This window comes from Peromyscus maniculatus, chromosome 6 (assembly GCF_049852395.1).
Source record: "Peromyscus maniculatus bairdii isolate BWxNUB_F1_BW_parent chromosome 6, HU_Pman_BW_mat_3.1, whole genome shotgun sequence".
Lineage (NCBI taxonomy): Eukaryota > Metazoa > Chordata > Mammalia > Rodentia > Cricetidae > Peromyscus > Peromyscus maniculatus.
This window is the reverse complement of record NC_134857.1, coordinates 114187451-114259539: the sequence shown is the minus strand read 5'-3', so window position 1 is coordinate 114259539 and position 72089 is coordinate 114187451. Positions and strand designations below refer to the sequence as shown.

General features: G+C 37.5%; 1 long non-coding RNA gene across 1 annotated transcript; it reads right to left on the bottom strand.

Annotated features, from left to right (window-relative positions):
• Window positions 1–13991: 13991 nt before the first annotated feature.
• Window positions 13992–42347, bottom strand: LOC143273779 (uncharacterized). Its single transcript, XR_013051954.1, has 4 exons — window positions 41312–42347; window positions 22751–22933; window positions 21636–21716; window positions 13992–14253 (listed from the first exon to the last, which is right to left on the bottom strand). It is a non-coding gene; the product is annotated as an uncharacterized LOC143273779 (long non-coding RNA).
• Between the last annotated feature and the right edge of the window lie 29742 nt (window positions 42348–72089).

The following is a 72089-nucleotide window of genomic DNA, read 5'->3' as shown; positions in this document are numbered from 1 at the left end:
AATTTGCCTTCAAAAATTTAAGGTAAGGGGAAAAAGTTATATGATGGAAAAGTCCAAATGTATAGGAATTTTTGACCTGTAGTTTGTATATTAGTATATAATTTTGTTGTGATTTCCTTTATGCTTAAACCATAGGTATTAAAATGCTGTTCTTTGCAATATTGCTGCTTTTTATTTTTTCATATAGTATTTGCTATCATCTTACTTAATCAATTTATTATTATTATTATTTATTTATTTTTGAGACAGGATCTCCTTATGTATTTGAGAGATTGCCCAGATGTTTTCTAGTAAATGGCAAAAGTAATAAAAATTCCAAAGGTATTATTTTTTTGTCCCTTTGAAAGTGACTTTTAAATTTTGTATTGTTTTAGATTTTTAATATAATACCATTACATTTATCTCTTCCCTTTCATCCCTCTAAACCCTCCCATATATTCCTTGTTCTCTTTCAAATTCATAGCCTATTTTTTCACTAATTATGTATGTTATATACATACGTGTATAGGTATATATTTACATATTTCTGAACATAAAACTGCTCAGTCTGTATAATGTTACTTGTATATATATATATTTTCAGGGCTGTCCATTTGGTATTGATTAATCACAGAAAACTACAACTAATCAAATTGTAGAGTTGTGAAAATTGGCTTTTTAAAAAAATACAGGTATTATGCCACATACACCTTTAATCTCAGCACTTATGAGATAAAAACAACAGCATGGTATATCAGTTTCAGACCATCTTAGACTAAATAGTAAGACTTAGTAAAAAAAAAAAAAGTGACTTGTGTTCCTTCCTTTTAAGCAACTGAAATATTGTGTTATTTACCTTCTGACTAGAATAGGATAATAGAATGAGGCTAGTTTTTAATATACAAATGTTTTATTCAATTCATTTGTCTCTGAGCACAGAGTATCTTTACCTTTCAATCTGAAAATGCATGCTTTTTCTACTATTTTTTATTCTTTACAATTCTCAGGTGTCTATCATTTGTGTGTATTTTTTTTCCTGAATAGGTCTAGCTGCTTGTTGTTTTACTTATATTTTTAGATATTCATCATTATGCCCGTCTTAAAATTTATGAATGAATGTAGAAAGAGAGAATTATTTAGGGTGTGGAGAGATGGTTCAGTGGTTAAAGTGTTTGCTGCTCTAGTAGAGGAAATGAGTTGGGTTTCCACCAGCTTGTAGACTCACAACCTTCTGTTAACTTCGCCTCTAGGGTGTCTGACACCCTCTTCTGGCCGCCACAGGAACTGCATGCAAGCAGTGCCCCAGCAATATACCTGTAGGCAAATACTCCTGCACATTAAACAAATAATAAATCTTTTAAAAGTAAAAAAAAAAAAAAAAACTGGCATGAGATACTGCTAGTATTAATCCATGTTGTTTACTGATCTCCCCTTTTCAACCTTCATAACAGAGAAGCAAAACAGCAGGACTTTAAAATTCTAAATATTATGATAACCCTCAAGATAATGTGAAGGCGTTAACTTTATCAGTTGGCAATATGAGCTTTAGTAACAGAAAGACTTGAAATTATAGGCACTCTAACAGTTTTATTTCACGGAAGAACTTCCAAGGTGCAGTTTTTTTCTTTCCTATAACAGGAACCTTTCCACTCTGTGCTGTGCCATTCTGTGGTCTATGCTCTGATGATGACGTGGCTATAGAGATATTTCATCCTCATTTAATAATAAAAAAGGTCCCCATACATAGGTTGCTTCCAACATGTACATTTTCATCATAAAACTAATGGCCTTCCTACTGGAATTCTTCCTTTTACGAAACTATACTGTACAGACAACCTAAATTTGACAAAATACCAACAAAAAGATTTTAGTTTTTCTAGTCCTGGAGAAGAGAAAAAAATGGAAGAAAGCATCCCATAATTTTTTAGCAGTTACCTTATATTGCAGCCAAATAAATCTGGGAGGAAATAAGTATAAAAAGATGTTCATTGACTTATGATTCATTGTCACAAATGACATGTATTTTTATTATTTTAAATGAACTCATAAATTCTTAGTAAGTCAAATATGCTCTCTCACAGGAACTTTGTGACATTTAAAAAAGAATTATAGATAAATAAAAACTTTAAGTAGAAGCAATAGAGAGCATCATGAATCACGTATTAGTACATGGTTTCAGCAATTTGTTTTTTCAGTTGTGATTCATTACTGAAGCTTGGAAATATTTCTATCTATCAAGAGTAAACTGAATGATTTTAGAGACAAAATTCAGAGCATATATATAGAAGGATATATGAGAATATTCTAATATAGAACAGTAACGGTGGAATTTGAAACAAATATTCAGAGGGGGCAGCTCTTTGACAGGCAGTAGATTAGACACAGAGGAGATTTTTTTTTTTAGCTCCACAGCTATGGTCCCTGCTTATGTACAGCTTATTGTTCACTAAAGTAGCATTGCCTGCAACTCTATGTGCAAAATTACAAGGGCATTATTAACTTTCTTTTTTAAAAGAAAATGACAAGGCTCATGTAGCAGAAAAAAAATCACCCATATAAATGACATAGAATTCAGACAAGATCAAGTGCTAGTTAAATAAACTTAGACCCGAATATGCTACCCACACCACTACCACTAACAGTGATAAGTTTATATTACATAAGATTTAGTTATATGTATCTTACTCATAAAAATAATGTTGCCCCATCACAATGTGGCATATTGTGATCAAAAGTAAAACTTACCATTTACACTCTCCACCAACTGACTTTGTCATTTATAAAATGACCTGGGCTGGAGAAATGACTCAGTGGTTAAGACCACTTACTGCTTGCTCTGGCAGAGGACCAGAGTACAGTTCCCAGCACCCACTTGGCACATGGTGGCTGACAATACTATATAACTTGAGTTCCAGGGGAGCTGCTGCCCACTTATGGCCTCTTTGGGCACTACATGTATGTGGTGTACTTACATACATGCTAGCAAAACACTCTTGCACATAAAGTATTTTTTTTAAAAAAAAGATATGATAATAAGTTTCCATGAAATCACTGAAAGGTTTCATTGAGAAAAATGCATGTAACACACTTCATTGCAGTCTCTGAAAGAATGGGTTTGTTAGCTAGCTTTGTGCCACAGTAAGATTATAAATTCTATAAAGGTAGAGGCTTGTCATTTTTTGTCAACATCAGTTGACAGATTCTTTGATACACATATAATTTTATCAGTTTTTAAAGACAAAACAAATATGTACACTGAGATGATATGCTCAACTCTTTCTGTATAAAGAATTGGGTTTGGCTGGATATTTGATATTGTAGGACATAGAGCATCTTCAACTATTTTAAAAGTTGACCTTATTTAATTATTTTTATGTGTTGTGTGTGCATGTATACTTGTTTATGTGTGTGCATGTATGTGGAACCCAGAGGTCAATGTTGGGTGTCATTCTCTGCTTTATGTTTTTCCTTCTGGTTTTGATATTATAATTACATCATTTTTCCATTCCATTTTGTCACTTCAAACCTTCCCATATACCCTTCCTTTCTCTCTTTCAGATTCATGACTTATTTCTACATTGTTGTTATATGCACATATATGTATATATAATACACATTATTAGATATAACTTTCTCAGTATGTATAATATTACTTATATTTATGTTTCCAAGGCTGATGATTTGGTATTGTATAACCAATTGGTGTTCTCTTCCTTGGAGGAGACTGTTTCTCCCACTTTCAGCATATTTTAGTTACTTTTCATTCTTGGTGTAGGGTTGAAGCCTCCTGGGCTTTTCCCTCTTCATGTTAGCATGTCTATTTATGTTGCCCTTGCCCAGCTGATGTTTAGGAAATTTGAGTCATACTCTCTCATTGAACCTGGAGCTCACTAACTGAGGAGGGATTGCTAGCCAGTGATTCCAGGGATCCCCCTGCCTCCACTTCTCCAGTTCTCAGATTACAGGTACACACCATCATACCAGACTTTTTATGTGGATGAAGAATAAAACTCAGGTCTTCATTATTGCAAACTTTTCTAATAGAATCATTTCTCTCCTTGTGACATTTTAACTTTATAATCATTAGTGCTGAGAATATACCTTCACATAAACTGTAGAAGAAAAGATTAGAAGTATGTTTAGGGCTATATTAGAAATTGTTGGAAATTCTGTCTTAATCCAAGACAAAATTCATTTAACAATTTTTATAAGACTCAAGTCAACAACTGAAATAGCATTTTTAAAAACAAAATATTCTATCATAATATAATCCAAAGATGTATTAACTTGATACATGCTGAAGAATGGAGTAAGAAAAGAGTTCTAGTTTTCAATATTAAACCAATTTTTTCATTTAAGAGCAGAAAATTGTATGTGCATGGTAAAAATACTGTGATTCCTTACATACAACAATCTCAGATCTGAGCTCATCTGTTCAAGTCATCTTTCATGGGCTTTGAGTATGCACTAATATTCAGGGCTACAGAGAAGTCATACTATGCAACTCAGGTGAATTCTGACAGAAACACTTCATATTCTTTACAGAACTGATTTTGAATTAATTTTTCAGTAATTTCAAGTTCACAAAACTTTTGTGATTACCAAAATTTTCGTAATTCTTCACATAAGCTCTCTCATCCTTAAGTTCCCTATAGTCATGCTACATTATCACAGCAGCTGAAAAATAACAAGTAACAAATGCAAACAAATACTGTATAGCTAATATATTGCTATTTTATTGGTTTTTCACTTCATTTTTGCACTACGGTTGTTTTAGATTTGATTCTTAGAATCTTGATTGTCTGACATTATAAGAAGGTACTTGATTGGGAAACTCTGAACCTCATATTATGAAATAGCTTTCTACAAATTTGTAATTTAGATAAATTGTTTCAATCTCTAAGAGAGAAAAACAGTCTTGATATAGATTGCTTTGTAAAGTTTTTAATGCTAAAACCCCCGAAAGAGGAGATGAATGGTCTTATGATATTAAATTTTTAACACATCATACTCTAGGAGATCCAGGCTTAGAATTAAAACAACTTGACATTTTTAAACTTTATTAAATTTACTATCAGTCAGAACATCCTTTAGAACAGAACATTTTCATTGAGTCTATGGTGAACTATTTTGGTTTGGCATTTAGGACTCAATAACTTTGGAAGGACATTGGCCCACAGAAGTGGATTGATTCTTTCATAGTCTGTGTTCCGACATATAGTGGATTAAAAGAAGAAACTAAAAAAAAAAAAAAAAAAAAAAAACTCTTCAGTGTTTTTTAAAATAAATGTTCCTTCATTATTAAAAGTATTTCCGAAACAATAACTTCCTTTGAGATGACTTTTACCCTAGGAAGATAGCAGATAGTGATGTGATTAATTAAAAGTCAGTTAGTGACATCATGAGGACTCTTTTAGTATCCATTAAGCCTTAGATAATGTTCAAGCATACTTCCTAAGATAATTAGTCACTTGGTTCCATATGCTCTATCTGTGATTAGCTTAGTTAAATTATGATTTCCATGGCAAGAATTTAGACTGATAGAGACAAGATTCTGAGGACAAGACACTGAATGTGTTGAGAAAATGTAATTGGGAATAGGTTTTTCATCTCCTTTGAACAAGTCACTGTTTCCTGAGCATGATAACCTTTCCATTTCAATTTTCCTTACAGGAAGTCCAACATTTTTATGTCGACTTTTTTTTTTTTTTGTCAACAATGAGTAACAACATCACATAAATCAAGCTTTGTAGAGAAACAGAGATGATGTCAAAACCGGAAAAAATAAAAATAAACAACTAAAATAGACATTTTTCCCTTTTCCATGCTGTGTCTATTCCTGCTTGCACTGACCTTCCTGGGGTCACCTCTGAGTACCACTTGATATACACCTGTCCAAATGCCCTGAGGCTCTGGCCATCCACAGAGGTCTGCACTGACTCATGGGAGTCCTGAGAATCTACTGTGTCTCTTTTCTCTGCATTTTTTTTTAAATCTCTGTGACTATACTTGGTATTTTTTTTTATCACTCCCCATATTATTGCTTACGAAAGAAAATGGTTTTTATTTTTTAAAAGAAAATTGGTCATAATGTCACATTTATACATTTTATTTCAGAGATTTTCACCAGTTTGTGTTGCAGAATATTTTGTGATCAATTCTTTCAGAGGATTTCTTTTTCTACACTCAAAAAACATTTCAGATCATGAAAGAAACAGATTACATTGGAATATATTGTTTAAGTAGTAAAGAGAAGCTTTATATATGTTAATTTATGGACTCACTTGCAAATTACATGCATAACAGGGCATATTCCTTAGAAATTTAAAATAACTGTGGTCTCTAACAGCAGGCTATAAAGTAGATGTGACATATTCCCTAAGGATGGGTTCTGTTGACTGAGAAACAAAGCTAAAGGTTTAGAGAGAGAGTCTAGATAAACATTCTGAAGATGGGTGAGGTGAGGTCCAGCCCCACAGACAGCAAAGTTCACCAGGTCCTTGACAACATCCACCCCCAGCCTTCTGGGTAGAAAACAAGTATACACATCCCTTTCTTTGAAGAGATTGCCCTGTGTGATCAACATTCTTGGATTAACTTGGTCCCTCTACAGCATGGATTATAGTTACTATCTAAAATGTGAAAATGGAGGATCACATAATCTTACAAAAAGGGCACACTTTTGTTTACCAATTTTATATTTTCATCTTTCTTCCTAACATGGGAAGTCTTTAAAAGAAGCTGTTACATAATAAATATTGTTGCAATACCCTATGTGCTGAGCACTTTCCCAAATCTCAGAATAGATTATCTGATTTAATCTCAGAGACTCCTTATGAAATATATCTCATCTTGTTATTTAGTTCTATTTGCTTTATATGTGGCATGTTTTAAACATGTGTCTTAGTCTTTTCCTGCTACTGTATATACATATATATCCTGACAAAAACAATTCCAGGGAGAAAGAGTTTATTTTGGCTAACAGTTCCAGGTTACAGTCCATCATGGTGGGGAAACTCAAAACAACAAGATCTTGAAGCAACTGGTAAGATTGCATGCATTCACAAAGCACTGAGTAGTGAATGCACACTACTGATCACTTCCCCTTTTTCATTAACACAGTCTGGAGTCCTGATGATGGAATGATGCCTCCCACATGGGAAGATTCTCCCATGTCTATTAGTCTAGTCAAGACAATGTCCCACAGTCACGCCTGGATGGTTGCTTAATGGATGGTTCTAAATCTTGACAAGTTGACAAATGAAATCATCAAAAATAAATATGAATCTTTTCTTTACAGAAATGCAAGTTCAAATTTTTTGATTTAAACTCAAGTATGTTCACTTTAGTTCCTAGTATGTTCTTACGTGTATAAAAATTTTCCCATTATTTCTTGCGTCTAAGAGGGCATTGGTTAATCTTCCCATCAGTTAGGTTCTGACAGTTGCTTCACAGCTAATGGAGACTGAATTTTTCTAAAAGAATCATTTCAAAGTTTTCAGAAAAATAAAAATATCTTTTGAAAAGAGGAAGTAATACAAATTTCTAAATGGCAGAAGGTAGTTGAGTTGTATACAGTTCTTCCAGACTTCTTTGGGAGAAAGGATCACATGGTGAAGGATGCAAACTTTCTTTTGGGAAAGTGATCCATGTCTGTAATTATGACCTATGTCTATGACTTCAATATAAGTTCTCAAATATTCTTAGAGCAATTCAGTTTCTGCTTTCTAAAATATCATTTGTAAAAGGCTCTAAATGATTGGCAGATGTTAACTAGGGTTTCACAGTTTTTATATCATTTAGGCCAAATGCAAAGTTACTTTCAACTTGTTCTTAACTAGTCATAGTATCAAATCATGACTTTTCTTTTTTAATTATTTATTTTATTTTTTGAGATTTTCATATAATTGTATCATTTCTCCCTTCCCTTTCCTCTCCCAAAATCCTCCTATATGACTCTCCTTGGACTTTTCCAAATTCATAGCACTCTTTTCATTAACTGTGTTACATACATATATTCCTAAATACATAAGTACAATCTGCTTAGTCTGCATGATGTGAATTGTATGTCTGTTTTCAGGTCTGACTGTTTGGTATTGGATAATCAATCTTCTTTCTCTCTTCTGGGGAAGTCTACTGTTCCCACTCTCAGCATTCTTTAGCTGCATGTCATTCTTTGTGTGAGGTTGAGGCTTCCTGGGCTTTCTCCTGTGCACACTAGCATGTCTACTGTTGTCCTTGTTCAGTAGACAGTCATATTGATAAGACTTTATGGGTGTAGCTTCTGGTACTTCCAGGAGACACAGTCTCACAGTGAACTCCCCATTCCTCTGTCTCTTACAGTATTTCAGTCCCCTCTTCAACGATGTTCGCTGAGCCTCAGGTGCAGGAGTTGCCTTGTAGGAACATCCCCTGAGACTGGCTTCATAAATTCGCATTTTGATAGGTTGTAGTTTTCTGCAATGTTCTTTTTCTGTTGCAAAGAGAAGTTTCCTTGATATGGGGTAAGGATTACACTTGTCAGTGAATATAAGGACATGTATTTAGATTGTAGTTAGGAGTTATGCTAGTTTAGTAAAATGGCAGGTTTCCTCCAAGATCCATGATTTTACTATCCCTGGGTAGTTGACCAGGTTTCTTGCATGACTTCCACCCTGTTAAGCTGGTCTTACTTCCAACTAGAGAGCCACTGTTTACCACCAAGGTATATATGCACACTCAGGATCATGGTGCCCAGTGGCCGTTGTGGCTCATAGGCATCATAGCTCAGTAGGAGTATTGGTTGCTCTCCTCCCATGGAAGCTGCCAAATCATGACTTTTCAAAGCCCTCTCTTCTCTCTAAAAATTTAATTTCTCATTCAGTTCTCCCATTCCTAATTTATGACTTGATCCATTGTTTTGACAAGAATACAGATTTTGTTTTCTTTAATTATTTGTGTGCAGGGAGAGACAGATAAATCCTCTCAGAGAGGTGGGGCCATAACAATGGTGATTAAGTGCGTGGGGAATGATTAGTCTTGTTTGTCAACTTGACTTCATCTAGAATTAACTAAAACCTAGGTAGCTGGCCACATCTGTGAGAGACTTTTCTTAACTAAATCATTTGAGGAGGAAAGACCCCACCTTTAATCTATATCTTTTGAGGTAGGAAGATCTACCTTTAATATAGGCCACACCTCTGGTGGCAGCCTCTGTAAAGGACATGGAAGAAGGAAGCTTGACAACGATTTGGAGAAAGCACGTTCTAAGGGAACATGTGCTATACTTAGAGCAAAGCAAACACCCTAGTGTCACCAAACATTTTCTCCAAAGGGACAAACAGGTCAGCTTGTAGGGTTTCTTCCTTTCTTTTTGGATATGTCATACAATCTTTTTTTCCTTAAGAAAAATTTTCCATTCATTTTACACACCAATCAAAGATATCCCTTCCCTCCTGTAGCTGGAGAATTTCTCTCCAGCTCCTGCCAAGTCCCGCCAGTCCTGGAGCCCACTTATAAAATAAACACACAGACTCTTACATTATTTAAACTGCTTGGCAATTAGCTCAGGCCTATCATTGTCTAGCTCTTACTCTTATATTTATCCCATTTCTATTAATCTATACTTTGCCACATGGCTCTTGGCTTACTGGTCCCTTACATCTTCCTTGTCCTGGCGGTGGCTCCAGGCAGTCTCCCCCTTCCCTTCCTGTTTCCCCCATTCTCCTCTCTGTTAGTCCCGCTTATATTTCCTGTCTGGCTATTGGCCAATCAATGTTTTATTTATATAGAGCAATATCCACAGCACTTCCCCTTTTCTTCTTTTTCAAAAAAGAAGGCTTTAACTTTAACATAGTAGAATTACATCTAACAAAACAATTATCAAGCAAGAATTACAGTTATAATATCTAGTCTATTTATAATAACTAGTCTATTTGGCAAAATTAAAGAAGATATCCCATCTATCTTATATTTGTGGGTCTAAGGTTTCATATCTAACTTATCTTTTATCATAACTAAGGAAAATTATAACTATCTAGCTTCAATTACATCAAAGACCTCAGAAGGATATAATATTACCTGAAAAATGGGAGAATGATGCAAGCAACTTTTGGGAGTCTTGCAGGGTAGACAGAGACAGCTGGAAGCCTGGACAGTCATCCAAAGTTCTCTTGTGAAGTTGAGGCATCTGTCTTTAGCCCACAGGGCTAGAGTCTCTCAGTTATTTTTCTCTGTGTCCTGCAGAATGTCTGGCAGTTTTCTCTGTGAAGTAGGAACCTAAAGGACCATTCTGCCAAGCAAAGTTCAGTGATCACCTTTCCATGGGTCCTGCATTTCCAGTCGATCAAGCAATCTAGGCAAGAACAGTTTCTTGTCCAAATGGCTATTTTTGCCAAGGTAAAGATAAACTCCATGTACAGTGTCTTTGATGTCCATCCTCCTCTCTGAAGTAAATCAGTGCTGCCAGGAGCAGACATGTCTTACTGTCCAGAAAGTCTAAATTTTTAAAATATTTTAAATGCCATATTCTGTAGGTCTTTGAAGTATTTGAAGATTACCTATCTATCTGAAATATATCTATACATACCTAGAAGACTTAACTAACATGGCTATGAGTATGATTATCATAGATGACTAATTATTAATCTATTTTTTAATTATCCATTACAATTTTAAATGAGCTGTACAAACATAACACCTTAAACAAGAGTAGAAATATACACACAGTATAACAAAATCAACTTTAAGTTTGTATCAATAAACTAAAATTTATACCAATGTAAAACATTTTAAACATAAACTAAAATCTATACCAATGTAAAACATTTTAAACAAGTTGTTGTTCTTTAAAAGTAGGTTCATTAATCTACCCTTTTATCCTATCATCTCTATATCCTATATATCTATATCATATCCCCTTTTCATTTTTAGAAAGAGATCACATTAATAATCAACCTGTTTTAAATAAAAATATTGTTTTTTTTTCTGTCCCCCACCAGAGGGCTCTTGTGATTTGGGACACAAGACTCTCTTAACCTTTTTTTTTTTTTTTTTTTTTTTTTTTTTTTTTTTTTTTTTTTTTTTAGCAATATGTGTGGGTTTAGAGAGGGAGTGAGCTGATTCCATCTCCAAAGCCAGCTTGGTATATTTGGGCTGTCCCCCCAGCCTCACCCTCCCACCCCACCCCACACTCCTCCCCATGAGAAGGCAAGGCCTCCCATGAGGAGGCACATCCAGTAGAGGCAAGTCCAAGCCCTTTCCCTTGCCTCAAGGCTTCACGAGGTGTCCTATCCTAGGTAGTGGGCTCCACAAAGCCCCATCATGCACCAGACATGGATTCTGATCCTACCGCCAGGGGGCCACCCAAGCAGATCAGGCTATACAACTGTCTCACCATGCAGAGGGCATAGTCCAGTCCCATGCAGGCTGGCTCCACAGCTGTTGATTTAACGTTCATGAGTTCCCACTAGTTTGGTTTGGTCATCTCTGCAGGTTTCCTCACCATGATCCTGATGTACTTACTTGCTCATAGAATCCCTCTTCTCTCTTTTTGACTGGACTCCTGGAGCTCTGCCTGTGTTTGGCTGTGGATCTCTGCATCTGCTTCCATCAGTCACTGGAGAAAAGCTCTGTGATGACAGTTAGGGTAGTCACCAATCTGGTCACTGGGGTGAGTCAGTTCAGTTCAGGCACCCTCTCCACTATTTCTAGTAGTCCAAGCTGGGATCATCCTTGGGGATTCCTGGGAACTTCCCTAGCACCCAGTTTCTCTCTATCCCTATGATGTCTCCCTCTATCATGGTATCTCTTTCATTGCTTTCCCACTCCATCCTTGTTCCACCTCGACCATCCCATTCCCTTTGTTCTCAAAAGAATAGTGATAATGAATAATCTTGCCTCATTCCTGATTCGAGAAAATGGTCCCCATGTAGTATATGTTGACTCTAGCTATACCTTGTACCCTTTATTATTGTGTTTGACATGGGTTCCTTCTATCCCTAGTTTCTTTAGAACATCTCATGAAGGAAGGTTGAACTTTGTCAAAGGCTTTTTTGTATGTCTGTTGAAGATCATGTGATGTCTTTACTTATTTGTGTGTTGAGCCAATGTTGCATTGTTGGGATGAAACCAACTCTACTAGGGTGTATGATCTTAAATATGATTTGCAAAACTTTGTCTGTGTTCATAAGATATATTAGATCAATAGTTTTGTTCTGCCTTTAAATTGTAGAATGAGTTCCTACCCCTTCCTTATCAAAATTTGTGTATCTAACAATACATTTATAAATAACATATCAAGTGCTTTTTAATTCAGCATGACAAATAATAATAATAAAAGTTTAGAACACTAAAGTGAGCAAATTGAAGTGGCCAAACAATACATGGAACTAATGTTATTTTCTTAACCAATTAATACTTAATAAATTTGCTTACAATTTTAAGGTTGTTTAAATTCTTAAGAGTATAGGGATATTTTTCTTTTAGAGGCCAGTGAGTTTTTAGGGTAGTAGAGTGTCATATTTTAAGCAACATTGATATGCTTGCTCAAAGAAAGGTATAAAAAAGTAATATAAATACAAAGTAACTTGTTACAATGACACATTTACAGAAATATCCACACATTTAAAAGGGTAGGCAAAAATGAAAAAAGTGCTTGCATTCAAATATCTTAATTTGTAGTAAATAAGAAAGAAACATAGATATTACAGGGGGAAATTGAATAAAATTTTAGCTGAGGAGCTGGTAGCTTTAAATTTTAAAATATTTTAAGAAACTTGATCTAGAGAGGCTCTCAAAAAGGGAAGGTAGTGATGTGTTAAGCTCTTTGGACAAGGGATGTACATGTTACAAAGATCAGACATGGTGCAGGGGAGCAGGGTGTGAGTATATGGTCTCTTACATCCCCCATTCCATGCTAGAGTGTTGACTGGCTTGCTCTTGTGCAAGCCTTTAATCATAGCTGTCATGTGCTCTTGAGTGCAGAGGTCTTGTTGTGTCCAGAAGACTCTGTGTGTGTGCCAGTCCTCCTCAATGTCTGGCTCTTTGAAATCTTGCTGCAATGTTCCCTTAGCCTTCAAAGGAGGAGTGTGATGTAGATGTTCCATGTATGGCTGGGCAGTTCAAAGACACTTATTCTGTGTACTTTGACCAGATGCGAGTTTCTGCATTAGAAATCACCAGGTTTTTAATTTTGTAGCTGGTTGTTTTATTTTCTACACTAAAACAAAATGGTAAAGTAGAAGATTAAAGAGAGAGAGATGTAGTTTATAGAGGCTAAAAGCCATACTGGATAGAAAGGATATGACTGTAATTTTTAAATTATGCTATTAAAAGGTAGCTCAGTACCTGGTATTTCAGGTTATTTAGCCTCTCTATGGCTCAAATTTTTGTATGTAAAATTGGACTTCAACAATAGAACTCTCAGAGGGCTGTAATGGAATAGAAATGAGTTCATAAGCATATGGTGCTTGCAACAGTATTAAACACAAAATAAGAGTTCAGTGTGTGATGTTACCTTGAATGACCAGTGCTATGGGAGCACTTAGCCTTTCAACTGTATCTGTTGTGTTTCTGTTCTGTCACAGATTGCACATTAGGCAGGCATTAGGGATGCATGCATGTGTGTGTGCACACACACACAAAATAGATAAGAAAAATTGCTTTAGTTTTGCACAGATAAAGTAGAAAAAAAAACTTCTCATAGACTCAAAAATGCAACACTGTGCTACACCAACCATAGAGAAGCTCAGAAAGCTAAAAAGAAATGGTGGCAGATTCTTAAAAATCTAAGAAACTCACAGAACAGGAACTTCATGCAAGCTAGATTCCAAGAGACCAGTGTGAAAGATAAGCTTAAGAACTGAAAATTCAAAAGCAAGTTGGAAATCAAAGGGATCTCTTTGTCCTCAGTAGAAAGGATGTTATATGCTATAAAATAACACTGAGTGAAAATTCAACAAACACTGCTTTAAGAAACCAAAAGCTGATTTATTAATCAGTGTTTAATAGTATCGGCACTTGAGACAAATCACTATGTTCTGAAAATTAATTGATTTTTACTGTGTAACAAATTATTTCAAAATTCAGTGACTGCAGTCTACAAACATTAATCCATCCACACTTGTTGTGAGTCAGGAGATGGGCACAGATTCTGTGAAAGCCTCGAGGTTTCTCAGGAGCTGGACCTGTGCTTTGCTGCAGGGCTAGGTCCTTATTTCAGAAGTGACGCTGTGTAACAGAAGTGTTGTTCTTCTACCTTTGGAAGTACAGCCTTCTGCCATCCTAGAGACGAGACTGCATAGAGAAATCAATGGCAAGAGACAGGGATCAGATCATTAGGAGCAAGGTCAGAGTCTACATACATATTTTATCTTTGAGGTTGACATGAAGGTTGATGATAACTGCCTTCTGGGTTTTGCCTAGTTGATTTCTCAAGAGAGGGATGATACTGAGAAGAATGATAATGTGTTCACAGAATTGCAACAAGTGTGTAGTTAATTATGCAGAATAGGCTATTGACCAGCCACTTGGATCCTTGTATGTAATCTACATGCTTTTCCAGTTAATAACCTTTACCAGTCACAAAGGTGCCAAATGTATTATTATATAAAAATAATGGGTAGTACCTCATTTATAAGTCTGGATCAAATAAAAGTTAGAAATTGAAAACCAATTTCAAGCCTTATATTTCAATTTAAAAGCACCAAAATATTATGTTTAAATGTGTTTTAAACAATTTTGAGAATAAATTCAGTCACTTGGGTAAAATAGTTTTTTTTGTATATAAAACCAGCTGAAATGCTTGAAAAATTATTTTTAAGAAAAAGAATCTTTTTAAAATATTACAAATTTATCTTTTGTTCATACCCACTTCAATTTAGATAAATTTAGGTCATTATAACAGTTCATTAAAGAGAAGTTGAGAAATGTACATAGTCATTCTCATGGTGTGAGTTGATTCCATGATCTAAAGGTCAGGTCATTTTAAAAAGGGAACTTATTTGAACTTTTGTGGGGAACTTGTAGACAAATTTCTAAACGGTCTTATTAAATAAAAAACATGGATCCAGAAATTGGGGGTAAAGCCTGAGACAGATCAGAGGAATAGGAACAGCCACAGCTAACCTTATCTCACCAACTCTGAAGCTTCCAAATGTGAGATACTTCTTGTCTACCCACGCCTATATGCCTTGCTGTTCTGCCATCTGACTTGCTATATCTGTCCAGCTAGATCTCTTCCTCTTCCTGCCTAGCTCTGTCACTTCCTGCCTGTCTGTACAGACCTCTAGACCTCCATGGTTAACAAGTGTTGGAATTTAAGGCATGTGCCACCACACCTGGCTGTTTCCAGTGTGGCCTTGAACTCACAGAGATCCAGACAGATCCCAGCCAGCCAAGTGATAGGATTACAGGTGTTTGCTACCATTGCCTGACTTCTTTGTTTACTTATAATAGCTTGCTTTTTTCTCTGATCTCCAGGCAAGCTTTATTTATTAAAGCACAAATAAAATATCACCACATTTCAGCACAAATAAAATATCACCACAGGAACTAATACTATTATTTCCTCTTTTATCCTTCGTGGTATTATACAGAAAAAGGTCTGTAGTTTGTCAGTTAAATTTTTATAATTTATAATTAGATATTGGAGGTAAGAATGTTTGTGGGAAGAATAAATATGTTAGGACCTCTAAAAAAATCATGTTTTAGTTAGGAACACTGATAATCACAGAGGCACTAAAAATTGTGTTTAGAAAGTACTTAAATTTGATTATATTAATACATTTTAAAGTTTATATTAATTAAATCCAAGGATCTAAAAAGGTACCAACTAGTATTTAACTAATCATGTTTCTCTAAAATATTATTATTTTTATTTAAAATATTATTTTTATAAGACAGTCTAGTAACTGCATGTATTAAAAAATATTTGAACAGAATCCATCTCTGGTACATGAGCAGGCTTTTTGGTGCCCACTACCTATGATGGGACACCTTGCCCAGGGGGAAGGGCTTGGACCTGCCTCTACCTCATGTGCCTCTCCATGGGAGGCCTTGCCTTTTGGTGGGGGGTGGGCTGGTAGGGGGAGGATGGGGAAGGTGGGAGGAGGGGAGAGGGGAAACTTTGGTTTGTGAAATGAATTAAAATTTTTTCTTAATAAAAAAATAAATGAAATAAAAAATATTTAAAATAAGGTAACTAATAATTCTTGATGAAAGCTATAGAGAAGCATGAAAATATATTCATTGCATTGAGTAAATTGTAGGCAATGGTTTCATCCAGATCAGGTATTTTAGAACTCATTTTATTTGAGGAGTGATCACAACCCCACCTCACAAGGATTTTATCTTATCTAAAGCTCCAGAAAGCCCACCATAATGAAATGGCCAGTCAACCCAATCATACTTTATCATACTTTGACATTACTACCTACTGAACCTAAAGGTATTTACAAGTGATGGTCTTAGATAAAACATTAGGTTTAATCTTAGAGGTTAAAATAGTATGTCAAAGAAAAGTCTGAGTGGCACATCAGTGTGTACATATAAAGCCACTTTCAAAATTACTTCATTGTTACGGCCCACATTCTGAATACACAAAAACTTCAAGAAGCTAATGAAAATACAATCGATAAGTTATTTACTATTTCTAAGGTAAACAATCTAAATAGATAAAGATATGGATGAAATTAGCCAGGCAAATGATAAAACAAATATTCTTTGTTGATTTTGAAATTTTTAAAGATATCTTAATTTTTCTGGGAAATTTTTGTTTTAAATATAGCATATGTTGCCGGGCGGTGGTGGCGCACGCCTTTAATCCCAGCACTCGGGAGGCAGAGACAGGCGGATCTCTGTGAGTTCGAGGCCAGCCTGGGCTACCAAGTGAGCTCCAGGAAAGGCGCAAAGCTACGCAGAGAAACCCTGTCTCGAAAAACCAAAAAAAAAAAAAAATATAGCATATGTAATATATACATATATGTATGTATATACATTATAAAGTATAGCTTCAGGAGACATTTCCTTGATTTAAATTATAGTTACAGGGGCTTGAGAGATAGCTCAGTGGTTATGAGTGTTTATTGATTTTGCAGAGGACTTGGATTTGGTTCCCAGCTCCAACTTGGGCAACTCAAAACTACATGTAAGTTAAGCTCCAAGGGAGCTACTGACATCATCTGACCCTCATGGGCACCCATATGCACACAGGCATACAGATAAATACACATAAATAATAAAATAATTGTAGGTATGCAATTTTTCTTTAAGTTGAATAAACATGCTTCTCAAAAATACCTAGTGCTTCTAAGGAAGATTATAAGTCCTTAAAATCTTTTCGAGTGCAATCACATTTCCCCCCAATGTTGTCTTTTCCTACTCTTACTTGAAATTTACTGGATATTTTCTACATTTCACACATGCTTCTGCTATAGCATATTTCCACTGGAAGAAAAAAAAATTCAGTCATATATCTACATTGTCTCACTTTTTCTTAAGCCTTTGTTAAGACAGCACTCTCTTAAAGAGGTTCATCTTGGTGAGACCACATAGGCCTGTGGCCAGTCTCACCTCTACCCTTCAAAGTACTTTTTTCTCCCTAGATGTATTAATTACTTTTCTCATTACTTTAGTAAAATGCCCCAAAGGAGCTACGTAAAGGAGGCAGGATTTCCCCCAGCTTATGAAAGGGAAAGCATGGTGGTGAGAGCAATTGGAGTGTGGGGAGTCTGGTTATATAACATCAATGACATCAATGGTCAGAAAGCAAAGAAGGACTAGAACAGAAGAAGGGTTTTATATATGTGCATTTATATTCATTAAACCTAAATACTAACAAAGCCACATTACACTGTTTCATGATGTTTATAACATACAGTGGCATAATAATATTCATGACAGGTTTTGCGCAAAGAGATCTGTATGGTTATGAGGACAATACACTTGAGAGAATTGTATAGGATGGTGTCAAGTATGTTAGGAAATTTCAAGTATATAATGTAACCCTTACAGAAGCAATTCAATAGTGTAAAGGTTTATAGCTGAAATCCAAATCGAAACCTACATACATATAGTATAAAAGATGGCAAGAATGTAGGACAAATAGAAAAAACAGAACTCTAAATCTATGTAGTTTAATAATAGATACACATATGGCTGGTGAGGGATGTGACCAGCTCTCCAACACTCACTGGCATTAACATGACTTCAGGCAGCAGCTCCTTGTAGGCATGGTAATACCAGCTACAGATATCAATATGGTACTTGGCTGTATCAGGGCCATTGACCCACTCATGGCTGCTCAGTGGCTGCATGGATCATGAACCTCAACATGGTGACAGGTGGTTATACACTTCACTCACATAAGCATGGCTCCCTGAGGCAGCAAAGCTAGAGGACAGTGGAGCAGACTGCATATGTCCATGGATTTCAAGCTTCACCGTGGCCTGGGGCAGCAGCATGGACCACCAACACCAGCATGGTTTCCTGTGGCATCACAGACAGTGGTCCTTCAAAGAGATCTAGTCCAGGAAGAAAACCTTTCCTCATCTCGGAGCATTTCCCAGACCCAGGGAATCCCGCAGCTGGGTGGCAGGCTTGGGGGCTGAGTCAGTATCTACATAAGCTCCAGGCTGTTGTACACCATCCTGTTGCCTTTACTGGGAGATGACAGCTTATAGACCTCACCATTCTCTCTCACACATCGCTAACATCATGTCTCAAGTTCCACCTCTCTCCATATTGCAGCACTGTTCCTTTTTTTTTTTTTATCTTTCCTACTTCTCCATCACATATTTGTTCTTTATAGTGGTGCCTGCTCAGCCTTGGCCACAGAGGAGGGGTGGCACTTGGGTGTCTTCCTCCTGCCTATTTGCTCTTTTATAGCTGTCATTAATTGTAGCTTTATGTCTAGGGGTGGGACCCTGTGAGGTTTTTCCCCTCTTATTTTTTTTGATCCATTCTTGATTTCTGGCATTGAATTAGTGTTGATTCTATTAAGATTTAATAAGGTCCTTGATTATTAGATGTGTATCTATTATTAGGTTATATAGATTCAGAGTTCTGTTTTTTTTTATTTATCCTACATTCTTGCCATCTTTTATGCTATATGTATGCAGCCTTAGATTTAGATTTCAACTATAAACCTTTACAATACTGAATTGCTTCTGTAGGGGTTACATTATACATATTTGAAATTTCCTAACATACTTGACACCACCCTGTACAACTCTCTCAAGTATATCATCCTAGTAACCATACAGATCTCTTTGTGCAAAACCTGTCATGAATATTATGCCAATGTATGTTATAAACATTATGAAACAGTGTAATGTTTCTTATTTAGTATTTATGTTTAATGGATATAAATGCATTTTTAAGCATATACAAATTTAACATTTCTGATTTCTTATATTCTCTTATTTTAATTGTAAATAAAATCTATTAGATGTTTCAATTGTGCTTGGTCAGGTGATGACATATCACTATTGTTTTACTTCCAAGTGTTTTTATGTCATTGTCAATACTGAATGACATTTTTATACAAAACTCTTAGTCAGAACTTTTTTTCTTTTTTCTTCTTTTTTCCATCATTTAAAATGCTATACTGACCTGGAAGAGCAGGCAATCTTTCAGTGACTGGGTCCTAAGTGGGATGGCCAGGAGATGAGAAGATAAAGAAGAGAGATCTGGGGCCTGGGGGTCTTAAAAAAGTTATGCTTTGTGTTAAGCAAGCATATTAAGAAGTACAGCATCTTATATCCAGGTTGTCGGGGAGAAATGGGTCAGGGCTGTGAAAGCTATCATAAAGAGGACACAGTTAGCAGGAGGCTGACTAAGCAATGTTGCACAAGGAGAATGCAGGCTATCTCAAGGATGTCAGAGACCAAGCACACAGTACCTTGGCATTGCCGCCTCTTCAAGTGGAAGAGCTAAGTCACCAGGAACCAAAACCTTAACTACTGCAAGACCCTAGCCACTAGCCTCAGACTGGACCTAAACAAGTCAACCCTTGCAATGACCTAGAACTAGTTTCCATTGGTCCTTTCATCGGGGCTCTGAGAAAGGTAGGATGTGTCTGACTCCCAAGAGTGACATCATTTCCTGCCTTCCACTGTATTATGTATGTGTGTGTGTGTCAGGGAAGGAGATGGCATGAAGAAGGTGGTGCTTTCTGAGGAAGTAAAGACTGAAGACTGAAAAAAGAGAAGGTTTATTCTTGACAGTTCTGAGGGAAAAGAATTCCACACAGAAATGTATAGAGTGATGTTTTGTTACAGCAAAACTTCTGCTACTGTATTTCCTACCAGCCATGAAACTCAGCGCTGCTTTTCCCTTTAATAAAAACTTTCTGGGGAGATTGATAGCCTGCTTCATGTTTGTCTTTTAGTTACCATTTAAGCCAATGATGTATGATTTCTGTTTTTGTCAAGGTATAAATTTTTTTCTTACCAAAGGCAGTAAAAATATTTCTGTCATCATATGATTTTATGTTTTTGGGTCACACTACCATTGTTCCTTTGGTACTGTCATATGTATTATGGAATTTTCAAAATTTCCTGCCTCTGGTCCCCTAAGTTTTGATGTCTTTATTTGTTTGTATTGTTCCAGGTTGTTTACTTTATCTTTTGGTATTTTGTAAGTCTACAATGTACGATCCTGGCCCCAACATTGTTCCTGAATCCCAGACTATCTTCAGTTCTCCACATATGAATTTCTTATATACAACTTATATAAAAAATATCCCTAAATGAGCCTCATCCTGAGTTTTCTGTATTCCTAAAGTACATACTCACACCTACCAAGTCACTATATATAAGTTTCATTGTACTTTACATTAAATCCATCAAAATTTCTGCTTAGACTTTGTAACTGTTGTTTGTAACCCTGTCTATCTGCATAGTTTCAGAAGACACCATGCCAAGCTTCTTGATTGTTATGAATCATGTGTCTCTTTCTTGAAATTTATGGACTGCCATGTTCAAATTGTTTTAAGTCTTCATGTTTCACACTTTATTACATGATGGCAAGCATCATTTTAAGTGTATATCTGGGAGACAATAAAAGCAACTAGGTAGAAATTCAAAGAAATGGTGCATTATTAATTTCCTGAACCAAATTCATGATTCCCTGTGGTGATATTGTGTTCCCCAATACATCATGCACCCTAACAAACTTATCTGGGGTCAGAAAACAGAACAGCAACTAGATATAGAGGCCAGAAAATGGTTGTACACACACCTTTAATCCTAGCATTCCAGAGGCAGAGATCTGGATGGATCTCCGCGAGTTCAAAGCCACACTAGAAACAGCCAGGCATGGTAACAAGAGCCTTTAATTTCAGGAATTGATGACCAGAAGCAGAAAGGTATATAAGGTGTGAGGACAAGAAACTAGAAGCTTTTGGCTAGTTAAGCTTTTAGGCTTTTGAGCAACAGTTCAGCTGAGATTCATTCTGAATAAGGACTGAGAGGCTTCCAGTCTGAGGAAATAGAATCAGCTGAGGAACTGTTGAGGTGAGGAATTCCTGCAACATTTCCCCTTATAGTTCGACAGATTAGAGTTGGAAATAATCTTTATATGAGTAGAGTAAGATTGTAAATACCATTGTGTCAAAATGGCCACAGTCTTCCCACTGTATTAAGACCAAGATCCCAAACCTTGCTTTGGTGTCTTACCTGACATTTTCCTTAACCATCTTATAAGTGATTTACTGTAGTTGAAGTGCCTTTCTTCTTACCCCCCATTGTTTATGACACCTGTAATATTAAGATGAAACTTAGTCTCTCTTATATGTGTCTTCCAGGAATGTGAACCAAAATAGTAGAGGAGTGGGCATAGTTATTTAACAAAGACGTTAGAAACAGACATAAGGATGACCACTAGATTTGATCCTGACTAGTCACACAATAATGGAAAAAAAGGTGTTGTGGCTGGGCGGTGGTGGCTCATGCCTTAATCCCAGCACTTGGGAGGCAGAGGCAGGCGGATCTCTGTGAGTTCGAAGCCCGCCTGGCCTATAGAGAGAGATCCAGGAAAGGCACAAAGCTACACAGAGAAACCCTGTCTCGAAAAACCAAAAACCCAAAAAAGGGGGGGGGGGTTGTAATTTATTTACAGAGACTGTAATATTGGTTACTTTTAGCAGATGTAAACACAAAGAAGAGAGTAAGTAGGCTTATCGGAGATAAGGGGAAGCTGCTTTCTGCATTGCCAAGGATTTTGAGCAAGGTAATATATTTTATTATGGATTGGATGATATAATGAAAATACTGGACTGAATAGTTTTAGTTTATCCAACTCATATTTGAAAGTAGAGAAAATCTATATAACTAAATTAAGTCAACATTTTATGAACTGCTTTTATTAAGTTTACCATCAGGGATTAATTGAAGTAAAATTAAAAAAAAAATACCTGCTTGAAAATGTCTTTTTTGAGGTTTAAGAATTTTATATACAATCTATAAAAGTGATTTTAATGTGGGTTTGCTTAGACATAAACTTTTGTTTAGCACTTATGGAACTAAGTGCAGAGCACTCAGTCATGAAAGTGCCTCCATTTCTGGTCTAGAACTTACTGTCTTAGGGAGAAGTGAAACTTGTAAACAAATCAAACCCAATGTCCTGTGTGAAATGCTAAAGGAAAGGCATGATGGGAGGAAAGCTGAGGACACAAAAGCAGGTGAGGGCAGCAAATCATGCTGGAGGTAGGCAGAAAGGAAATGGATGTATTCAGTTTCCAATTTAATTTGACTTGTTCCTACCCTGGTTATAAGAATTCCTTGATACTTACGAGTTCTGCTGCAAGATAGGTGTTTTCAAGTCATTCTCCTCCACAGAATTATATTATACTTCTATTTTGTTCCAATTACAATATAGACTCATGGAATAGATAAAAATACCCATCTCTGAAATTTTGAAGACTCAAATTACCAGTTCATTAATGTAACATCTGTGTGTTTATGTCTGCTCATTCCTGAAATGAGGATGAGAGCAATAATTAACACACAAACTTGGGAAGAAAACATGAATTATTGTTATTCTAGGCAAGCCACTAGACATTTATGAAGTGTATGAAGCTCCCAAAAATCTTACCTTATTATAGAAAGAGAATTCAATAACTGAAGAAGCAGTTTCATGTTTTGATAATATTCCTTGTGTGTGGATACATGTCTATTCCACTAGAATAGATATACTGAAATCTACCTGTGTTAGATGATCTCTAATTTTATCTAAAATGAAAAATGCTTGTGTATGTGTGCACAGGCATTGTGTAAAAATGTGTTACCTTTAAATATCCTGGCATTATCCATCTTTAACAATAAAAGTATCTAGCAGTAGTCTTTCAAATGTAAATTTTTAATATATTTCATAGAATGGAGGAAACAATGACTAGAAAGATGACAATAGGTGCCCTTACATTGGACTTATGGCAGAATATTTTGCTGTGTGTTGTCCTTCACACTCGATGTGGCAGTCAGATGACATTATGATCATGCTACACTTGATGTGTGCCAGGGCTGCTCCCCAGCCCTAGGGCTCACCTGTTCATTTCAGGGGTTAGCAGTATCCAGACTAGCCGGATATGACTCACAAAGCTTATATTTAGCCATTTCCTACAGTGACGGCATTTATTCTCTTCATGGAAATCCTGGGGTGATGTAGGAGTCAGGGACCATTTATCAGGACTTTATCTCTCTCAAAGTAGTGAAAGGTCATATGAATTTTGGTTCAACGGGCTAGAGTCTACTTGGTTTTTGGCAGCTGTATCTCAATTCTGTTGTGGATGGAAGTACCTTGAATACTTCATGAAACCCGTTTGATCCCCAGATCCACATGTAGTACTGATGACTTAAGCTGAGCTATTTAGTGGCCACAGTGATATTTTGAGGGATAAAGATGAGAAGGAATCAGGCAAATAAGTGAGACTCAGTTCTACAGCTTTTCCTTGAGTCAAACACTTTCTTCTCTCTGCTTGTATGAGACAAATGATTCTAAGTTCATATATAGTTCATACATAAGATCATAGCAGCATTTGTCTTTGGCAACTGGATTTTTGTAGTTTACCACAGTGTCCTCAGGTTTATATATGGTGTCATGGATGACAAAATTTCCTTTTTGATGAAGATAGCATAGTGAATGTACACTACATTTATTTCATTTATTGATCTGTTAATAGGTATTTGGGTTGTTTCCACATTCTGAGTCACTGTGGATATTGCTGAAATGAATATGGAGTCCAGATCTCCTTTGGATGCACCTATTTCAATTCCTTTTCATAAACTGCTGCATCATGACAAATATCTTCTTAGTCTTTAAGGAATTTCCAGAGGATTTTATAGCACAGCTGCACAGATTTATATTTCCACTAGCAGTTCTGCCTCATGCCCATGTCTGTCAGTATTTGCTACCTATTGGATTTAAAAAAAATAGCTACTCTAATAGACAAGATACATTTTCATTGTGATTTTAACATACACTCTACCAATGATCAGAAGTAATGATTGTCTTTTTATGTGCCAGTCCTCCAGATATCTCTTTTGAAGAAAAATTTGCTCAGATTTTTTGCCTTTTTCACCTGAATTGTTTTCTTATTGTTGAGTTGAATTCCATGTACATTTTGATTATTAGCTCACCACTGTATGTGTAGTTTGCAAATGTTTGTTCCCAAGTTATAGATTATCTTTTTTACAACATATTGATACTTATGAAAGGGGAACAAACAGCCATCTCATGAAAGAAAAAAGCTTTTGCCCTATAATTTACTTGAAAAAGAAGAGCAAAAAAGCAGAGAGAAGGACAGTGAACAGAGCATAAATTAACCAAAGAAAGACAAGAAAAAATTTAAAGCCAATGAATTTGATATTTATTTATAAAGATAAGTATAATAAATAAAACCAGCTAATCAACAAATGAGAAGTAAAGACAACACTCTAAATCAGAAATGAAAGAGTTGTTACAACTAATACAACAGTAAAACAGGAATCCCAAAATTACTATTAATTCTAGTAAATCATTTCCTCAGGTACCCTAGAAAAATGTAGAAATCCCTACAAATGGCAACCTAAGACTGAAACAAGAAGATGTGGGAAAGCTGAGCAGACCAGGAAATCTAAAGAGTCAGTTGGTAATAAGAAAGGCTGCTAACAAGGAGAATTCTGGAAGCTTAAGGATTCACTGATGAATCCCATAAAACATCTAAATAAAATTGCATAGTGTTTTGACTTTTTAATTGACAGAAAGAATAGAGTGGTGCTGCTTGAGACTCCAATTGAACAGTCAAAGCTCTGCTGTTTTGTTTCCATTCTCTCATTGTTGGTCTACTTACAGATGCAAGTATGTTTGTCTCTTAATATATAATGGTCTAAGAGAGTGATATTTGGGGACTTATTAATATTGGTCAGGCCATTAAGAGATGCCCATTTGTATGTAGTACTCAACCACAACTCACTCAATGAAGAAGACCAAAAATAAATAAGGGAAATAGGATATGGATGATGATGACAATGATGATGACAATGACGATGATGATGGAGGAAGAGCAGGAGGAGGTGGAGGAAGAGAAGGAGGAGGAAAGGCAGTCTTATTCCTCACCCTTACACATTATGCATCAGCAGGGGTTTATTGTAATTATGTTTAATCCATGGAGAGGAATAAAATCAGAAACATTCAAGTACTCTCACTGTTTGAATAATACTATGGTGATTTTTGAATCTTGGTAGAAGGAATCAACATCCACAGAAATAATAAGAGCTTAGGTCTCTTATTTTTTAAAAAGTATTTACTATACAAAATAATGGGAAGAACGAATATTTTCTAGAAGTGTTTTATACACATTTAAGAAATTCTAATACTCAGTAATTATTCACAGTTTTTATGAAATAAACTTATTTATAGTCTAATATTTCATTTATTTAATACTATTATTAAACTACTATTAATTCCCTTTAACCTCAAATAGAATGTGAGATTCTTTTAGGGAGACAACATTCTTTCTATCTAAATAGACCCATATTATTTTCTACCACTTCACAGTATGTTCTTTGCAGCAATTTTCATGATTTGCATTCTTTGTCTGTCTCTTTGCTAAACTTTAACTATAGGACCTTGGAGATTATGTCTATTTTTATTCCATGCATATAGTAGTGCCTAGAACATAATATGTAATAAATACATCACTGCCAAGTTAATATATATTTACATAGTCTCTGAAAGGTATTAGAAAAAAATGAAACTACTTGAAATTTGATTTTATTTTCAGTAGAAACCATGGAGGAAATAGAAAGAGAATGACCTTGTTAACATTGACCTGACACACAGAATTCAACCCAATTTATTTCCCTCAGAAAAGAGCCTTGGCAAAGGCCTAGAATAATATAATGTAATTCACTGCATATATCAGAACCACTTCAAAGTTTAGTTTGTGTGGGTTGTTACAATAATATCTTATCACTGGACAAAGGGTATGAAAAATGCTTAGTGAGTAGACAAAATAGCCTGAGAGAAACAAAAACAGCATTTTTGCTTCTATTTCATGTATCATCTCCATTAAGTAGGTGTGATAATTAAATTGTGTCAATTTGTATGAGACAAGCATGTCCCAGATATCGACCATTTATTCTAAGTGTTTGTGTGTGACTGTTTTTCCTATTTTGTTTCATATCTTATTACTATATATTGATTGCACAGAATAATGGGTTCAATTGTGCTATATTCACATTTGAATTCAAAGTGCTTTGACTATATTCCCCCTTTTGTTCTTCTCTGTTCTGTCTTCTAATCTCCTTGAATTTGTTCTTTTTTTTTTCTAATAGTCCTCCTTCTACTTTTCTGTTATCTCTGTCTGCTGCCCTCAAATTTCATACATGAGTAAAGCATGAAATACGCATCTTCCTGAGTCTGGCTTATTTCACAAAACAGAATGAAGTCAAGTTCTGTCTCTTTTGACATGTGATATGGCTGTGTTTTCTTTATGGTTAACTGGAATTCTGGTGTATAATTCAGATATTAAAGAGGAGATGTTACAGCTAATACAACATAAGCACAGACAATAATAAAATTATTGTGAATAGTCCAGTGAGCTCTGAGCACTGAATGGCTCTTCCAACCCCAGATTCAAATCAGGACAGTCCTTCCAAATCACATGGTCATGTCTGTCATTGCAGTACCCCATGATCTAGTAACACAATTTGTTTTCATCAGGGCTCTCTAGAGGAACAGAACTGATACGTATTTACATATAATAGATACATATACTTAGCTATTTTAATTGACAGCACAGTTCACATATTTTATTATATTCTTATTACCATATTTTTGAAACTATACTTTATCTTATACTTTATCAAAAACTTAGTTTATAATGGATTAAAAACTTCAGTATAAGATCTGAAACTAAACTTCCCAGGAGAAAGCATGGGAAAATTCTTCTTGAATTTAGCCTGGATGATGATTATTTTCTAGGTATGATGCCCAAAACATAGACAATAGTGGCAAAAATAAGCACATGGGATGACACTAAACTCTAGAGTTTCTGTGTATCAAAAGAAACATTCAATAGAATGAAGAGGAAATTTACAAAGTTTGAGGAAATAGTTGCAAACCACATCTGAGGAAATGTTACTAAATAATAAACATAAATAATTCAAGTAAGTCAATATTAAAATAATAAATAAATGCCACAATATTAAAGTCCTACCTTAAAAAAAATGTCTGTGAAATAAGATTCCCTGAGTTTGAAGTCTGGTTCAACTACTAATTTTATAAATTATTTTCTTCAGTTTTCAGACTGTTTTATGAGAATTGGAAGTAATCAGACATAACATTCTTGACGCCTCTGAAATAAAGTGGAATATTGCTTACCTGCTCTGATTGGTGTGTTGCTTCTGCTCAGCATTTTACTTAAGGAGACAAACACATTTTTACTGAAAATGTTGTCTATTTTTGAAAACTACATATAAAATTATATACTTTTTATGTTATATTTGCATTTATTTAAATTAATTTATGTATTTTAAAATTAAGCAAATGTTGAGAATTTATTCTTGGCTTTCTTATTTTCTTCCCTCTAACACCAGTCCCTGTGACAAGGTCTTAACTATCTCAGGCTTGGCTTCACTGAGCCTCCGACCTCTGCATCTCAAATGCTGGGATATTATGCATGTCCACATCTGGTTAATGTTGTACTGGGGACAGAACGAAGAGCCCCTTACACACTAGGCATTCTATCAGCTGAACTACCTCCCAAGTTTTACTGTCTTACATCCTAACCACAATGCCCTATTGGCCTTCTAAATACAGTAGGCCAACTCTTATACAAACGAATTAGATATATCTTGGCAAGCAAAGTATTTCCTATTCCCTAGGATCTATACTAGATAACTGTAGGGAAATAGTGTGTTTAGCATCAGTGCAACAAAGACCACAAATATTCTCATTTGAACAATCTTACTCTGATGGGAATATAACCTGAACAATGAGTTCCTCTTTCCTGTATCTTCATATTGTTTGTCAGACTTTAGTCTTAGTAAATGGAATTGCTATAAAGTTGGTTTTTTGCAGGTAAGACTGTTTTCAAAGTAAAAATGGAATTCCTGAATGTTTTAATCTATTAGGATATATTTTCTCTCTTCTTTTTTTTTAACCTATTTGTCAATAAACTTAGTAAGATAAGAATGCTTCTTTTCATGTGTGCACATTCAGACACCAATGTTGTCAAAGAACATGATAAAACACCCATTTTTAAAATGTCACTCTTTGACTGGCAAGCTGGCTCATCAGGTAAAGGTGCTTGCTGCCTAAGCCTGAACACCTGAATTCAATCCCCGGAACCCATATAAATGTGGAAGGGAAGAACTGACTCCACAGTGTTGTCTTCTAATGACCACATATGCCTGCTCCATGACACGTGCTCATTTCATAGACACACAGAGTGATGAATAAAGTGAGCTTAAAAGTCACTCCTCAATTCTGATCTGATTAACGTTTTCAGGAAGAGTTTATGCTAAATGCATAGAGCCTTCAACTACAACATCATCTCATTCTGTTGAGTTAATGAACCTTTGAATGAAGTCATTATAGCTAGAATGATATGCAAATAAAAATGGATTTTAACATGCATTGGATAACATATCAATTGTTGAATCATTTTGTATTATCCCTTGATAAGTATAGCTATCTAATCTTTTTTATTGCCTCAAATGCACACATTGTGGTAATGAAAGTGTAGTTTGTTGTTTTAATGAACACAATCATTGATAGTGTTTGATAATTAGCATTAGCCAAATTTCATCCACTACTGGAAAGCCAGTGCTTCAGATAGTCTGATATGTCAATATTACACGTGAATAGGAATTTCTAATCTGATTACCTTACCATTAAAAATGGCTCAGGAAAATAATTACATAAATTTTATACAAAGCAGGTACTACAGAAAAAATAAACATGAAAGTGAAATTGTGTTTTAAAGGTCACTGCAGTGCTTACAGTTGCTAGCTAGATTTATTTTTCTACTAAAAGAACCAAACTATTTATAACAAGTCTTCTATTTGTAATATATCACTTCCAGGAAGAAATAAAGCAGATGAAACAGTCCTCACTGTGAGCTGGTGCCCTTAGCTAAACGAATGAAAAATGCTATCTTCCAAAGTTAAGATGAAGCAAGTAGGCTACAGAGTTGAGGTACGTACAAAGGTAAAACTCAGGTCATGATTTGCATTTTTACAACTCATGTTGTTCACATCTTGTGTAAGTACAGAGGGGGTTCTGAACAGGCCTGAACCATTAACTTTCTTGTTTGAACAAAAATAATGATGAAAACCAAAAGCAGTCAAGCCATTCTCCAAGAGCTTCTGTTAGCACCATGTCTTTCACCATTCACTGTAGCAGGAATCTTGAAAGTTCTTATTAATAAAATCAAACCTGGAGCCAGGTATTGGGGTGAATGCTGCAAGATCAGAGAAGCAGAACAAGCCACAGCCACCTCACCTTGCCAATTCCTCAGCTGATCCTATTTCCTCAGACTGGAAGCCTTTGAGTCCTCATCCAAATGGCTCTCAGCTGAACTACTGATCAAAAGCCTAAAAGCTTAATCAGCTCTAGTTCCTGGTCATCACGCCTTATATACCTTTCTGCTTCCTGCCATCACTTCCTGGGATTAAAGGCTCACTTCCTGGGATTAAAGGCATGAAGTCACCATGCCTGGCTGTTTCCAGTGTGGCTTTGAACTCACAGAGATCCAGATGGATCTCTGCCTCCAGAAGGGTGGGATTAAAGGTGTGAGTGCCACCATTTTCTGGCCTTTATGTCTGTCTAGTGGCTGTTTTGTTCTCTGATCCCAGATAAATTTATTAGGGTGCATGATATATTGGGGAACACAATATCACCACAATTCACAGCCATCCTGAAGTGTATATCCTGTTTTCTTGGGACTAAGAATAAGAAGCACAAAATAAATGTATCCATTGAGTCTGCATATTGATAATGTTTCATGAATGTGGGCCCTGTATGAGGATGTCACCAGTGCAGTATTTGTTGTTGTTTTCTCTCAATACTTAACTAATTCAGGGTCCAGGTAGAAGAGCTCCCATTATTAATCGCACGGCTCTAGCAGCAGCCATTTCAAATGCCATAGACACATGAATTAACATTTCTCCCCATTTCATAATTACTTAATTTTTACCAATTAAGAGCATGACATGAGCATATGGTTGCTTCCCATCTGCTAATTTCTTCTCCTCAATTAATTATTGCCATTAATATAGTTGATGGTGACAGTGTTTGGCTAAATTAAACTAATTAGTAACAGTCCACTGGGAGGAAGCTTTTCTGCATCACATGCATTCTGCAGCTGCTGACTCCCAAGGTATCAGGTTTGAGGAGAAGAAAATATTTGGGGGAACTATAAACATTTTGATGAACTGTATTTGAAACTTTCTTTTCTTTTTTCCTTTCCTTTTATTAAACACAGATTCTTTCCTCTTACAATGTATTCTGAATACATTTCCTCTCTCTCTACAACTCTCAGTTCCTCCTCACCTCCTCTTCCATCTAGATCTACCCCTTTTCTGTCTCTCATCCGAAAAGAACAGGCTTCTAAGAGATAACAACAAAACATAATAAAATAAAATTTAATAAGATAAAACAAAAACTATCATGAAGCATGGGCCATAGAGGAACACTATTTACTAGCTTGCTTTCCCTGGCTTGCTTTGCTACACTTCCTGTACTACTGAAGACCACTTACTGAGGGGTGGCACTGCCCACAGGGAGTCGAACCCTCCTACAGCAACCATCAATAAAAAAAAATGCCCTCACAGACCTGCCCACAGGCAACCTGGTTGGAGGCAATGGCTAGGTTGAGATTCCTGCTTTCCAGATGACTCTAGCTTTGTCAGGCCTACTGAAGGTAATAATTACAATTTAATCACGGCCATTGATTCTGCTTATACAGTATAGTGATGAGAACTTGCATGCTGTATTTATTTCTGCTAGTACTTTCTTAATTCTGATTCATTAATTAGGAAATTCCATTCTAATTCAGCAAGGTAGCACAAAACATCCCTGATGCTTTCCTCATCCTCACATTTCTTTCAGAGCAAATATTACTCCCACTCTCTGACCGTTAAAAGGACTTTCAAACTCTTTCATTGCAACGGTCAGTGCTCTTCCCTTGGAACTGATTTGCGCAGTTGAGAATTTTAACTATCTCCAAAATAGAAAAACAGCAAAATTAAACCAATCAATTAAAGAAAAACAAAACAAAATGTAAAACACAATCTAACTGTAATAGTTGTGGTTTCTATTGCTGTGAAGAGATACCATGACCATGACAGCTCTTATAAAGGAAAACATTTAAGTGAGTTGTCTTGCTTACTGTTCAGAGGTTCAGTCCATTATCACCATGGCTGGAGTATGGTGCCATTCAGGCAGACATGGTGTTGGCTACATCTTGATCAGAATGCAACAGGAACTGGTCTCAGACACTGGGCGGTATCTGGACCATAGGAAACCTCAAAGCCTGCCCCCACAGTGACACATTTCCTCAAACAAGGTCATACCTACTCCAACAAAGCCACACCTCCTAATAGTGCCATTCTTTATGAGCTTATGGGGGGAAATTACATTCAAACTACCACACTAACCAACTAAATAAACAAAATAGCAAACCACAAGAGTGAGGCAAGCTAGTCTTAAAAGGTGAATACATCCATGTGGATAAACATTCTATATTAGAGTTATCTATTCCGTTCCTCTCCTCTCTGTATAATCACTGATCAGCCTTTACTCACAGGATGCTTATCTGTAACCCAGCACTGCCTAATCATATAAAATTCAACCCAGCTCTGGAGTATAACATTAAAATACCATCAAAGCTATAACTTCTTCAGTATGGAAGATGACCTTTTTATTTACTGGCTGATTTTTATTGTTGCTAATTAGGTCATCGTCTATCAGGCAAGAGATAGGCCTAACAGGCATCTACTCCAATATTAAAGATATACATCTCCATACAAATTAAGTGCAAATATTAGTATGTATCAAAACTTATAATATATATAGTCAATACAGTGTAAATGAAAAACAAAATATGATTTATTCATGTACAAGAGTACCATTCATAAATAATAGTGTGACAGTGTCTGATGAATACAGTGGGAATAAATCTCCAAGAGTTCATGCTAACTAAAAGAAATCAAACAAAAATACTATTTCATGATTCTTTGTGTTCTAGAAAAGATAAAATCATCTCCTAGTGCTGTCAGAAATCATATCCATAAAGTTGCATCAATGTGACCACCTAAACATGAAGTGAACAAGGACAACAACAATAGACATGCCAAAATGGAAAGCCCATGAGGCCTCAACCCTCTACAAAAATCTACAGACAACTAAGGAAGGCTGAGAGTGGGAGAAACGGTCTTCTCCATGAAAGAGCACACCGATTAGTCATCCAGTACCAAACTGTCAGCCCTGAAGACACATACACAAGTAACATTATCCAGGCTTAGCAGGTTATATTTATGTATTTATGAATATATATGTATATATAATATGGATATAGTTATGACAACAATTAATGAAAAAAAGAAGCCAGGCATTTGAAAGAGAGCAATGATCAGTACATGCAAGGTTTAGAGGGAGGAAAGGGAAGGGAGAAATGATGTAATTATATTACCTCCAAATATGAAAGAAGTAATAAAATTGGTACATTGTAGTCGTCTGGAGAAAGTTTGCAAAAGGTGGCAGGAACACTTTCGGTGATGGAAGTGTTCACAAGCTGGTAACTGTATGCTGATATACATTTATTAAAATCCTTTCAGCTGTGAATTCAAAATAGATGATTCCATTGTATATAAATAATAAGTCCAGCTGAGGTGTGAAGTTAATAATCCCTTCTGAAATATGCTAATGTCATTGACTATGAATAATGCGAAGGACAGTTTCCAGCCTTAAGGAAACTACTGCCCTCTGGATATGCAAGACAGTTTTTTTGCTTGAACTGTTTGAGGGACCCTGGGGGAGGCATCAGGATGCATCCCTAGTGAATGGGTGGGCTTTTGGAGCCCAGTGCCTAGGGTGTGACACCTTGTGCCTAGGGTGTGACACCTTGTGCAGCCTTGGTGCAGAGGGGAGGGGCTTGGACCTGTCTCAGCTGAGTGTGCCAGGCTCTGCTGACTCCCAATGGGAGACCTCGACTTGGGTGAGGTGGGAATGGGGAGTGGGTTGGGGAGAGGCTGGGATGGGAGGAGGGGGGATCTGTTGTTGGTATGTAAAGTGAATAGAAAATTTCTTTAAAAAATGACAAGAAAGAGAGGAGAAAATATGTAACAGAAATGTGCATATCAAAATAGCCAAATAATACAGATAATCTTTGAAACACTGGCTCAACACTATGAAAACAGTCATGTTAAACATTATGTTTTTATCTCCAATATCCTATTGAATTGCTCTAAAACATTATTTTAAAAACATCTAAGTTGAAAATACTGTTTGTTAGTGAGAATCAAGTGATTTTAATGAGTGTTGGTGATAATTGTAGACTTAATGAGGAGCCCAAGTTTGGGTTCTTTTATAGAAGGTAGGCACAATGTGTCAAATGTAACTTTTTTGTTGAAATATAGGTATATCTTAGAAGTATTGACAGTTCAGTTTCAGACTCCATTGGTAAGGCAAATACACAAGGAGTGAGTCACAATTTTTATTTTCCGTGAAAGTGATGCTTACACTGTACTGCAGCCAATAAGGTATTCAGTGTCGCTTAAACTAAAAATAGTACACACTTTAATTAAAAATACTTCATTGTCAAAAATGTTGTCAATCTTCTGGACCTTCAATAACTCTTGCCTTGTTCAGCCTCAATACGAGGCTTGTCTTACTCTATCTTGATTTGTCCTGTTTGAATGTCATCTCTTGGAGGCCTGCTTTTTTCTGAAGAGGAAACGGAGGGGGAGTGGATCTGGGAGAGAAGAGAGGTGAAGGGGAGCTGGGAGAAGTGGAGGGAAAACTGTGGCTGGGATGTATTGTATGAGAGAAGAATCTATTTTAAAAATAAACATGAACTGAAAGAATGTGCTGGAGGGGCTTGGCATGAGTTAACTGTCTGCTGGCTGATAGGTTGAACGTTGCTGAAGGTTAGGGCAGTTAAGGACGGTTTCTTAAAGTAAAAAAATGATTGAGTGATTTTCTTTCATGAGATATTTCTCTGTAGCATGGTGATGCTGTCTGGTTGTATTAACCCACAGTGGAAGCCTTTCAATGGTGTTGTCAATCATCTCGAAGCTTTCTGCTGTCTTATCAATTCGGTGTATCTCAAATTCTAAAGTATTTATTGTCATTTCAACAGTGTCAGCAACATCTTTACCTGTAGTCAGTTCTATATCAAAAACAAACCAATATGAAGCAAGCACATGAAAAGAAAAAAATACTTTCTTTGCTTGTTTACAAGAAGCTATTTCTCATTCATTCCGTTTTCATCATGATTTCAACAATTAAATTACCTCTCTGAGCTCTACACAGATTCTCTGGCCATTTACAGCACCCCACAGCATCTCCACACTTGGCTTATTTCAAGGACTGCTGTTGATATGACTATTTTGACCTGTTTGTGTGGATATTCTCATTGTCATCTATAGTCATGAGTCATCTCAGAAGGGGTTGAATTTATCTTGCTCATATTCATCTGTTGAAATCTCTCTATGTGACAAATATTATTTTAGAAAATATATATTTTTAGTAATAAGATTTAAAAATTACAGCTGCTTCTTGATTCCTGAGTTATGGAAAGGCTTCCACATTGTAATCCATGAAGATAATGGCAATCTCACTGTACATTTCCATAAGATCACTTAGTTGACCAGGGGTATTGCCAATGAACACTAATACTTAAAGGAATCTTTTTTTTTTCTTGGCAGTCATTATAACATCAAGACTGAAAATTTAGTAAACCTTGTTGCAAACCAATATGCCCTCATCATGTGTGCTCTGTTGTTCCATTTATTTAACAAAGGGAGAGTAGATTTAGGATAGTTCTTAAGGGCCTGAGGATTTTAAGAAATGAAGACTGACTTCAGTTTAAACTAATCAACTCCATTGCATCCTAACAGAGGGTGTTTTGGGCTTTGAAGCCAGCCTAGGTTCTGTCTAGTTATGAAAATCCTAGTTGACATCTTGTTCTAGTAGAAGAATATTTCAGTTGTATCAAAATGGCCTTATTGTTGGTGAAATTATTAAGGCCATTCCACGTAGTTAAAAGGGAGGTTTATTTTGTGGGGTAACTTACAAGTGAAGGGATAGTTTACAGGGTCTAGGAAAGGTATAGCGCAGTCCAGCAGTGTTCTCTGGAGAACTCTGCTCCATCTACCTCCAGCGTCCAGGGTCCAGGAACCAAGAGAGCCCCTGCATCTGGATCTCGGGTCTTCAGGGTCCTCTCTCAGCCCCACCTTGTAGGTGTGACCATTACGAAGCCTCAATGGGGCTTGGAGCTTCCAGGTCAAAGCTGGAATGGCTACCCACTACACTTTATTTAATGTCACTGCCTTCATCAGAATTATTTGCTACATTCTGTAGACAGCCTACTGTGTCTGCACCAGCTGCTTCTCCTCCTACTCCGTGCCACCTCCAGTGAACCAACCTTCACTGGAGTGGAGCCTTTCCTTCTGTAACTTCCTGGATTGCATCAATCTTCACGGAATTTAGGAGAGTTTGGCCCTTATTCTTGTTTCTGTGGGTACTTTGATGTACCTTTTAAACGACCAACCCCTTCCCTATCCTCAATATGGCCATGCATTTCATTTTTGTTTTTCCTTCATGTATATGCCTGGGTGGCACAGGCTGATTCTTTGGCACACATGGTATAGTTTGGGTATGTTCTTAGCTTGTGGCATGCCTTCCTCATTAAGCTAGACCACTACTATCTCTTGTATTAGAGAAGGGTATGACTATTCTTTTGACTTCAAAAATTTGAGGCTACCCTGGGCTTGGCAACTGGCTTAATTTCAGTTGTGTTGTGCACATGATGTGTCTGGGAAAGCTTAAGAAGGAAAGAGATGGGGGAATGTGTGTCTAGAGTAGACAGAACACACAAATTTATCCACTAGGCTGGCCACCTTACATGCCACAGTTGGTGATGTCCCCAAGTAATTATAAAAATAGCATGAAAGACCATAGATTTCTTATCACTTTCTAGACAAAAAATAATAATTATAATAACATTGAAAATGGAATGAGCAAAAGCAGGAAGTAGGCTCATACTGGTGAAAAATGACAATAGACTTGGCTGATGTAGGTTTACCACAAAATTTCCATTTGAAGAAGAAACAAATAAGCTAGAAAATGTAACAAAATAACATATTTGCATATTCACATGAGACATATGGATGATAAGTGAATAATTCAGAACTGATTAATAAAATCCATCCTAGTTGACCCAGAAATGTTTTAATACCAGCAACAACATGGAACAAAGCTACAACAGACTACATAGATTTCATGATAATCTAAATCTAACATCCAAGAAGAAAAACCCATCCATTCTTTTTTATGGAGCACGGTGTCTTGAGCAACAAATACAAATATTCTAGTCTTCCATAAGTTTATTCAATACTTCAAAAGAGTGGCCTTCCAGCATCTGAGATTTCCAGCTAACTTATTTGTACAGAATTTAATTTTTTTGCTATATATTTTATTTTTGAATTTCACTATTCCTGTATTTAGATCTCAGATTCATTTATTTAAATTTTTGTCTTGTATTTTACATTTTTTTGACCACCTGTTAGTCGAGGGAAATATTCTTTAATTTAAGAAATTTAATGTTGGGATAGAGAAAACATGGAGTTTCTTAGAGTGACATAATTCAATAAAAACATTTGACACTGAATAAATGACTCTTGCATAGATTATTGGCTCATTTTCAAGACTTGGGCATGGGATATTTTTGTCATTTATAGAAAAGAGATTGACAATATGAGGATACACAGTTTTTGCTTTAAGACACTTTTGTCACTGGGTGGTGGTGGTGCACACCTTTAATCCCAGCACTTGGGAGGCAGAGGCAGGTGGATCTCTGTGAGTTTGAGGTCAACCTGGTCTACAGAGCAAGATCCAGGACAGGAACCAAAACTACATGGAGAAGCCCTGTCTTAAAAAACAAGACAAAAAAAAAAGAGAGAGACACTTTTGGTCTTCCTGATTATGTAACTCCAAACTTAATAGATGTCCATGTAGATTCTCCTCAGTTTTAGAAAAGATACATTTAGTTAACTCTCATTCAATAAATGACATTGAATGTATAAAATTCTTAATTTCAGATCTCGGTTTTCCACACACACTAAATTTAGTTGCTGCACAGCCCAGTTCATTTCCACACACGCTGCCTTTGAGATTGCTTTGAAAAACCAGAGGAACTTTCAGACACTAGTTGGATCTTTCATCTCCTTATCATTACTATAGCAATTGTGTGAAACTATACTGGTGCTCTTTGTACTGCGAACTCCCTGCTTGGTGCGCAGAACTGCAGCCCAGCCATCCAGATCTCACTAGCTGCTTCTATCCTGCCAAGTTGGGATAATAGCATTTCCCAACTGACATCTAATTTGCTTAGTGTCTTTCAAACATAATCAGAAATTTGGGTTGGATTAACATGGGAATTAGTTGGAAGCCATCACTAAGCCAGCAACACCCCAGACAGTTTAGGAGAAATGAATGAATTGGAAAATTGTCAGACAAAAACCACTGTAGCTTCTAAATGCGTCCTTGGTTCCTTTAAAAACATTTATATCTGTGGAATACATTCTTGTCTTGTTACAGGGATATTTCTGTGTGTTTTACTATTTGAACAAATATCTTGCTTGGATACTTTTGTTGATGATATAGAAAAATATTAGCTTATAAGAAACTTTATTCAGTGGTGCTAATTATTTGCTTAACATTGTCTGGGCATCTTGCCACAATATATCCCATTGTGGTAGTAACAGATAATTACACCAGTGTTCATTAATCCAATACGCATGAACAATAACATTTTACAGCCCTTTCCACATTTCTTATATGTATCATGCCATTATATAATGATTCCAAATATTTTGTTTCCTTCATGATAGTTTTATCTTGATATAAACAGAAAATATTGATTATAGCTATTGAAATTAAAGGAGCCATAAAATCAATGTCCACAAGTACCAATTATCAAAGGTTTTGAACGAATAATTTCAACCTAGGGAGACGACTCAGTCAGCAAAGCACTTTCTTTACATGCATGGGGACCTGAGTTTGGATGCCAGCATTCAAATAATAAAAGCTGTATGGACATACATACCTGTAATTCTAGCAGAGGGGGAAACATAGGGGTGGGTGGAAGGGGATGGGCAGTAGGAAGATTCCTGGAGTTTGCTGGCCTCCAGGCTAGTCTATCAGTGATCACATGTTTTAGTTGAGTCCTTGTTTCAAAATAAAAGTGGAGAGTCTTGTTGTTAGCTTCTGGCTTGCACATGCGAGCACACACACACACACACACACACACACACACACACACACAAACACACATAGACAGACACACACACACATAGCAGGGGTTGGGGAGAGAGAAATTTTATGTAACTATAATAAACTATGAAGTATATTTTTTTTTAAAAAATTTTGTTAGTATTTTATGTAAGATTGATCTCCCTAAAACTTATATAACTAACATTATTAAAAATATGTATATATATTTCAAAAATTAAACAAGACAATTGAGAAATTATTCTTTGTCAGTGACCAATTCCTAGTGGTTATTTTAAAAGTGATTTAAACTTTCTAAAAGATTTATTTTATTTTTAATGATGTATGTGTGTGTAGGGGAGGGCATGTGTCCATGAGTTTAGGAGCCTGTGGCAGCCAGAGGAATCCATCAGGTCCCCCTGGAGGGGGAGCTTTAGGCAGTTGAAAGCTGCTCACTGTAGGTGCTGGGAACCAAACTCAGGTCCTCTGCAAGAGAAGGTTAGTAAGCTCTCTTCACCACTCAACCATGTCTTCAGGCTCAGTTCTTGGGGGTTTTGTCTGACAAAAGATTCTTCATCTTTTGAAGCTGTGACATACAAGGAACCTTTCCTACGATGAAGTAGTTCTAACAGTTAATTCTGCTGATAGCAAGCAGTGATTTTGTTTGAGAGTTAATCTCTGAATATACTACTAATTATTTGGGTTTATTTTTCAAGGTAAACAGTCATGAGAATATAATTGGGAACGTGTAGCTTTGTCTCCCTTTGTCTTGTTTTTGGCATTGGGAATGAACCACAAGCTTTTATCCTCCTAGGCAATTATCTCTGAACAATATTCCTTGCCCAAGAGCAGACTTGTTATAAACTCTTTCCCTGTGATTTGATGACTTTATACATAAGCCAGTAATATAATAATGTCTCCTTATATTGTTGCGTTGGATTGACATAGTTAAGTAAGTCACATTTTGATGAAGACTTATAATTTGACAAATTCTCTGTTTAGCCAGTCAATCACTGAACTTCTTAATAACTGCAAATAACTTAACAATAACAGGAAGTCCATTATAGTGGATGTAATTAAGACTGGTGGGGATGTTTGTGCTCACTACATGTTAGTTTCTTCCCACAGAAAAGATCTGGGTACACTCTGTGCCTATCATCCAGGTAATGGATAAATATTAGCAGTGGGAAGGAGGTAGCTGATAAACAAGGTATCTGTGTATAATGTTCTAGTCTCCTTTTCTGTTGCTGTGATAAATGCTCTATGCAGTAGCAGCTTAGGGAAAGAAATGAGTTATTTGTCTTACACTTCGAGATCACAGTCCATCATTGTGGTAAGTCATAATAGGAATCAAGCAGGAACCACAGAGGAATGCTTCTTGTTGGCTTGCTCTAAGGCTAGCTCACATGCTCATGCTTAGATAGCTTCCTTTATACAGCCCAGAATCACTTCCCTAAGGGTGCTGCAGCCCATAGTGGGCTGAGCTCTTCTGTATCAATTAATAATCAAGATAATCCCCCATAGACATATCCACAGGACAACCTGATGCAGACTGGAGACTTTCTTCCCAGATGTCTCTGGACTGTGTTGAGTTGACAATTGAAGTTAACTAGGTCTTACAATAGCAACAGTGGATTTTAAGAAATGACTAGTAAGTAAAACATGAAAATATTCTGTATATATGCATTACATTAGTACTGTGTGCATTTATGTATGAAAATAGCATTGGATTTTTTCAAAGATAATTATTATCATGAGGCAAGATATTAAATTCATCATGGAAGATGCTTAAGTAAGAAACATGACTGATGGGTGAGTAGATAAAGAAGAAATGCTATAATAAAAGTATTATATATGTATGCATACAGATACATATGGTATTGCTTGGAGAGTGTCAGAATGCTTGCCTGCTATGAATTAAGAAACGGGTTTTAAAAATGTCACATAATGTTGCATAGCAGGTTCTTGCTGAGTGAAAGTTTCCATCTTGGGACTGAGCTGGGCTGAGCAATGCAAGCTGGGATTAAAGAAAACATGCATTAGCCTGGAGGTGATAGCAGCAGTCCAGATGAGGAAGAGGACTGGCTCATGGAAGATGTCTGTGGGTATCTAAAACTGAAGGAAGTGGAGCCTTTAACCCACGTGCTATGCCCAACATTGCTTTTTTGATAAAAAAAACTGATGAAAAATGACGAGAGCTTTGCATACTGTATAGGATCCTACTAATATTTCTTTTTTAGTATCCCTTTAGTCATCTAAGGCAAATGGGCACTTCCTTGGGAAAGATCATGGTAGTCCTTCAGAGATTCTGTTTACCTTCTGAAAAGGGGTTTCTATTTTAAATTGGTGCTAAAGAGTTATTCTCAGAAATACTCACTGATTTTCTTTCACATACTCAATGTACTTCCTTCAGTCATTCCGTAGCATTTGTTTTCATGTGGTTGCCATGGAGCTTTGTTTCAGTAGTCTGTGCTTCTTTGTATGTGTTCACATATCTCTTCCTTCTTCTGTCATTTCAGTCTATTTTCAAGCAAGGTTTCTTGTTTTCCTGAGCACTCTATCACTGACCCTGTGCTGACCGTTTCAAAGCCCATTTGTAGAGGATCTGCCTAGGCATGTCCACTGGTCTCCTAAGGGCATTCAGGGTTGAGAACTGCTTTAAAACAGTTTCATGGCTAGAGCCTCATGAATGTGACAGAGCACACAATCCGAGGCTGCAACAGGCTTGTGGCTGGCTTCCTTTGGGCGTTTTCTTCTACTGGGGGTATATTCCTCCCCATTTCTTATTTAATGAAACATTGCTTCTTTAGCTCTGGATTAGGATGTGTGTCTTGTCACCTTTTATCTGGAAGGATTAATAAATTTACAAATGTCTCTTAGGGAAAACAGAAAAAGGTTAGGTTGAGCTTTGGTGTCACTGAATGCCACTCCCTTTTCAGTTATGCCTTTAATATAGATTAACTTCATTATATATATCAGGCTTTGGGGCTGAGAGTTTTTAAAATACTTTATCCAGCATTTGTAATTCTTTAGCCATAAAAAATCTGTTATATTAGTCAAGAAACTATTGACAAATAGATTAGAAGACTATAGTTTATAGCTAAGAACTGGAGCTTAGCTTCTAGGATCTGTTTCTTCCAGTCTTCTAGAGTATGTTCATTATATTTTCTAAAATGAACAGTCAAATACTTCAATATTGATTTTTCTGCCCTTTCTTCCTCTACTGCATTTCATACTACATATAGGTACCTATGTATATAAAGAGGACTTGCTCTTGAAATGTCTGTTTTTTAACCTGTTTCCCTTGTACTCTGTATGTGTATTCTTTTTGTTAGATTTTTATTGTGCTAGTCATTTTTGGTCAACCTGACACAAATGTAGGCATATCTGGGAAGAGGGAATCTTTTGTTTAAATTTTTTTCATTTTGCATACCAACCACAGTTCCCCCTCCCATCCCTCCTCCTGCTCCCAACTTCCCCTTTCTCATCTCCCTCCCCCACATGCACTCCCCCAAAAGGGCAAGGCCTCCCATGAGGAGTAAAAAAAGCCAGGTACAATCAATTGAGGCAGGACCAAGCCCCTCCCCCCTGCATCAAGGCTGAGTAAGGCATCCCACTTACTCAGGGAATAAGCTCCAAAAAGCCAGCTCATGCACCAGGGATAAATTCTCATCCCACTGCCAGGGGCCCCTCAAACAGACCAAGCTACACAATTATCTCACACATGCAGAGGGCCTAATCCAGTCCCATGGAGGCTCCACAGCTGTTGGTCTAAAGTTCATGAGTTCCCACTGGTTTAGCTCAGTTGTCTCTGTAGATTTCTCCATCATTATTTTGATGCCCCTTGCTCATACAATCCCTCTTCTGTCTCTTTGACTGGACTCCTGGAGCTTGGCCTGGTGCTTGGCTGTGGGTCTCTGTATCTGCTTCCATCAGTTACTGGATGAAGGCTCTATGATGACTGTTAGAGTAGTCACCAATCTGATTACTGGGAAAAGCCAGTTCAGGCACCCCAGAAGAGGGAATCTTAATTGAAAAAGTGTCTCCAAAAAATTGGTCTGTAGGCAAATCTATAGGGTATTGTCTTGATTAATGATTGATATGGGAGGGCTCAGACCACTGAGGCTGGTGCTGCCTCTGGGCAGGTGCTTTCAGGTTTTATAAGAAAGAAAGATGAGAAAGCCATAGGGAATAAGCTAGTAAGACACCAACCTCCATGGCTTCTGCATCAGCTCCTACCCAGCTTGAGTTCCTGGCTTGATTTCTGTCTTAGTTGTAGCAGGAATCTTAGAGAGTCTTATTAATAAAACAAACCCAGAGCCAAGTATTGGGGTGAAGCTGGAAGATCAGAGAGACAGAACAAGCCACAGCTACCTCACCTCGCTGGATCCTCAGCTGGTCTTGTTTTCTCAGACTGGAAGCCTCTGTGTCCTCATATCCAAATGGCTCTCAGCTGAACTGTGCTCCAAAGCCTGAAAGCTTAACCAGCCAAATGCTTAACCAGTCAAATGCTTCTAGTTTCTGGTCCTCATGCCTTATATATCTTTCTGCCTTCTGCCATCACTCCCTGGGATTAAAGGCTCGCTTTCTGAGATTAAAGGTGTGAGTCATCATGCTTGGCTGTATCCTTGAACATGCTGGGATTAAAGGCATGTGCTACCACAGCCATTCCTCTGTGTTTAATATTGTGGCTGTTCTGTTTCTGACCCCAGATAAGTTTATTAGGGTGCACAATATTTCGGGGAACACAATACCACCATACTTAGTTATGGTTTTTATTACTTTGAAGAGACACCATGACCATGGCAACTCTTATAAAGGTTAACATTTCATTGGGGCTGGCTTACAGTTTCAGAGGTTTAGTCCAATATGTTCATGGCAGTGTGAAGGCAGACATGGTGCTGGAGAAGGATCTCAGAGTTCTACATCTTGATCCACAGGCAGCAGAAGCGACTGTGTCCCATGCTGGGTGTAGCTTAAGCATATGAGACCTCAAAGCCTGCCTCCATAGTGATACACTTCCTCCAATAAGGCCACACCTACTCCAACAAGGCCATACCCCCTAATAGTGCCACTCCCTATGAGACAAGCATTTAAACACATGAGTCTATGGGGGGCCATACCTAGTCAAACCATCACATTCCACTCCCTGGCTCCCATAGGCTTGTAGTCATATCACAATGCAAAATATATTCAGTCCAACTTCAAAAGTCCCCATGGTCTATCACAGTCTCAACAATGTTTAAAAGTCTAAAGTTTAAAATATCTTCTAAGATTCATGTAATCTTTTAACTGTAACCCCATAGAAAATCAAAATAAGGAAAAAAAAAACAGATCACATACTTCCAACATATAATGGAGTAAGACAATCCATTGGAGAAAATTAAAAGTTTTGTGATATTGGGTTTCACTATCCTCAAAAGTATATCCACAAAAGTTAAATATCTGTGATCCTTTAAATAACATATTACACTACAGATTTTATTACAGAACTCTCTTGAAGAAGTTTTGTGAAATTTGTTTTTAACATTTTATGATTAAGATAGTATCCATTGTCCTCTTTAAAATTTTTTTTTTGCTGTCCAAGGAAAATGATAAATGAAGATATCATAGGAATAGGGAGAAACAGGGTGTTAGGTAAGTTCCCAGGAATCCACAAGGATAACCCCACCTTAGACTATTAGCAATAGTCGAGAGGGTGCCTGAACTGGCCTACTCCGATAATCAGATTAGTAAATACCCTAGCTGTTACCATAGAGCCGTCACCCAGTAACTAATGGAAGCAGATGCAGAGATCCATGGCCAGGTGTTAGGCCAAGCTCTAGGAGTCCAATCAATGAGAGAGAGGAGGCAGTATATGAGCAAGGGACATGGAGATCATGATGGGAAAATGTACAGAGACAGCCAGCCAAACTAGTGTAAATGCATAACTGTGGACCAATAGCTGTGGAGCCCGCATGGTACTAGACTAGACCCTTAGGATAGGTGAGACAGTTGTTTAGCTTGAACTGTTTAGCCCCCCACCCAGGCATTGGGATCAGGATCCATCCCTGGTGCATGAGTGGGCTTTTTGGAGCCCAGTGCCTATGGTGGGAAACCTTGCTCAGCCTTGGTGGATGGAGGAGGGGCTTGGACCTGCCTCAGCTGAATGTACCAGGCTCTGCTGACTCCCCATGGGAGACCTTGCCTTGGGGGAGGTGGGAATGGAGGGTTGATTTGGGGGGAAGGCTGGGGGATGGGAGGAGGGAGGAGAGGGGATTTGTGGTTAGTATGTGTAAAATAAGTAGAAATTTTCTTAATAAAAAATTTGCTCTCTTCTACTTATATATGATCAATTATTTTGCATACAATGATGCAAATACCTTATTTACTGAATAACAGTAAATTGTGGATTCTGTTGTGTTTTTCTGTTGATCTACTAACATTGTCCACTAATAATGACAATTTTGTTACTGTCTTTCAAAAATCTGTCATATGTCTATCTTTATCTATCTTCTTATTCATTCATTCATTCATTCATTCATTCATTCATTCAGCTTTATTGCACTGAGGTGCACTAATATAATGTTAATAGAAATACAGACATATTTTCTTATTCCTAATCTATATGTAACATATTTCAGTAATTAACTATTAATTATGATATCAGCTAAACAACTGGCAAATATCATTCCTGAAAGAGAGGAATCATAGTGAGTTATGCCTTTGGAAATGTCAAGTAAGAATCAAGTGTGTTTTTCATCTTGACTCTAAAAATTATTATCCTACAGAAAACAGTTATTTAATATTTCCTGCTGATTATAAAGCTCTATAGGCCTGAATCAATTCAGACTGATAGATTTATATCTTTAATTGATCTTGTGTCTTAGTTAGAATTTCTATTGCTATGATAATGCACTATGCCCATAAACAGCTTGGGAAAGAAAGGGTTTATTTTACCTACATTTCCACATCACTGAAGGGATTCAGGGCAGTACCTTAAGGCAGGAAGCTGGAAGTGAGAACTGAAGTAGAAGCCATAGAGAGATGCTGCTTATTAACTTGCTTCCCATGGCTTTTTCAGCCTGCTTTCTTAAACCAACCAGGACCACCTGCCCAGAGGTAGCACTTTCCATGATGAGCTGGCTTCCACATTAATCATTAATAAGGCAAATACTTTTGATGAGGAAAACATTTGTGATGCTCCTGCTTGACATGAGTTAGGTATTGTTTCCTCTATAAATTTGTGCAGGTGGTTTGTGCCTTAAGATGGATTAACTTGTTTTTGTTATCTTTTGAATCTTACAGTGGCCCCCAAATGATGTGCATACAGTAGATTCCTCACTTGGAGCCCCCCTTTTCTCAGCATTGGTTATCAAACCCAAGACTTCAGGCATACTAATCATAGGCCATACTACTGAGCTACAATCCAAGCTCTTGCTTGAACTTTGGTGTTTTCCTGGGTTATTCTATTTTTATTTATTGAGTAGTCTCTGAGCTGAGTTCTATAGGGGCTACACTAGTTTATATTCCTACTAGCATGTTCTAAGTAGCACCCAGACACTTTTGTCTACATTTATTGTGTTCTGTTTTCTTGGTAGCTACTGTGAATAAGGTGAGATAGAATTTCTTTAGCTTTGGCTTGTATGCCTCTGAAAGCTTAATATATTCATTATTTTCATGTAGTTGCCATCATTTGTATTTTCTTTAATAATTTTTTATATTTTTAGTATTTATTAATTGTACAAAATAATTGACTTTACTATGGCATTTCATACATGTATATAATACACTTCAATCATCGTCTATCCCCAGTTAACATACTCTGTTTCCTCCTTCCACTGTTTTTTCATCTAGCTCCATGCTCTCTTGGTTTCATGTGTCATCTCTATCGTTTTATTTGTTGTTCTTTTTTCTTTAATTATCATTGTTGCTCCTATACATACATATAAATACAAGATGTGAGTAAAATTAATGTCATTTGTATGTATATAATTTTAGGGCTGACCACTTGGTATTGGATAACCACTCAGGCTCATCCTTGGGTAAGACTGATTCCCTCTCTCATAGCAGTGATTGTTGCCTATAGTTACTTATCAAGGGTGGGGCCTTGTGAGATTTACCCCATCCGTAATGGCCTGTCAATGGGCATTGTCAATGTTCAAGTCTTAGTTAATTTAACTCATGTGGCTTCCCTGTTGTATCTAGAAAACAAACCTTAGAGCAGACTTCCTGGTCCTCTGGCTTTTAAAATCTTTCTGTCCCCTCGTATGCCATGTTCCCTGAGCTTTAGGTGCAAGAGTTGTGTTATAGATGCATTAACTGGGGCTAGGAACACTAGGTCAGTAGTTCTCAGCATTTTGAATAGTTGTGGCTTTCTGTAATGGTCTACAACTTACCTGAAACGCAATCCATTCCTTTCAAGATGCTTCATAATGCAAAATTTCAAGAGGCTGCATATGCATAATGCATAATTCTTGGCAATCAAATTGACTATGGTTGTTAAGTGGGAATTTTGTTTAAGTAATTCTTATATTACTGAATAATGGGCCTAAAAGCTAGAAATTAAAATACACCAAAAGAAACTGTTAAGTGTTTATTATACCACCTTATTACAGGTGATTGGTATTGGGGGTACAGATGATATCTGAAGAACAAAAAACCTTGAAAACATTGGTCACAGATTAGTAATGATGTGTGTCAAAATCAGTAGCCTGCAGGCTGCACTGCAATCTACTATTGATTTTTTAAATATTTTACCCTAGATTCAATGTTATTGTAGTTAAAAGACCTTCCATAAACACATTCTTTATCTTATCATCATCTCTCTCACTCCTCATTTTACCTGCTATCAGCATTAACAAATCATGTTGTATTTGAAAGCAATTTAATTGCAACCATCCTCTGATCTAATATAACAACTATGCTCAGAAATATGGAAAAGTTACTGTGTTTAAAAATAAATATTTGGACACCCATGTCAACTAAAAAAGCAAACAAAACAGTTTTAATACTTGTAATAAATGTCAACTAAAATAGTTGGAGTAATAAATTCTATAATCTTGATTTTCAAAGAAATAAATGAAGTAATTAACAAAATGTGTCAGAATCAGCTTTATCACAACTCTTGAGACTAGCAGAAATTTGTACCACCCAGATAGGCACTTAATCAAAAGGGGAAAGGCCACCAAAATTTAATAGTTTTGTAATATGTTAGTCTACCTCACCTTCTAGTACCTAACTCTGAGGTCATGTTGAGGACCTTAGGCTTACCCATTCTCACGATGGGTATTTAATATCAATAAGGCAAAATAGACACAATGTCAAAGAATTGTCATTGCTTCTTTGGACCTGCTGGAATGTCTTTGAAATACCAGTAGAAAAAACTTGTCTTTGTCCTATCCAACTTTCAAGTCTATCAGTGGTAAGGCAGCTATTGGAAGGTATTTACAAAAGATGGCTAAAAAGAAGTTGCATTAAGTAAAGCTGCTTGTGTCAAGGGAAAAACAGAAGGAAAAAAGACACTAGAATTTAGATGGAAAGACTGGAGAGTCAGGTGGTTTGAAGAAAGCTTGTCTTAAATTTTTTCATAGAACCTGAGAAATTAAAAGCTTGTGCTGGCTGACTGTTCAGATAAAATCCTTTGAGAAAGCTATGATTCCATGTGTGGCTAACCTTCATATTGCATAAAAGCAAGAAATGAAGGCTGAGAAAAAACTATAAACTACTTGATGGAGTTGAAGGAAACTCTAACACACCATGCTAAGTTCATCCTTAAAGGACTTAGAAGACAGCACTAGGAATACTCTGTTGACTCATGCACTGGCCAATGAACTAATATATATTGTGTATTATTATATATCAAATATTCTTACATATTAATACATTAATATTATATATTACTATATATAATGTATATTGTATATGTATTAGTTTAAATATGCTAAACTAATATATATGAATATATTTTTACATATATATATGTAAAATATTCTTTGTGGTCACATAATAATATGGAATAAGACAATCTAACAAATACTAAGACTATTCAATGTTATTCATAAAACTCCCTAGAGGACAAACACAAGGGACATTGACAAATAGCCATAATACACAATGAACCAGGAAAAGAGCCTGTTTTCCTGAGTTGCCAAACTATAGTATTTAAAACACCTAATGTCTTAGTTAGGGTTACTATTACTATGATGAACTATCATCACTAAAAACAAGTTGGGGAGGAAAGGGTTTATTTGGTTTACACTGCTACATTATAGTCCATCACTGAAGGAAGCAGGACCAGAATTAAAGCTGGACTAGAATCTGGAGGCAGGAACTGAAGCGGAGGCCATGGAGGGGTTCTTGCTGCTCATTGGCTTGCTTTCCATGGCTTGCTCAGCCTGCTTTCTTACAAAACCCAGGACCACTAGCCCAGGGATGATAAGACTCATGGGGCCCTTCCCCGCCAATCACTAATTAAGAGTGTGCCTTACAGCTATATCTTATGGAGGCATTTTCACAATTAAGGTTCGCTCCTTTTGGATAAATCTAACTAGTATCAAGTTGACATAAAACTAGCCAGCACACTTAATTTTGAACAAAAAGTTGTAAGAAAAACAAGTAAATAAAGATCTCTTCACAGGCACATGGGTAAGGATGACAACAAGTAAACTGTATTGAACAGGCTCTATAGAAACACTTCTATAAAGAAATGAAAATGCAACAGAATATGTCCAATTCATTTTAGGACGTCAACAAAGATTTTATACAGTGAAATGATAAAAAAACTCTAGTAAAACAGATACAAATAGAAATTCTGGAACATGAAAGTAAAATAAGCCCCTCGCCAACCATCCCCTGCAACACTAGTGACCACCAGAGCCATATGCCCCCCACTCCTGCACTGATTGGAAAGAGATAAGGCCCTGCTATCCTGACTGGACAGCCTAGTTCTCTAGCTGCTAGGCCCCAGGGGCACACATTATGCTCCCCACCCTCAGTCATCACAGCCCCAGAGACTGGGCAGCAACCTCCATTCTGCCCCCCCCCTTGCCAATCATCCCCTGCAGCACCAGCAACATAGCCTTGAATGCATTGGCATAGGAGACCACTTCCTAAATATAATACCAGTAGCACAGACACTGAGAGCAACAATTAATAAATGGTACCTCCTGAAACCGAGAAGCTCCGTAACACAAAGGACAAGGTCAATAAGGCAAAATGCCAGCCTACAGAATGGGAAAAGATTTTCACCAACCCCACATCTGACAGAGGGCTGATCTCCAAAATATATAAAGAATTCAAGAAACTAGACATCAAAATACCAAACAATCTAATTAAAAATGAGGTACAGATCTAAACAGAGAATTCTGAACAGAAGAATCTCAAATGGCTGAAAGACATTTAAGGAATTGTTCAGCATCCTTAGTCATCAGGGAAATGCAAATCCAAATGACTCTGAGATACCATCTTATACCATCTTATGCCTGTCAGAATGGCTAAGATCAAAAACACTGATGACAACTGATGTTGGAGAGGATGTGGAGAAAAGGGAACACTCCTCCACTGCTGGTAGGAATGCAATCTTATACAGCCACTCTGGAAATTAGTATGTCAATATCTCAGAAAATTGGGAATTATTTCAGAAAATTGGGAATCAATCTAACCTCAGGATCCAGCAATAACACTCTTGGGCATATACCCAAAAGATGCTCAACCACACCACAAGGACATAGGCTCAATTATGTTCATAGTAGCATTATTCATAATAGCCAGAACCTAGAAACAACTAGATGCCCCTCAACGGAAGAACAGGTAAAGAAAATGTGGTACATTTACACAATAGAGTATTATGCAGCAGTAAAAAGCAATGTCATCATGAAATTTGAAGGTAAATGGATGGAACTAGAAAAAAAATCATCCTGAGTGAGGTAACCCAGACACAGAAAGACAAACATGGTATGTACTCACTTATAAGTGAATATTAGATGCAAAGCAAAGGATAACCAGGCTACAATTCACAATCCCAAAGGAGCTAGGTAAAGAGGAGGACACTGAGACACACGTGGTTAGCCCCAGGAAGGGGAAAGGGTTAAGCTCTCCTGTATAAACTGGGAGGCAGGTGTAAAGGGGAGGGGAGTTGAGAACATGAGAATTTCAGATGGCTGAGTTGGGGGAGGGATGGACGGAGAGGGAGAGCAGTGAAAGAGATATCTTGACAGAGTGAACCATTAAGGGGTTAGAGAGAAATCTGGAGCTAGGGAAATCCCCAGGAACTCACAAGGATGTCCCCAGCTAAGTCTCATAGCAATGGTGGACAGGGTGCTTGAACTAGCCCCCCACTGTTCTCAGATTGGTGTCTACCCTAATTGTCATCACAGAAACTATATCCAGTGACTGATGGAAGCAGATGCAGAGACCCACAGCCAAGTACTTGGCCAAGCTCCTGGAGTTCAGTTGAAGAGAGGGAGGAGGGATTATAGGAGCAAGGGGGCGGGGCGGTCAGGATCATGATGGAAAAAACCACAGAGATAGCTGACCGAAGGTAGTGGGAGCTCACGAACTCTGGACTGACAGCTGGGGAGCCTGCATGGGACCACACTAGGCCCTCTGAATGTGGGTGACAGTTGTGTGGCTTGATGTATTTGTGGGTAACCTGGCAATGGGACCAGGACTTATCCCAGGTACACGAACTGGCTTCTTAGAGCCCATTCCCTATGGTGCGATGCCTTACTCAGCTGTGATACAGGGGAGAGGGGCTTGGTCCTGCCCCAGCTGGTATGGCATCCTGTGTTGATTACCCAAGGGAGGCCTTACCCCCAGGGGCTGTGGGTAGGATGGGGCAGAGGTGGGGGGAGCAGAAGAGGAGGGAGGGGGAGCAAGGGTTGGTATGTAAAATGAAAACAAATTAATAAATAAAAAATATTTAAAAAGTAAAATAAAGTGATAACTTTTGTTGGAGTAATTCAGAAGCACATTTGAAGAGGTAAAATAATAGTCCAGTGAACATATAGAGTACTCATGATGTCTTATCCCAAGGAATGGAGAGAAAAGAAAGAAATAGACTATGAGTTTTATGGGACACTATTAGATGTGTATGTATAAGAGAGAGAGAGAAAGAGGGCAAAGGAGGACAGCTGGGAAGAAGTAGAGAAAAGGGCAGAACAATATTCTAAGAAATAGCACCTGCAAATTGACTTAGTGTGGACATGTAATAGGTAGCCTTTGGTGCTCCAATAGAATGAACCCAGAGACCTGTATTAAGACCTGTCATCATACTATTAAAAAGAAAAGCAGAGAAGAGAACCAGAACCTTAAAAGCAGAGAAGAGAATCAGCTGTCGAAGGAAAAGGAATTGTCCATAAGATTTGACTCATGGACACTTAAAATAGCAGATGCCAGAAGGAGTGGGCTGTGAGACTGAAGGGACAATTTGACTATGTTTTACTCTCACAGTGAGTTTACACTAGTGGGTATTTTTTGAAGGCAGATTTTTGGTTTTTGTTTGTTTGTTTTCCTTATTAGTAGTTTGAATATTTTATTTCATTTTCTCCATGTCTACAGTTCCTTCTGAGCAACCCACTGGTATTTTTTGTAAAATTTTATTGTATGAGATGTTTCCTTTGTTAGGTTTTTTATAGCTGTGAAGAGACACCATGACCATGGCAACTCTTATAAAGGAAAACATTTAATTGCAGCTGGCTTACAATTTAAGAGGGTCAGTCCATTATCATCATGGTGAGAAGCATGGCAGAGTACAGGCAGACATGGTGCTAGAGAAGGAACTGATCTGCAGACAACAGGAAGTGAGCTGTCACACTGGGTGTGGCTTAGCATATATGAGACCTCAAAGCCTGCTTCTGCAGTGATATACATCCTCCTACAAGGCCACACCTACTCCAACAAGGCCACACTTCCTAATAGTTCACTCCCTATGGGTCAAGTACTCAAACATGGACCATACCTATTGAAACCACCACAGATATGCTTACTTCAAAATTCTCCCTGTCTTTGCTTTCTGGTAGCTTTATTGTAATGTACCTCTGTAAATTCATCTTTGTGTTGAGTGTGTGAGGATCTGGGAGGTGTTTGTCTCTCCTTAGATACAGTTATCAACTCCTTAGTCAGGATTTCTGCCCCTTTTTCTTTCTTCAGTTAGAATCTGTTTAGGTTGTTGATCTCTTCTTGGTTTAACTTTGGTAGTTTGAATGAATCAAAAAAATATTTCTTTTAAATTTTCCAATTTAATGGAGTATAGGTTTTTAAAAGTACTCATAAATTCTCAGTTTCTTGGTGTCCATTGTAATGTTTCTCTGTTCGTTCGGATTCTGCTGATTTGGGTTCTCTTTTTCTTTCTTCTGGTTAGTTGGGTAATGCGAGAAATCCACAGGAGTCAGCTTAAGGAGTATTAGGGAAATTTATTAGGATAAATTGAGGAAATACACTCATGAATACAGAACCAAGTAGATAGCTGAAGTTGTCCTCTGATCTGACCTGGGAGCGAATCCACCTGGCAGTTGGATCACACCAGGAAGCAGGAAGCAGGGAGAAGCCCTCCCTCCTCTTTCCTTTTAAAAGGTCACTACAATGGCAAGAAGCACCACCTCCTTCAGGTTGTATAGCCCAAGGTCATGGGCCGAGCAAATACCACTACAGTTGGGTTAAGGATTTGCCAATTTTCCTTATCTTCTCAAAGAACTTGTTTTAGCTTCATTGATTCTCTATATTGCTTGTTTCTATTTCATTAATTTCTGCTTTAATTTTTCTTATTTCTTGCTATCTGACAGATTTGGGTTTGGCTTGTTCTGGTTTTTCAATTCAAGAGGAGGAAAATCATTCCTGGTATTGAAAACTCAGCCAGGTTTTTAGTGCTAGTGAGGTCATGGACCTTAGAAAAGAATTATTGCTACCGCTTTGCTAGACAATCATGATTTCTTATTACATTCTAAATTTTATCCTCATATCTAAAATAAATGTAGCTATCAGCCTTCACCAAAAAGCCTATCTTTACAACAAATCAGTCAAAGAAAGCCAGTACTGTGACAATGCAGAGATCAGCAGACCATGGGAAGCCCAGTCTCAACGGAAACATCTATATCACAACTGCTGCATTTATGGCCCAGGGAAAAAAGATGTAAAATCCAGAATACCAGGAAGTCTTTTGTGAAACAGTCTCTCCAAAAATGGCTAAATAAACGAGACCAGAATAATGACAGTATCAATGGACATGTTAATGTGGAAGGGGAGATTTTCACAGGTCCCACACCTAGACAAATAACTACAGGCATCTGGTGACTGCTGGGGAGAAGAATTAGTTTCACCCAGGGATGAGACCCCTTATTGGTCATTTAAAGCAGAGTAGTTAGACCTGCAACCATAGGTACACACATACACACAAACAAAACAACAACAAAACAACCAAAAATGGACTCAACAGGCTGTGTGTGTGCGTGTGTGTGTGTGTGTGTGTGTGTGTGTGTGTGTACATATACATACATATATATGTGTAACAACAGTAATCATTGAAAAAGAGGCTATCAGCTTGTGAGTGGAAATGTGGGAGGGGTTTGAGGGAGAGTGACTGACAGGGGCTGGAGGGAGGAAAGAGAGGTATGGAAGTGATATAATTCTATTTCAATTATAAGAGTATTTTAAATGCATATGTCCTTTAATATACATACAATTTCTATTGACACTGTTTCATAGCTTTCAAAGTTTATCTTCATTCTTTTCCACCTTTTTCTTTTTATTCTGACAAGATAATTTCAAGTGACCTATCTTCAGTTTTAAATGTTCTTTACTCTTATTAAACAACTATATTATTGATGCTTGTCTTAGGGTTTCTATTACTGAGAAAAGACACCATGACCATGGCAATGCTTATAAAGGAAAACATTTAATTGGTGGTAGCTTACAGTTTCAGAGGTTTAGTCCATTATCCTCATGACAGGACATGGTGGCATGCAGATGGATTTGGTGCTGGAGAAGAAGCTGAAGGAGTTCTATACCTTGATCTGCATACAACAGGAATTGAACTGTGACACTGGACATAGCTTGAACATAGGAGATCTCTAAGCCCACCTTACAGTGACATACTTCCTCCAACAAGGCCATACCTGCTAATAGTGCCCCTCCTCATGGGGCCATTTTCTTTCAAACTATTCCAATGCTTCATATTGCAGCTTTCATTTCATTCCTTGCATTGTTTGAGTTTTAACCACCTTACCTAACTTCTATTGTGCATGTATTATTTTTCCCAATTTTGGTTGTTTGCTTTTACCACCCATAACTACTTACAACTGTTTTGTATTTATTTGGAAGTTCAGAGATTTCTTTTTCTTTAATGCTCCAAACTAAAAACTGTGTTCCTTTGGTGGTGCCACGCTTCTTGATTTTGTGTGTGTGTGTGTGTGTGTGTATGTGTTTCTTATACCTCATATTGCATCTGTTCATTTGATAGTTACTGTTTCCATATTTACAGACTGCTTTAGGTAGAGATTAATTTTATCTGTGTGTGGAAGTGAAGGCACAGGGTAGATAATGCATGAGGTTTATATGACTTTATCTACTGGTGTTCAGTGGTCTCACTACAGCTCCATTATCAGTGTCTTAAACAGCCATGGCTATAGGCATCCATGTCAGTGTTTCCCAGTAACAATGTTTAGAAACTCCTGAGCACTCGGCCTATAGAAGATATTGTGGCTGCGCATCCATTTAGTGCTAGATCAAGCTCACAAGTGCCCTAAGGGTGGATGTAACATTTATTTCTGCGACATAGGCACCCAATAGCCATTGGGGGTGGAGTTGTTATAGAGTGACTTAGATTCCAGGATCTAGAGTGCTGGAAAATTGACTCTGATTCTGCAGATTTTGCCAGAGTCTGAATGATCACAGAGCCAGGGACCAAGCTGTGTGCATGACAAGATAGGCAGTGTGCCCAGGGTCCAGGACTGGTTAGTTTATATTTCTGGTTGTCAAATGCCTGAAGCATAGATTCATGTGGCTAGCGAAAAGACGATGGGCTGGGGAAAGGGTTTGTAGAGTGACAGTAGCTCTGGTGTGTAAATGGTGGCAAGCTCACACAAAGGGTGGCACCAGCAACTGAGACATAGATGTACAAGTGGCTGAAGAGCCAACATTTGGAAGAAGGGTTTGCACAGATGGACTCTAGCTTTGAGGTCTGGAGCAGTATGGCATAGGACATTGGCAACTGTGTTTCAGTATGGTAGAATAACAACTCTGGTGGGGAACAGCATGTAGGTGATACAGTACCATGCCCCTCTACAGCGGGTCCCATTGTGACAATAGCTGCTCTTGCATAAGTGGTAAATGTTGGTGGTATCTGCTGGGGTCAGTATAAAAAAGTAATGTAGGGCCCTTTCTTGTGAAAAGTCAGCCCAAAAGGCTCCTGGAGTCCTCTACAGATTAGATCCGGAAGGGTATAATGATACCTCAGCCATGGCTAAAAGGACAGTGTCTGCCCTTCTTGTTCCTGGCCCTCTCCAGATGTCTCTGCTAAGCCGAACTGTTCAATGATCACTTCTCCTCCTCCTATTCCTGTTTTCTCACAAGCTCCTCTTCTCCCTGCTCGTCCCTTCTCGCCCCCTCTTTCTTTTTCTCTATTGTGTTGTTCAATTTTTAACTGGACTCCTGAGCCAACTTGGGTTATTTTGTCTAACACTTTACATTTAACCAATTTTTAGGTTTAATTTTATATTAATTATTGAGAAATAGTTATTAGAATTCTCAAATATTACATTTGGAACATTCTGTTTCATGTAATTAGGCCAGTCTTTGATTTACGCTTTTGAAGCTCCATTACTAAGACATATGTTTAATATTGTTATGTTTTCTTGATTTATTGACCCTCTTTTCATTATAAAGTGAATACATTTCTTCCAGATAATAGTCGATTCTTTAAAGTTCACGTTGATGTTCATGTAACAACTCTAGAGGCTCTTTGAGTGGTCTCAGCATGTTGCATGACTAGCAGATGAGTTCTCTAATGTGGGACACACGCTCCCTCTGGTGGTCTTTCGGTACTATTTTACTATTAAAATAGACATCCCTTCTCAGGCATTTGAAATAGGATTATTTCTTCTTTTTCATGAGATATAACAGGCATAACTCAAACAAAGAAAACAGTTATTCTAGAAGTACAACAATAAATTTAAAGTTGGCAGCTTTTTAGTGTAGAAAAGAAAGCCTGTTACTAACTCTGGATTTGATCCAGGAAAGGCACAAAGCTACACAGAGAAACCCTGTCTTGAAAAACCAAAATAAATAAATGAATAAATAAATAAATGAATAAATAAATAAATAAATAAAATAAAAATTAAAAAAAATCAACTTTTGTTTTTGGAGCAACGTTCAGAAAGAAAGATCAAAGAACATTTTGTTATGGTAGATACTGTCAGTCTGCTACTTTGGGGAGTCTTCTAGTCTGTGACTCCAAGAATCTTCTGTGAACACCTCTGGAGACATGAAAATATCAGGTCTTTCTAGGAGGCTCCTCAGTTATCTGCATCTTGAACCGTGAAGGGTGCATAGACTCCAGACTATGTATCTTCCTCTATCTGTGGAAATCTGACCCACAGACTGCCCCTTGTCATCTTGTGAGTCTTCAACACAGTGGCCATTATGATAGACTTTCACAAATGTGACTACACCTGACCATTACAGTGACCACTCTGACTGACCATCACAGTGGTCACCACTACTTGCCACCACATAGAACATGACAGTGACCACTACAGCTGACTACATCAATAAATAACACAGGTGACTACTATGGATGACCATCAAAGTGGACCACACTACATTTGTGTGGCAGTTTGAAAAGGAATTGCCCCCCCTCCCCCAGACTCTTATGTTTGAATACTTGGTCCATAGATAGTGGCACTGTTAGGAGGTATGGCATTGTTGGAGTAGGTGTGGCCTTGATGGAGGAAGTGTGTCACTATGGAGGCAGGCTTTGAGGTCTCATAAGCTCAAGCCAGGGCACTTTCTTCTGCCTGCTGACCCTAATGTAGAACTCTCAGCTCCTTCTCCTGCACCACGTCTGTCTTCATGCTGCCATATCCCACCATGATGATAATGGACAAACCTCTGAAACTATCAGCCAGCCTCAATTTAAACGTTTTCCTTTATAAAAGTTGCTATGGTCATGGTGTCTCTTCACAGCAATAGAAACAGTCTTAGGGTTTCTATTGCTACAATAAAACACTATGACCAAAAAGTAAGTTGGGGAGGAAAGGGTTTATTTGACTTATACTTCTACATCATAGTCCATCATGAGCGAAATCAGGACAGGAACTCAAACACAGTAGGATCCTGGAAGCAGGAGCTGATCAGGACCAATGCTGCTTACTGTTTTTTTTTTTTTTTTTTTTTTTTTCTTGCTCAGCCTGCTTTCTTATAGAACCCAGGATCACCCACCTAGGATGGCACTGCCCACAGTGGGCTGGGGCCTCCCCCATTGATCACTAATCTTACAGCTGGATCTCATGGAGGCATTTCCTTAATTGAGACTCCTTCCCCTCTCTTGACTCTAGCTTGTGTCAAGTTGACACACAAGTTGAACTAGCCTGTCCAGAAACCCTAACTAAGACAATGTGACCACTATAGTGACAACTGTGACTGACCATCTTAGTGGACACTACAGCTGACTGACACAGTGAACACAAAGGCTGTCCATCACATGAAGCACTACAACTGACCACATTAACAATCGACATAGTGACCGCCATGACTGACAACCACAGTGGAAGCCACAAATGACCACCTCAGTGACAACTTTGATTGACCACCCCAGTGAGCACTACAAGGACCAGCAGTGGACCCCACAACTGGCCATCACAGTGCACACTACAAATGACTTCCAGGGTACACCACAACTGACTAGCACAGAGAACAGTATAACTAATTGCTGTGGGACATGACAACTGGCCATCACAGTGGACATTTCAATTGATCACCAGGGGACATCATAGCAGACACTACAACTGAAAACCAGTGGATGTCACAAGTGAACATCACAGTGGGCACAAAAACTGACCAGTAGTGGGCCACACAACTGGTCATCACAGTGGACACTATAACTGACCGCCACAGGACGCCACAACTGACCATCACAGTAGACCACACTAGTGACCACTGCAGTGGATGCTACTACTGACCATCGAAGTGGACACTATAACTGACCACCAGGGATGCCACAATGTATCATCACAGTGGACACTACAACTGACCACCAGGGACACCACAATGTATCATCACAGTGGACACTACAACTGACCACCAGGGACACCACAATGTATCATCACAGTGGACACTACAACTGACCACCATGGGACACCACAACTGACCACCACAATGGACAACACAAGTGACCATTGCAGTGGACATTACTACTGACCATCACAATGAACACTACAACTGACCACCAGGGTGCACCACACTGACAATCTCAGGGGACATCACAACTGACCACTGCAGTGGACACTACTACTGAACTGCACTTCACAGTGAACACTACAACTGACCATCATCCTAGTGACCGTTATGACTGATCATTACACATGAACACTACAACTCACCACCAGTGGACACCTCCAATGACTATCACAGTGGACACTTCCAATGACCATCACAGTGGACACCTCCAATGACCATCACAGTGGATACCTCCAATGACCATCACAGTGGACACCTCCAATGACCATCACATTGGACACTTCAAATGACCATCATCACAGTGGACACCTCAAATGACCATCATCACAGTGGACACCTCAAATGACCATCACAGTGGACACCTCAAATGACCACCATCACAGTGGACACCTCCATTGACCATCACAGTGGACACCTCCAATGACCATCACAGTGGACACCTCCAATGACCATCACAGTGGATACCTCCAATGACCATCACAGTGGATACCTCCAATGACCATCACAGTGGATACCTCCAATGACCATCACAGTGGACACTACAACTGACCACCACAGTGACCAGTATGACTGACCCTACCAGGGGACACTTCAGCTGACCACCACAGTGCACATTACAACTGATCACAGTAGTGACCACAGTAGCCACTATATGTCTGATCATTTCATTATTTAACATAACAGAACATAAAAACAAGAAGTGCCAATTCAGATAAATTAGTATATGTGAGGCAGGTCAATTAAGACATGCCTGTTTAATAATCTCACAAGGCCTTGTTGGGACCAGTTTTTTGATGGGTGGTATAGATGTTGGACAAATCTATTATGACTATTGATAAATAGATTTTGCTCTGCTGCACTATTGCACTATTGGTTACTAGCATATTACGAGTGAAAGGAAGTCTTGTCTTCAGTTGTACACACAAATCTCCAGTGGAGAGTTCCCAATCAGTGGTCATGCGGAGGCCCCTGGTTACACTCAGAGGGGCACAAGATTGAAAAAGTATGTATGTGCAAAAGAGAGAAGGGGACTGGTAGGAAAGAAGGGAGACTGACCTGGATGGAAAGGGGATGAGACAGCTTTGGGGGTGAGAATAGCCAGAATGTATTGTGTGCACGTAAGAATTTGTCAATGGGACAAATGCAATAGAAACAACAATAAAAATAAAAATCAAAAACACTGTTTTGTCTGCAAGGAATGACACACCCTTTCTTTAGATTTCTAGTCAAATACTGCTCTCTAGTGGTCATTTTATTGTTTACATTACAAATAACTGAACATTTTCTTTGCACCATTATTCCATTACTTATAAATTCATATAGTTTTTTGTTTCCTCTTAGGTGGATTTGTTAGTCAGCTGTATATACTTATATGTATATGTGGTGATATATTGTATACCCTAATAAAATTTGCCTGAGGATAAGAGGACAGAGCAAGCCACTAGATTAGACATAGAGGTCAGGAAGTGGTGGCACATACCCTTAATCCTATCACCCAGGAGGCAGAGATCTGTCTGGATCACTGTGAGTTCAAAGCCACACTGGAAACAGAGCCAGGCAGTGGAGGCACACACCTTTAATCCAAGTACTGGGAAGCACACATGCCTTTAATGCCAGTATTTTGAAGCACACATGCCTTTAATCCCAGGAAGTGATGGCAGGGCGGAGAAAGGTCTATAAGGTGTGAGGAAACAGGAACTAAAGCAGCTCAGCTGAGACCCTTTCAGGTGAAGGCTCAGAGGATTTCAGTCTGAGGATTCGTGGAGCTGGTGAGGGAATAGGTGGTGGCTGTGGCTTGCTCTGTTTCTTTGATCTTTCAGCTCACACCCCAGTATCTGGCTCTGTTTTTTTTTTTTTATTTTTTTATTATAACACTGTTTAAGATTCAAACATGTATATGTCTGTCTGAGTTATGATATGGTTTACTTATGAAGTATCTGGGGAAAATTGAGGATAAAAGATACCATATATCAAAAAGTTTAAGAATTTCTTCCAAGGAATAGAAGATGGCCCACTAATCATTAACATCTCATAGGCATATGACCTCTCCTCTTAGAGGTGGTTATGCCAGGTGAGCAATGAAGTTTCAATAGCAAACAAAAGAAACTTATTCAAAATGGAGAGTTTGTAGATTGAAACCAAAGAGAGAAAAGAATGTCAGCATGCACCATTCACAACAGCAGAGCTTTGATAAGCCATTAAAAATCAGTTTAATATTATGCCTGTTTAGCAAAATAATGGTAACGGAACCAGTCTTGCTTTAGGGTTTTGAGTTCCAATGCGCTGGTCCACAGTGCAGATGCCCACATTGAGAAGGTCAAACAAACTTTAGATCCATTCCAGTGGAGGATTCTCAGCATTCCACTGTTCCCCTGTGACTTTTTGTAGGGTCCTGGCAGTTATCCTGGAGGGAAATGAGCACTCCCCTGGTGCTCCATCTGGGGCCTTTGCTGGCTAGCATGGTCTTTGGTCCAGACTGAGCAATAATCCCGGAAATAGAATGGATGAGCCAGGCCTTGCTGAGGGTGGACACAGCAGACTCTTGTGTTGGTGCAAGGGCTCCTTCCATTATAAGCACATGCCATACTTAAGGGCTAAACTCTCAATTCATGTACCTTTCTAGTGTTGATCAAAACAAAAAAGACCTATAGTAATACAGTTCAGCATCTATGTGATGTTTATTTGTTATTTTGAGACACTCTAATTTTGTGTGACATTTTCATAAGGAAATAAAAACTTATTAGAAATATGTTGTTAGAAAAGTTGAAAAACCCTGAAAACCAAAAGGAGAAAATGGGGTATTGATACTGATGGTGGAGGGATGAAACACACAATTATAATTTTGTTATATGCTAGCAATAATTCAGAGAATCCAGATAAACATGCAAAAAGTGTTTGGAAATGTTTTTATTATCATAAATGAGAAGTACAGAGTAAAGCTCAGGGAGAAATGTGGGGGATTAGGGTTTCTAAGTCAGCCCAGCTTCTCCACCGAATGAGAGATCCAAACATAAGGACAAACTTTACCTCAAGACTAACAGACTCTTTATGGCACCATCAAAGCATTCAGAATTCTACAATTGCACACCAAGTCGGAGAGTCTTTTAATAAATGAGGAAAGATTAGAAATGTCATGAAGAAAATGATAATGGAAGTTAACAATTGATCTTAAAAATGTCTGTCTACAAGGGAGAAGAAGAGACAAATGAGCTCGCTCTGATGCCTTGGGGAGGAAATGGTGGCTTGGGATGTATTACAGAAATGAAATAAGATAATTTATACTTTAAATTATATAATCCAACTGTTAATAATGATAGATATGACTGTGATTGCAGAGGCAAATGACACATAAGATGTGATGGTAATATATATTTTAAAAAATTAATGTGAATAATCTTTGAAATCTACACAGAGTATGATATTTTGTAGAACAATTAATCAAGCTTTATAGTTCCCCTCTAGTTATGGAGAGCATGTTTATTTCACACAATGGGCAGATTTATAGTTCCTTATTCAAATAGTTTATAAGGGTAAACCTAATAATTAATTTTGATACTTTAACATCTAAGGATAGAATATGGAAAATAGATAGGGATGCAATAAAGGTACAGTTTTTAGACATATCATTTCTTTAAATTGTTATGGTTAAGAATAAACACATTGTCCCTGGTAAATGTGCAAAAGATGTTATACAGAATATATACAAGTTGGAAAATTGGATTCTATCTTTCTATCTTGCCCCAGAAAAGTTTAATTACTGAACATTTACTGAGTAAAGGTCCTTTCAATTCTCAATATGCTTTATAGAAGTGGAATTTAATTTTATGTATATGTATATAAACATATATACTATGGATATGCATACTATTTTATATATTTTCAAGTTTTTCTTTAATATTGGGTGTAAAATACTAATGAATACAAGAACTTTTCCAAACTCAATTTGCACAAATATCACCCTCATTAATAAATATAGTGCTTAAATAACTTGGATTTTATGACTTATTTCAAATCAATTGTGGTATTCTATTTTGATGAAAGAAGCTTATTAAGGTATTTAACTAGGTGAGACATACACACCCAGTATCTATCATCATCATGGAAGATGGGGAAAAATGAATGAAAAAGCCAGAGGATGAGGAGCAGTGCTGTGAAATCTGTCTCTTGGACATGACCTGGATATTGCACTCCCACTAGGATTATCAGCATAACACTTAATCAAGAGCAAGGCAGCCAAAGCTCTGGCACAGAAGGGGTAGAATAAGGGAGAGTGTATTAGGGTTCTCTACAGTAACAACTTACAGAATGAATTTATTTCTCTCTCTCTCTCTCTCTCTCTCTCTCTCTCTCTCTCTCTCTCTCTCTCTGTGTGTGTGTGTGTGTGTGTGTGTGTGTGTGTGTGTGACTTACTAGAATGTCTTACAGGCTGTGGTCCACTTAATCTAATAGTGGATGACTGCCTATGAATGTCTAAGAATCCAGTAGTTGCTCAGTCCATGAGGTTGAACGTCTCACCTGGTCTTCAGGACACAATGGAAGAAGTAGGCTTTAATGCCAGTGAGGGAAGAGACTTGCTAGCAAGGTAAGAGTAAGTAGGCAAAGAGCAGAAGCTTCCTTCTTCCCTGTCCTCATATAGACTTCCAGAAGAAGGTATGATCCAGATTATCTAAACCTACCAGAGGTGGGTTTTTCTGAGCTTAAAAGATCCAGATTAAAGGCATGTTTTCCCACCTCAAAGATTTGGATTTAAAGTAGATCTTCCTACTTCATAATCAAAAATCCCTCACAGGTATTCCCTTAATTCATATTTAGTCAAGATGACAACCAAGAATAGCCATCAAAGGTAGACTCTAGCCTTACTGAGTAGATACTGGAAGTGCATAATTTCTTAAGAAGGGGGACTCACTCTTCTGAGGACACAGACACTGAGAGAATACCTATGTTCCAAAGGATGGCCCCATATCTATGCATATATTCATGACAGTAATTTGTGAGTTATAACAAGTAAATAAAAGACAAAGTTAGGAGAGGGATATGTTGATGGAGATATAAGGGAAGTATAACTCAGAGTTTCTCTCCAGTTCCTGCCAAGCCCCTGCAGTCCCGCAGCCCACTTATAAAATAATCACTCAGATGCTTATATTACTTACAAACTGTATGGCCGTGGCAGGCTTCGTGCTATCTGTTCTTATATCTTAAATTAACCCATTTCTATAAATCTATACCTTGCCATGTGGCTTGTGCCTTACTGATATCTTGGTATCTTACATCATGCTTCTCCTCTTCCTCCACCCTCCTGTTCCCAGAATTCTCCTCTCTCTTTGTCTTGACTATACTTTCTGCCTGGCTATTGGCCAATCAGCATTTCATTTATCAATCAATCATCCACAGCAGGGAAGCTGGAAGGGGAGGAGAGGGAAAATAGGATCAAATTTCATTGTATATGTGTATGAAATCCTCAAGAATAAAGAGAAAAAATTAAAGACCTAATAAAGGTCATCCCATCATGGGATTCAGCAAACTAGTTAGAATCTAGAGAGCACTGAGAACCCTGTGGAATCAATTTATTTATTAACTCTTCTGCAAACATAGTCCTACCTGTCCCAGTGAGATGGGCATCAAGCACCCTTATGTCCGGTTTCCCAGTCATGCTGCCCTTCCTTTATTGACTTCCAGTTCTTGATTTGCATTAAGACATTATCCTGTGATAACCAAATGTGCTAATGGCTTGTGCTAGCCAATACATCTGATTTCTTTAGCATTACCTTAGGTTGAGTGACCTTTGTCTCAAGGAGATAGGACAAAGGGCAGGGAATAAAAGACAAACAAGGAGATAGAGAAAGAGAGAGAAAGGGGAAGGGAATGAGAGAGAGGGGAAGGGTTATTTGTCCTGGACAAGGGCAACAAAGGACTGCCTCTGGACATGAACTGTAGAAAAATGATGGTTTGTAAAGATAAAAGGAGAAACATTGTGTTAAGATGAGGTGTTTAATTTTAGTTTTTCATGTTAATTAGAGTAGCCAAAGGGAGCTTCTGATTGATGAACTTCAGTAGTTTGGTAGCTGGATCTTGGTAGTAAGCCTCAGGAGGAGGAGGTGACCAAATTAGGTAATGGACATTGGTGGCTAGCTTTAGGTATTAATATAAAAGGTGTTTAGCAAGGCAGAGGAAATGGGGGAGAAGGAGAAGGTCTTCCTGCTACAGCCATATTTGCCATGCTCGCACTGGCTAGAGTCCCTTCAATAGTACCATTTTCTACTGCCATGGGATTCAATGATTCCATTCACGCTCACACTTTTTAAACTCTATTTTTCCAGTTATGGATTTTTATTTTCACAAAAGGTGGGGTCTCTTATTTATTTTTTAATCGTCTCTAAGTTCAAGCAGTGTGGAGGCATATTATTCCCTTATTATATTAGTGTCCTACACTGGGCCATTATTAAAGCCTCATAGGCATTCTGAATCATACAATTTCTCCACCCTCTATAATTAAGATCAGAGTTGAGGAGTAATGAAAAATGAGGCAAAGATGTTTGGGTCTGAGACTGAAGGCACACAAGATGTATGGCCTGTGGATGCTATCTTTGTCACAAACCAGAATTTAATCCCCTCCAAAGTGTATGGTAGAATCAAAGAAGAGGCGACAGTCCTGAGTTGTCTGAATTGTGATTGGCTCATTGATGATTCCAGGAAAAACAGACAGAGCTCACTATTATGTAAGGTGCTTGACATAAAGGCATGGGCCGAGCATGTTGTGGTTGCCGGCTACGACTTCCTCCTAACAGTTATTTGGTCCTCAGTCCACTGTCCCTAGCTAGCGCTGGATGGTCCTGAGAGTTGGCCAAGATAGTTGAAGCCAGGGAAAAGGAACAAAGGAAGAAACAAAAAATGTCAAGAAAATATTGCAAAAGATAAATGACTAAAAATGGGTTTGAAGCAATGAATAGTCTTCTCAAACAGAAAAAGCATCTGGAAAATTCAGCAGCGTCAGAAGAACTCCATAGTTTCATTCCGTTTCATGATAGTATTATTTAGCAAATTAAATCTGAACATACGAAAGTATCGTGTTCTGATCTCAATGCTGGAGTAACTTCTAGGGTTGGAAATAGCAGTATATTGGTATCTACTGGCAGGTATTCTAAGTTAGCATTTATCCTGTAGGTGGAGCACACCTAACCTGAATACTCAAAGTCCAACGTGCAGCAAAATCTGACCCCTGTATTCAGACATGACCTGGTCTTGTGATGGTTGCAATAAAAATAAAGGTGCGTTAAAAATACATAAAATTGCCTTCAAGCTACAAGAAATATAAATGAATATTATATTTAAATTTGGATCCCATCTTGAAGGTACTATGAAATACTTTAAAATATGAAGCAAATTCAAACATTACTGGTTCCCAGCATTTTTTGTATGCTCAATAGGTAGTAAAAATTCTTTCAACTGTTAGTAATTTGACATTTTGAAGCTCATGTACTCTAGTGAAAAACATCATGTGGTTAAAAATAGCTTTAGATTAGTAATCTTATTCATATGTTAGTTTAAAGGGGAGGGGATTAATTTTGTTTGTTTGTTTGTTTTTTTTTTTTTGGTTTTTCGAGACAGGGTTTCTCTGTGTAGCTTTGCGCCTTTCCTGGAGCTCACTTGGTAGCCCAGGCTGGCCTCGAACTCACAGAGATCCGCCTGGCTCTGCCTCCCGAGTGCTGGGATTAAAGGCATGCGCCACCACCGCCGGGCGGGGATTAATTTTGGACAGAGGATATTAGGAGGGTAAAATAATTGCCTTCTGAGGTCAAAAGTTTTCTTTGATTTAAAAGAGTTATGGTATATTAATTTCAATTTTTAAAATCATTGTTGCTTAGTTTTTGGAATGGAAGCTTTACTGACTTCTTAAAGGAAAATTACATTTATGAGCATGTCTATTTGGTTTTTTTCTACTTCCATCTTGCAACAGGTAATTATCAAGACAGTCGGCATTTTAAAACCTCATTTTTAAAGGATTCTCATTATCTTGACCACATAGAACACCACTTAGTGAATGCTACCATTTTCTTAATTGCTAAGAAGAGAAACATGATTTAAAGTCAGCTGTGAAAATGCCACCTGCTGTTTTAACTTTGGGTTCAGTTTTTAATCTGTTTGTTTGTTTGTTTATTGTAAGCACTGGAGTCACTAGAGCTGTGAGATAGTTAAGTGTCATCAGATAATTTGCTGATGACACAAATACTACTCACGTTTCTATTCCATTTGTTTGTAACTAATATGGTAATGATGCCCTGTTACTTTTTATTCATACAGGTTCAAAATGAAAATTAAAATTTCAAGTTTATGAAGTTATACTTCATAGCTGACAAATGCTTAAATTTGAACAATTTTTCATGAATACAATAGTGATTGCAGTTCCTGGATGGCATTTAGAAGGATGGAGCTAAGTATCTGCCAGTGGTAATCAGACCTCAGACTATCAAACACATTTTTTTTCTAAATGTGTGGTCCAGTAACTTTACTTACTGTAGTATTTGACAGCTCATTAGTGTTTCCTGAATCTCTGGTAATGAATTTTCAGTTATAGTAATTGTCTTAATTAACAAAATGAAACTAAATTTTGAAATAAATTTGATACTTTTTCCAAGAAAAATTAATTAAATAAATAAATAAATAAAGGAAGGAAGGAAGGAAGGCAGAAAGGAAGAAAGAAAGGAAGGAAGGAAGAAAGGAAGGAAGGAAGGAAGAAAGAAAGAAAGAAAGAACTGGGCCAGGATTAACACAAAGGATTCTAATTTTAACCCTTGATATATAGTAACACAAGAGGTTTTTATGTTAAAAGATCTGGTTTAAAATAGTTTCTCTGGTCAAGCATGACGACACAAGCTTGTAATTCCAACCCCTATGGGACTGAGAACTGCTGTGAGTTTGAGGACAGCCTGGAGTACATGGTGAGTGAGTTCTAGGTATGCTACAGCTGTTCAGTGAGTGTCTGTCTCAGAAGAAAGTTAATAAAGACATAAATAAATACACAAATAAGTTACTTTCTCTGCCACTCATTAAACACATATGACCTATGACAAAATACTATATTTAAGATGAATTTTTAATGTTTTTTAGGGAAAAATATTATAGCCTTTAAATATTGTTTTAAAGATTAAATATGGTAATAAAATACCTAAGTGTGTTTCTGGAGCTTTGTAAAGGTAGTAATGAAATTCTTATATATGTTTTTGAGGTCTACTCTCCATTCTTTCCATACACCCCTTGAAATAGGGTTCCCACTAACTTAAAGAAAAGGGAAATAAATATTTGATTAATCTAATATTGTGAACCATCACATCAGAGTAAACCAAAGTGATTCAGGATAATTATTTGCTACCTTTACTTCTGTTTCTGAAACTGCCATGTCCCCTGTTATGAGAATTCTTACAGGTGCTGTCATTGTGGTCCATTGTTTTTCATTTGAGTTATTAATATATTTCTGGTATATGTTTCTTTTCTTTTATAGTACCATTTATTTTACATCTCAAAGTTTTTGATAACTTTATGTAACACCAATTAATGCTCAATTTACTTGTATAAATGTATATATATATATATGCTCATTCATATTTCAAAATACATATCTGTATATACGCACATATAATCCTAAAACTATCTCCATCATCTCTGTTTGTATTTGTGTATGTCTATGCCTAGAGAAAGAGCGACAATCCCGTATGCCTTTAAAAGCTTCTTTAGTCAGACTTTTTATGGTGGCAGTAAATTTGATAGAATAAACAAATTCTCTTTTGTTCTTAAGCATATTTAAGCAGAAATATCACAGAAAAAAATATATATTCATTCTTATTTCAATAAAAAGACTGTCAAATGCTGACAACATTTTAATTGGCTTAATGTATTTTGCTACTCTTAAACTAAACTAAAATATACTTGTATATTTAAATATATTGTTTAGCACTTTAAAAGTATCTTCCATTCCTAACTCATCTTTAAAACCTCCTGCATGGGAAGGAGTCCCTTGTTTCCATCCCTGTGAAGAAGTCTAGTTTCTGCCATTTATGGGCAACGTCCGCCATCTTCTGGCTCTGCAGTAGAACTGTTGGTTCCTTGAAGATGCTTTTTCTCAGTCCCCTTTCTGTGATATTCCAGCTAGTTTCCCTCAGCCGACAGATGTGTTTTATTTATGTATTTGGAAGCTGACCCGTCGCATCACTTGCCACACCAACGTGGCGGGTGCTCATTTCTCCCAATAACTTGCCCTTGTTTTTAATCTAGAGAATGCTTCTCAGAGGTGTGCGCTGAGAGGTGGCCTGTGACGGGTGGAGCTGCTGAAGTAGAGCAACATTTCAGAACACTCATTTCTGAAAGTGTAAAAGCGTAAAAGATTTTTAAAACTATATTTTGAAAGAAGGGCAAGAGAAGGAATATGATAACAAAGAGGTTACTACTTAATCCCCCCAAAATGCATTTGAATAAGATCATAAAAAGAAGTGAAGAGCACACCCTCTCACCACCTTACATCCACCTCCCCCACAGACATACACACACAGATACACACACAGATACATACGTACATACATACATACAGAAACATATACACACTCATTTCTACTGACATTTCTGAAAAAACAAATTTTACTAATGATTTGTCATCTATTTTGTTTTGTCTTATTAAAAGTTTTTATTCATTTTACACATCAACCACAGTTTCCTCTTCCTTCTCTCTTCCTGTTCTCTCCCCACCCCCCACACCTTCTTTCTACCCTCCTCCCCATCCACTCCTCAGAAAGGGTAAGGCCTCTCATGGGAGTCAACAAAGCATAGCATACCAAGTTGAGGAAGGACCAAGCTCCTCCCCTCTGCATCAAGGCTGAGCCAGGCATCCCACCATAGGGAATAGGTTCCAAAAAGCCACCTCATGTGCTGCCAGGGACAGGTCCTGGTCCCACTGCTAGGGGCCCCACAAACAGACCAAGCTACACAACTGTCACCCACAATACAGAGGACCTAGTATTGTATATGCTTTGTCCATACTTTGTTTTTTTTTCTTTTTTCTTCTTTGCCTCCTCTTAATATTTTATTATTTTGTGCTACATTTACAGAATATGGCTGAACACAGTGGTGTAACAAGGCAACAGTTGAGTCATTCTCAGCCCTAAGGTACAGAGGATGACTTATTGTCACCCTGGGTTAAATTACATCAACGAATTCATTACCATCCAATCAGGCCAGAAAGTGAGGATGCTTCTCTGAGGAGAGGGAAGAGTCTAGATGGGTGGAGTAGGAGGAGTGAGATACTTGATAGTAAGCTTCCTTGTGGAAGGTATGGACAGTCTTGGGAATCCAACAGGAAGTTACAGAGGGTGAGGCAGCCAACAGGATGGGCAGGTGGGCAAACTGTGCACTCCTGGGGTCGGCTTTGGAGAGTCCCTCAGAAGCTGTGCTTGATTTCTTTTGTTTTGTTTTAGAGTACCATCTTAAGAACTATTTAATTTTTGGATTGCTAAAAGTTACAAGGCGATTAGATTTTATTTGGAAAAATAGGTTTTATGATTAGTATCTAAAATTTCAACATTGTGGTATTGGGGATTTAGCTCGGAGGCAGAGTACTTGGTAGCTAGGTCAAGACCCTGGATTTCATGCCCAGTTAAGAAAATAAAAGTAAAAATCAACATTGCACATAAAGTACTTTCCTTTGAATACATGTTTATAGCTTAGCTTTCCAAGTTTTAGATAGTTTAGGATTTATGTGTCCATTTCTCATGAATCACATTGATTTGGGTTTGTTATTTCATGGAATATGTCTTAAATCAGATATTGCTTGGTTTCTCCCACGAGCTTTGTGCTACCATCGCCCTAGCATATCTTCCAGGTAGTAACCCTTGTAGATAAAAGGTTTATGGTTGGCTTGGTTTGCATTTCTTCTGTGAGAGCTTTCAGAGTACCTTCCTGTACCAAAGATGCTGAAACATAGGGTTGAAGGCTCTTTGTAGGCACCAGATGGACAACTTCACGTTCAATGACTTATGCAGTTGTTGTCTTCATCAGTGGGGCCTTGCTGGCAGTTTGTGGAGAGCAACCTATAATCTTGGCAACAGCCTAGTTTTGGAGATTCCCATGGGGGTCCCTTTGGCCAACAATCACTTAGATGTAACCCAATCCCAGTACTGGAAGCTTCATTTGGTACAAGAGATGGCCGGATGGGACTTTGTCTTCCCAATTATACTTTCTAACTCAGTGAACTTTCCTAAATTTATGGAACACACACAGATGAGAGAGAGAGAGGAGAGAGAGAGAGAGAGAGAGAGAGAGAGAGAGAGAGAGAGAGAGAGAGAACAAAATTAGTCTTTGAAAGAATAATTTTCCAGAAAATGATAGTGTAAACTGTTATCTATTTTAGAATATGATGCATCCTCTTTTTCATTCTTTTTCTTTTCTCTCTTTTTTTTTTTTTTGCAGTTAATCCATCATGAATCACAGCCAGTTTTGACATGATGAAATGTGCTGTCAAAATACTGTCAATCAGGATTCAAGAGTAACTGCTTTAGGAAAATATCATTCAACACTTGCACTTCACATGGAGGTCTCACTTTGTTTAATGTTTAACTAGCACATTAAGCCAACATTTTACATTTTCCTTGTAGACCTTGGAATTTGAATTTATAAGTCAGAGATCTTACAGCTGTGGAAGTGCTGTTATGTTTGCAAGTCAGCATGGATAATGCTGTCAAACT